This window comes from Aphis gossypii, chromosome 3, assembly GCF_020184175.1.
Source record: "Aphis gossypii isolate Hap1 chromosome 3, ASM2018417v2, whole genome shotgun sequence".
NCBI classification, from domain to species: Eukaryota; Metazoa; Arthropoda; class Insecta; order Hemiptera; family Aphididae; genus Aphis; species Aphis gossypii.
Genome location: NC_065532.1, coordinates 49175920 through 49244555, shown reverse-complemented (window position 1 = coordinate 49244555; position 68636 = coordinate 49175920). Strand labels below are relative to the sequence as shown.

The 68636-nt window shown below is 25.6% G+C and overlaps 5 protein-coding genes and 1 long non-coding RNA gene across 8 annotated transcripts in view; 5 read left to right on the top strand and 1 right to left on the bottom strand.

Annotated features, from left to right (window-relative positions):
• Positions 1 to 24992: 24992 nt before the first annotated feature.
• On the top strand, positions 24993 to 27584 carry LOC114130655 (E3 SUMO-protein ligase PIAS1-like). Its single transcript, XM_050204110.1, has 4 exons — positions 24993 to 25281; positions 25359 to 25441; positions 25591 to 26298; positions 26362 to 27584. Exons 3-4 carry the CDS (start codon positions 25596 to 25598, stop codon positions 27288 to 27290), a joined length of 1632 nt encoding a protein of 543 aa, XP_050060067.1. The 5' UTR covers positions 24993 to 25281; positions 25359 to 25441; positions 25591 to 25595; the 3' UTR covers positions 27291 to 27584.
• Positions 27585 to 32691: 5107 nt separating this feature from the next.
• LOC114130651 (polyglutamylase complex subunit TTLL1-like) lies at positions 32692 to 37938 on the top strand. Its single transcript, XM_027995662.2, has 5 exons — positions 32692 to 33001; positions 34828 to 35127; positions 35228 to 35427; positions 37080 to 37412; positions 37759 to 37938. The coding sequence occupies exons 1-5, from the start codon at positions 32769 to 32771 to the stop codon at positions 37839 to 37841; spliced, it is 1149 nt and encodes a 382-aa protein (XP_027851463.1). The 5' UTR covers positions 32692 to 32768; the 3' UTR covers positions 37842 to 37938.
• A 205-nt stretch (positions 37939 to 38143) lies between these two features.
• LOC114130650 (long-chain-fatty-acid--CoA ligase 5) lies at positions 38144 to 46972 on the bottom strand. 2 transcript variants are annotated; one of them, XM_050203387.1, is made up of 12 exons: positions 46810 to 46972; positions 46610 to 46720; positions 43304 to 43427; positions 42967 to 43236; positions 42645 to 42844; positions 42003 to 42203; positions 41717 to 41934; positions 41492 to 41642; positions 41148 to 41420; positions 40377 to 40520; positions 38672 to 38845; positions 38144 to 38530 (listed from the first exon to the last, which is right to left on the bottom strand). In XM_050203387.1, exons 2-12 carry the CDS (start codon positions 46691 to 46693, stop codon positions 38393 to 38395), a joined length of 1977 nt encoding a protein of 658 aa, XP_050059344.1. In that variant the 5' UTR covers positions 46694 to 46720; positions 46810 to 46972; the 3' UTR covers positions 38144 to 38392. The 2 variants fall into 2 exon arrangements, with proteins under 2 accessions (XP_050059344.1, XP_050059345.1); XM_050203388.1 differs by having other exon boundaries at positions 46815 to 46933.
• A 5231-nt stretch (positions 46973 to 52203) lies between these two features.
• Positions 52204 to 54332, top strand: LOC114130654 (uncharacterized). Its single transcript, XM_027995664.2, has 4 exons — positions 52204 to 52302; positions 52407 to 52565; positions 53201 to 53368; positions 54042 to 54332. Exons 1-4 carry the CDS (start codon positions 52219 to 52221, stop codon positions 54216 to 54218), a joined length of 588 nt encoding a protein of 195 aa, XP_027851465.2. The 5' UTR covers positions 52204 to 52218; the 3' UTR covers positions 54219 to 54332.
• A 6101-nt stretch (positions 54333 to 60433) lies between these two features.
• Positions 60434 to 61596, top strand: LOC126551291 (uncharacterized). The gene is made up of 2 exons (XR_007605162.1): positions 60434 to 60838; positions 60953 to 61596. It is a non-coding gene; the product is annotated as an uncharacterized LOC126551291 (long non-coding RNA).
• A 613-nt stretch (positions 61597 to 62209) lies between these two features.
• LOC114130653 (uncharacterized) overlaps positions 62210 to 68636 on the top strand; it is a 32614-nt gene continuing 26187 nt past the window's right edge. The window contains exon 1 of one of the 2 annotated variants that reach the window (XM_050204236.1): positions 62210 to 62502. In XM_050204236.1, the coding sequence (XP_050060193.1) occupies positions 62356 to 62502 (147 nt within the window). In that variant the 5' untranslated portion in view covers positions 62210 to 62355. The remainder of the gene's footprint in view (positions 62503 to 68636) is intronic. The other variant, XM_050204237.1, reaches the window with a different exon arrangement.

Genomic DNA, 68636 nt, shown 5'->3' with positions numbered 1-68636 from the left:
TGACTTATTGAGCCCCCCACTTTATGTTTAACCAATAAACTGTATATCCCCTCCAGAGCAAAATCATAACTACGCCACTGACCATTGTTATGATAATTAGTGTTTATACAGCTACAAAAAATATTAATTTTTTAACTCTAAAAATAACTTAATCAAGAATAATTATTCTTTTGTTAATTATTGTTTGTGCAGCTGGATTAAATGATATATTTATTTAATATTCTTACATTTAAATAATGATTTATCATAATATTTATATTATTACACTATTTAGAGAAAAATATAAATTATAGAACACTTATACAATATTAAAGTATATAAATACACACACACACTAGCACGTTTATAGTATATATATTATTATCAAGTTTTTAAAAATACAAAACAGTTCCTTACATTTATAACTAACTTGTTACAAATCTAATATAGTAAATACAATTTATAATTTAAAATTATAAATGGAAAGGATAATATTGTGGTAACATATAATTTAAAGATCATTTCATGTTTACATTGGAAAACTCATGACATTGACAAAAAATTATTATTAAAAAAAATTGTTTATAGTTTAACCACCAATTTATGAGGTATATTGAATAAAATTTTATTTTGCGATGCTATAAAAATATATGTTTGAATTTGTTGATAACTTGATTAAAATATTACAAAACAAAAAAAAAAAAATAATAAAAATGTATAATAAATAATAATGAACACGAGTCAGTCACTATTAAATTTTTTGAGCATCTGCCGTATAAAAGAATGTAAAACAAAACAACAAAAGGTAACTCCAGCTTATATTCATCCTTATATTTATTAGGTAAACCACTATCAACTTTTGATTTTTGCTTAGAGATTTAGCTTCTTAAAGTTGGGTAGTTTTAGTAAGTGTTAATTGATCAAAATACGACGGATCAACAAAAGTTAAAAATGTTAACATGAAAATTCAAGATAAAAATTGCATTATTAATTAATGAAATAATTAATATAGGTTGTCATTTGAAAATTAAAAGTTGATAGTTTTTTTAACTATTAAATATAAGAGTGAAAAAAATTAAAATTTTATACTGTTATATAAAACATGTAGGTATCTAGAAATTTGAAAAAAAAAATTATATTTTTTGAAATAATAAAATTTAAACTACACAATATGATTATAAGACTCAAGTTTCGCTACTGCTAAATAATAATATTAAATAAAGCATACAGGATCTTCAAAGAGTTCAAAAATATCTATTGGATTTACTTCATCATAAACACCTATAACCATATAACACCCGTAGGTAATCAAATATTTAATGTTTATAATATTGGCTGCATACGAACTGAGTCCCAGTATAACCTTTTTTGACGAATTGAGTCCCGGGTTGTTTTAGGGTATATACCAATTGAGTCCAGTGAAATTTTAGGTATAATACTAATTGAGTCCATGTTTTAATACTAACTGAGTCCCGTCAAACTAAAAAAAAAAAAACATTTTCCTTCTCATTTTTACAGACTTAGGACTGTCTGTAGCAAAAAATTCTACAGGTATGGTTAAAAATGTTTTTTTTTTTTTTTAAATATTTTATAATATAAATATATAATAATGTAGGGGTATAATACAATATGAATAATTAATTGTGTGTAATTTAATAAACATAGATAATGATAATAATTTATAATTCTTTATATTGGTAAAAATTTATGGGACAAGCATTGTACATATTCAAATCTATTTATTTTGTTTGATTGCAACAGCTGTATTTGATGTTGAATTTCTTTTTCTTTATCTTTTATAAAATTTCTTGTATTAATTATATGAATACTTCTAATTTTTATATACGTTTCGCATTGTACATTCAACAAAATGTTTATAAATTGGTAAATGTTTGGATGGGCTGAATACAACATAGCATTAATTTTTGAATGAAAGGATTCACAACTGTTAGTGGTCCTCGCCAATGAATATGTAAATGAGGCCCACATTTCCGGAGGATATTGTGAGCTTTCAGTTATGTAATTTTCTAATATGTAGTCAGTAAAACATTCCACTCGATAATCTTGAGGTAAAATAGAAATTAAGTCATCAGTGAAGCAATCATTGACATCTGGTGGGTTTAAAAACGAAAGCCCAAAAAAAGTTTTTAAATATTTACCAATTTCGGAGTTTTTATTTTTATATTCATCAACTAGACCCAATGATTGGATTTTTCTAAACCATGCTTGTCCCAAATGAAATCGACAACCCCTAAGTCGTGTTGATGGCCAACATTTATTTACGGCAACATGAATTGCCTTTTCAAAATCAGAAAATACAGTTTTAGGATTAAAACATAAATTAAGTTTTTGACATTCTGAAATTATTAATTGAAAAGAAGCCTCATACGTGGTTGAAGCTTTGTCCAAAAGTAAACAAAATACTAAAGGTATGTAGTTATTATTTTTCATTCCGTGGATAGTAAACAGTTGAGTGAACTGTTTTGGACAGCTTTTAAAAGTTCCGTCGATATAAATTGTATCACACATAATTAAAAATTTTAAATTAGTAACACATGAAAATATTATTATATTTTTAGTATCGTCATTAACTAATATAAATGACTCGTCTTTGTTTGTCTTCGGGTTAAAATCTATGAGAGCTACATGTAATTCTGATAAGGTTTTAGGTAATTTAGGCATTATTGATGTTCTAATATGATGCATATTTTTTCGAATTAATTGTAAGTCATAGGTATTTAAAGTATCTGTATCATTCTCTCTGAGTTCTCTATGAATAATTTTTGAAGGCCTCTCAACTGGATCATCTAATGCTTTACGTTTTAATTTATTGCTAATTTTCTGTCTATTTATTAAATTTTCACTCGGTTGTTCATGGTTATGACTAATAGATTTCTCAACTATAGTATTAAATTCATTTAATTTTAAAAATGACTTACAGTTATTTTTGCAACAAGTCCAGCGTTGGTGATTATTGGCTAAATTCTTGTGAAAACGAAATTTGTATCCGTCGATTACAAATATAGTTTTATTTCTTTCACTTAGTATAACTTCATCCATGATGCTTGGTGTACCTCGTAAACTAGAGTGTGCAGTAATATAATAAAAAAAAATTCCAAGTTGATATGAACAATATATCAGTAGATATCGGTAATTATTATACTAGCGACGATAGAAATAAAATCTAAAATTCCCGGCCTATAGTATAATAATATGTTACTATATTATCTGACGAAAGTCATAAAAATGATATGAACGAAATGTATATATAGTATTATATACGTATATTATACATTCATTTTGACGCCCGGCACGGCTGTGCGGCATAATTTCTGCTTTGTCTGGACTCGGACGGTTGACTTTATATTTTACTCAAAATAATCCTCGGACTCAATTCGTATACTATTAGTTTCTTAACCCCGGACTCAATTAGTATATGTCCCGTTTGTACCCGGGACTCAATTAGTATATTTTTTTTTTCCCTTCAGGTATAGGGACTCAATTAGTATACGGCGATAATATTGCATAATAATTTTTCTAATTAAATATTATGGTACCAGTAACAAATGAATCATAAATATTTGATTCTATGAACAAGTCATTTTCGTCAATTATTTTCTAAAACACACAAAATAATTAAACAACACTTAAAAAATACTTTTGATACAAATATCACACTATTGAATAATTTATTATTTATTCAGTATTAAAATTAATTTTTTTCTTTTCTTAATAAAAGATATTAAGTAAAAGTGGCTTAAATTGTTTAGAAAAATAAACAATGGACTAGGGTAATAAATTTTATTTTAAATTATATTCATTAAATTATTATTAGTATTATAATTATTAAATTAAAATAATGTTATTTAAAACTATAAGTTTAGTTTCATCTTTATTTAATAATTGGCCAAGTGTAAAACAATGTATAAAAGGAATTGTTTCATTTAAATGTATCTCTATATTAATTTATCAACACTTAGAAATTAATTAAGTGTTTGAAACTATAAAGATAAACATTAAATCTATATGTAAAATCAAGATTTATTTATTCAAAATAATATTAGAATAGTTTTTACTCTAAGAATAAACTAAATAAAATTAAAGATTTTTTATGATAATATGAAGAAAATTGGTTTGGTACCGAAGTTTAATGGACATAATGTTATATTTAATAATTAGTAAGCTGAATATGCTATAATAATAAAATAAATATAGTGTATAGTATACATAAATTATAAATTAAATAAAAAATAATTATACATTTTAGTTGAATAAATATATATATTAATGAATAACGATACATATGAGTATAATCAAAAAATAATCAACACTAGTCATATACAGTTAAGTTTACCAACATAATTTATAAATTATAAAAAAATTAATACTCAATAAGAAAGAATAAAAAAACATAAATTATGTACTAAATTATGTCACAGATGAATAATTAAATATTTTAAAAATATTTCTATATTCAAATTGGTTATGTACAATTTTAATTCTTTATGGTGTTTTACTTTATTTTTATTTTTTCTAAGCAATAGTAGAGTAGGGTGGGGTGTTTACAAGTAATAAATTTAACTTCAGATGTCTGATCTTGATTCATTCATAATTCAATGAAATTTTTAAAAACTCATTATAATCAACTCTTCTCAATAATCCATGCTCAAAATATGTAGGGGGCACTAGGAGGGGCACTATACAATTACTAAATTTATTTATTTTCTTTTTAAGTATTCAAATGTACTTATTAATTAATATTTAATTAACTAAAGAAATAATAGTTATATTTGAATGTTAAGTTTATATCAAAACTAAATGCTTTAAATTAAATCTTGTCGAAAAATGTTCAATATCTGTCATATCATCAATTATAAGATCTGAGGAAAACAAAAAAAAATATTTTGACTTATGTTAATGATTTGTCCAAAGAATAATAAATTTTATTTAAATAATGATATATATCTGAAACTTATATAAACTTATATCTAACTACCAAGTATTTGAAAATAATCATTACTTATATTATGTTCATTGATGCTGTGTGAAATTAGTTGAATTGGAGTAGCTTGAAAATTATAAAAATTGTCAATACATCCTTTAGTGCTCAGCTGATTTTCAGACTGTAAATTTGCTTGATTGCTTATAATGCTATAAACAGGTGATTCAACTTGTGGTTCTAAAATCATTTTTGCTTTTTTTGGCAAGTTAACTGGTATTACATGAGAATTGTTTTGTCTCTTAGGTAAGACAAATATGCCACTCCTATACTCTAAATAAGTTCGGTCTTTCTCTGTAGTCTTATCATAAGTTTGATGATTGTAAACTATTACAGGTTGTCGAGAAATTGGTGGTGCTACTCGAAGAACAGATGGTCAATCTTGAGTTACTGACTTAACATCGGACTGAGGAGGATAAAGATGATCGTTTGTAAATTTTTGATGCATTAGATGCTACAGAAACTGGTGGTATGTATGAATCCTGAAAGAATTCCCTGTACTTAATTTATGATGAATTAAATATTTAATGAATCGCTGTCTTTCTATACATTATACTTGTATGGATATAACAGGGTAATAATATTTTATGTTTTTGTATTTCAAATAATGTAAATGTTTTTAAACATTAATTCCATTGTCAACATTGGGATTTTTCCCTTTTTTTTACCTAATATTTAACATTTAAAATTATGTAAGGATAACAGGGATAAATTTGGTTAATTCAAGTATTGTATAGTTTTAAATTCTTAAAATAATGTTATTATAGTTTTATGTTGTTAAATAAACATAACCTACCTAATGAACAGTATCATATGTATTAATACTAAGAAAATATATTTAATACTTGACTAATATTGCAAGATACTGTGTTATATTTATAAAGATCATGTATTAGCATTGAGCTTTAATATTTAATTTTAACATATTGGTATAATATTTTTTGTTTGTATATTATGCAAATTCACAGATAAATACACTAAACAGTTTATATTTATATTTCAAAATAGATTGACTTTAAGTTTTATAAATTAAAAATATTTTACTATTATCATTGATAATAAATAGTCCTATTTATAATCAATGCTATAATTTAATTATTAAAAATTCAATATATATTTTATAATTTTATTGTTGGTACGGGATAAACTTTTATACTAGACAATAACTGCTTAACTCACAGACGTGGCAATAGACTCGTTAGTAATATGTTTTGTTGACCGATTTACAGCATTTACACCCAAACCTCGCTAACTAAGTCAAACGATTTTCACTCGACCACCTTGAAGGCAGCTTCCAAACACCTACAATCGAGTTAACAGTCATTAAAATAACATATTTTTATAATTAGATACCTAGGTATTTAACGAATGCGAATCCACCATGATATTGTTGGTAACTACAATGATAATGATATCATTAAACATTGTTATTTGGCATTTGCTGTATGAAACCTATCTAAGACTGTCTGACTATGTATGCAATTTTCAATCATTCAAACATGACATTGTGAACTACAGAGAGTTGAAATATTTTGGTTTTATATTTTTGTCAATATGTACCTACTACCTATATTCTTATTATTTAATTTTAATAATATAACTAAATAACTGCTAATATGGAAAATAATAAACAGGTATAACATTTTATATTATAATATTATACATGTGTACATAGCATGACATGTGTTGATAGAACAATGTAGATACCTACTGTGTGACAACCTTACACTTCTTAAGCACCTATATGTGTTGGTAGTGTAATAATTTATTAAAAATAGGACAAGGAATAGGGTTAACCTACCAGCCTAATATTGATTAAAATATTATTATTAATTATAATTTTAATTTAAATAAGTTAAAATTTATTAGGTGTAATACATAATTATATAATTATTATACTATTTTATATTTATATGTATTTTATATAATATACATTATATACCGAATACCAAGGCTGGGCAAGTTAATAATTTTTTTTAACTTGATTAAGTTAAGTTAATATGCATCTATAAGAAAAAGTTAAAAGTTAAAAGTTAATAAAATTTTTGGTTAACTCAGTTAAGTTAAAAGTTTATACATAAATTTTTTTATATGTTAGCGTTAGGTTAGGTTTATTTATAATTTAATTATTTATAAAATAACGTAACTTAGATTTTATTAAAAATAACTCATTATTTATTAAGTTAATATCAATAAACATCAATTAAGTTAAAAATTAAGTTAATGAAAATTAAATTCAAAAAATTTAAGTTAAAAAGTTAAAACTAACTATTAACTTTAACTTTTTAAATCGTTTATGCCCAGGCTTGCCGAATACCTATTCTTAATTAATGAATTATTATAATTTGATTGTAACTTTTTAACAATTAAAGTTATAGCCTAGGTAAGTATAGGTAATAAATAATTAATTAGGAAATAAAATTTGAAGTAGGTTCAAAATAAACTATTTATAATTACATCAATAATGTTTTTTGTTTATATGTATATAGTAATAATAGTAGATAGGTATAGGTATTATAGCTATTATATTAATATTATCTTTAAACATAACTATGTGGCCCTGTTCAATTGCCAAATTATATATTTTTTCTTTGAAATATATTTTAAGTAAATATAATACTCATTTATTAATTTCTGAAATAATTTACGGTCAAAAAATCACTTTGATTTATCAAAAAGACAAATTTTAAATTGCTTAAAATTAGAAATTGAACAACCAAATAAAATTAATCAATTGAAATCACAATATAATAATTCTTCTGGTATAAATGTCACTATTGAACCTTGTAATTGTATTAACCAAAATAATAATAAAAATACTGATATAAAGGTTGAAATAACTCAAAACACTGATGTCATTGTTATTGTTAACGAACCATTTGATTCAGAACAAAAATTTTCTCAAAATGTGCGTTTTATAGAATTTAGTGATTCCATTTCATCATTTCATGACATTTCTGTAGAGATTTTATTTAATGAATCTTGTAAAACAGAATAAGAAATAATCTATAATATCCTATATCATAGAAAAATGTTCAAGTTAACTTTAGGATATGCATCTCAAACTAATGAAAATGTTGAAATAAATTTTGTCAATAGTATATCTCGATGGAAAGTCAAAGAAAACATCTTTAATACTTCTTTCACAAAATTACTAAAAATTATTAGAAGGCACCAAAGTCTTGATTTTCTACCCATGGATTCTAGAACTGTTCTTCTAACGATACAATAGACAATTTTATAAGAACAGACCAAGTAGTTCTAAAGAAGACATAATCTAGGTCAAATTGTTGATGGTTGCACACTGCACAGACATACAGTATAGATCAATCATTATCACAAACTTACTTTTAGTGTGTTGGGAAAAGGAAATAAGTGCTGCTGTTTATTTAATAATAGTATTATATTGATTTTAAATATAGTTTACCACAACATGCTTCAGGAATATATGATTATGGAAAAATAATTTTAAAATAAAGTTAACGTATATGAGTCTCTGTGTAGTCTAGTTTATTACGTATTTATAAGGTATCCACATTGTCTGAAGTAAAATGCTGGTCAATCCATGAGATCAAAGCAAAGTATTTACTATATAGGTATCAAAAAATGTATTTTTCTTTTTCAATGCTTCATACAGAACAAGATGAGAGGATAAAATATAAGTTTCATTTCAATACATACTTGTTGCACATATATACCACATGATTATGTTGCACATAATGTTGTGTGTAATGTTTTCAAACAAATAGGTTTCCCTATCAAACAAAATAAAACTAAGCAACAAATCTTATCAGTGCTAAATTCTTCTGTTAATCATAAAGGTATTTTACTATAAGCTTGTTTTAAAATTTTAAAATATATATTATGTATGTGTTTTATTATTTATTATTACTTTATTTAGTTAATCATTTTGGGCATACTGTACAATTATTGCCAAATCCTCTTCAATTATATGAAGGTATTTTTTTTTTTTTTTTAACTTGCATTTTCTCACTTTATTAAAAGCATTGATACAATTTTACTTCCAGGGAAGTATGAAAATCACGAAGACAAATTATTCAGTCAAAGTTTATCACCTGATATGTTCAACAACCACGATACTCAGTTTGGTTAGTGGAATTATAATTATAATATTTATAAGTATTAATTATTCATATATTTTTTATTATTAATTAATTTTCGTTTGTATTTTTAAATATAGAATCATTAATTACTAACGATTTATTGGCTAATAACAGTAAAGCAGTAGAAATCCCTACTCAAGACAACTTTATACTTATAAATGTCAGTAGACAACAAAAAGAAAAAATGAAAATTTCTGGTAAGAAACCATTAGTATTATAATATTTTACAATTAAGATAAAATACCTTAAATTATCTATTCATTTTTATTCTATTGTATATTTTTATCAAATAAATTTATTGGTGTACCTGTTATAATTTAAATATGAGATATTGATGTTTTGTAGAAAACACTGAGGTTATTTTAATACCTGGACAAAATAACGACAATAGCTTTCCTGTGCTGTCAACTAATAAAATGAAGTCTTTATTAATAAATATAAATGGTAATTTTTCTTTATATGGTTTCTTTATTGGTAAGATTTATATAGAGCCCTAATTAACTTAAATATTTAAAAAAAATTTTAATTTTTTAAAAGATGTAAAAAGAAATAGTTCTGAGAAAGCAACTAATCATAAAGTGATCAAAGAAATACATAACTGATACGTTAGTATCCTATAAGATACTTAGTTACTTAGATATTGTATCCTTAAATACGATGGTATTTTATATATATATATTATATATAATTTATATTTCATATATATAAAATATTACTAGGTATTTAAATTATAAATTAATACAATACATAGGTATGCCCAGGAAAAAAGGTTTTGAAATTCATACATACTTCTCAGAAAATTTATAAGGCTTGGTTATTGTTCATAAAAGATACATCAAAAAGCTTGAAATAATGTTATCATGTGGATATCCATTAAAGTACATATAAATATACATGCAAATTTGAATAACCAATAAGTTATCTAGAAGATAAATAAGTTAGGTTAGAAATAAGTTGTCCAGAATCCGTCTTTCCCGAAATTGGGATATCATTAAGATATCATTTGGATAACTTAGTGTTGTTAGGGTATAGTATAATTAGTATTCCCTACGTCATTGATATTTGATAGTATATAAGTTATAATTCGGTTAATAGATAATGTTATACAAATGTGTACATTGTACGAAAATCTACTGCGTGTGTTAGGTGAGTTAAGATTTACTATATTTATAATTATTAATATGTCAACACTCAACATTTTTTATGGAGAAAGTTATGAGTAATAGAGGGTATCGAATGTCGATTTTATCTATTCATTGAGAATTAAGTAATTGTAATGTATGTGTTAAATTTGGATTTAATGATAAATCATGGTATACGAATACGGACGATTAGTGCATAAGTTGTAATCAAAAACATCTTAATCAATTATACCATATTTGATTAAATATATTGTATAATAATTATTTTATTTAATCAATGATATTACTCTGTGTCCCTGTGTCTTTGATTAATATAAAACCTATCTCTTATTCCTACACCATTGAATACCAAACAAAGCCAAACAATATGACAGTCAAATAAAGGTAAGATATTTTATTATATAATAAAATCCTTATATGAATAAATCAATCGTGTATTTACAAAGTATATAAATAGGTTTAAGAGGGTAGTTATCCACACCGTATTATAATATATATATATAAATTTTAATAGTTGAATATTTTAATAATACCGATAAACGTTCATTGGGTTATGAATATATACAAACATGTGGTACATTAATTATTTAGATAGGTATTAAATTTAAGCATATCTCATGAAATAATTATAATAATTGGTTGATTTTGATATCATTATACAATTATTACATATTTACATTAATATCTTGCCAGATCCAGATGTACCGTCTAAGGTACATTCATTTCATTGACATTAGGAACGCCGAGCGCCAAAATGGGTACTTGTAAATGCAATTTTCCTATGATTGTGTGGCCTCATACACATATAAATATATAAAACTGTGGAGTTGTTTTGACCACCAAATAAGTTAATTCCGTGCACATTCGAGCGTTAAATTTCGTCTAAGAATGAAAAAATTTTGGTTTAACTACGCTATGCAGTTAATAGTTACTACTTGATTTCACTTATCTATGTAAGTTAATACAACTAAAAGTTTCAGTTAAAATTAACTTGATAAAAAATCTTGTTACAACTACATTATTATATGTTAATTCAACTATCTGGTTAGTTAATATAACTCTAGTTTTAGTTCTAATTTACTTCATTAAAAGTATCGGTATAACTATATCACCAATGTTATTTAATTATAATAATGTTTTAGTAAAAACGGCAAAACAAATTTTTAAATTTATTATATGATTATTGTTGTATATTATAGACTATAGTGCAGGGGTGGCCAGCGAAAAAAGCCTAGAGAGTCACCTAATATATTAATAAATATGGAAGAGCCTAAGTGGAAAAGAACATCATATTATATACATTTATAACAAATAAGAAAATAATTAAAAATTAAAAATTAAAATAAAGTACATATTAAATATTATACCAAGAACACTATATTTTATTTGTTAATTTTTCCTATAAATAGTAATTTAATGGAATATTTGACTTTTTATAAACATAAATTCATATTAAAAATTGTTTTTGGTGAAAACGTTACGATAAGATGCGCGCCGCATAAGTCTACGACGCGCAAAACCGCATGCAGCTCGCGAGCCCAGTTTGGCCACCCCTGTTAAATAATACAGTGTATAATGGACACACGTCGTAATAAAACGGTACGCATCGCTTACAACAGTTTACTCGACAGTAAATCGGTTTTACCGCGTCGTGTCTCTGCAGCAACAGGCTGCTGTTGTAGTATGCCTACGGTTTTGTGTTTTTGTCGCACTCGTGAAATAACGCAGAGAGAGGTATGTCGGCAGAGGCGGTCGGCGGCATCCCACCCCTTCCCAGCCCTAGTCACGGCTCGCCTGGAATTTGTCTTGTCCCGAGGTTAACTACCCGATAGGCGGGGTGTGCGGCGGTCGGAGAACACAATACGTATCGATAATATCATTTTGCCGTCTGCCGACATTCCAATATTATAATATGTTTTGTCGCGCCGTAGTTCGGCGCCGTTCTTTCACGACGAGTGCGTTTTCACCGTACGCCATAATAGCTGTACCTGACATTATAATAATATACGAATGGCTATATAATAATATTATATGCCCATCAGCTATATCGCCAAATTTTGATGTGTGCACTTATTATTACCTATTCGTATTTACAAAATAAATTATAATACGCAATCGTACGACGTTAAAATTGGATCTTTCTCGTTTAATTGTTGATCTATGGTCATAAACTCGTATTAAATAAAGCAGTGCAGCGTCGTTCGTGCATTCGCCAATAATAATTTTAAATACGTACATTATAAAGCGAATGCGCTGCAATAGTGCGCGTGTGAGTACGTTTATAATTACGGATAATAATTTAAAGGTAGCTAAGAGATTGTCTACCTGTAAAATTTCGTGGGTGGCAATAGCCGGTTAAATATACCTATTAAAGAAGCCGGTATTCACAATTTAAAAAAACCAAGTAGCAATACATTATAAAATCAAATTAATTTAATTAATTTAATTATAATCAACATCATATTTTATAATTTAATCACAGACCTCTTTGTTGAATAGAATAGTTATTGGATTTATTTTATCGATTGCGAGTTGCGACGCATTAAAACCAAGTCTATATCATATAATATACAGCTGTATATTATAAGACACTACATGTGACCCCGGAATGCCACCGAAAATAGGGTGTTGTTAAAAAACTAAACATATAAAAAAAATATTATTTTCCTGAGCCAAATTCTCGCCACCGAAGCACACGGGAGGATACGGGTATGATAGAGGTATAGGCGAAGGGTTCAAGACCTGCGTCTGGGGAAGAGGGAATTGTCATTAAATCAATGCAGCTGCAGCCCGCTATTGTGTTCTTTGGCGTCATATTTTAACAAAATATTTGTGCGGTCGTTTTCGTGAGTGCGCGTGCGTAAGGGCGGACCCACTGTGCACGTGTGTTGTATAGTCAATAACCTTGGGATGTGGTTTACATGGAAACAGTGTGCGTAAGAAATATATAGTGAAAACGCCGGGAGAAAATATTATATTATTTTCTTCACAAAAACGGCCTACACCCAAATACTAAATATAAAACAAAAAAATATAATTTAAACATTATAAACTACAAAGGTTAATTTTATTCAGTGTAAATGTTCTACAAAATATAACTGAACTAGCTACATTGATTGAATTATTTGTAAAACTATATGAGTATTAGTATTTAATAACACCGTACAATGCTGTATGCCTGTATTATTGTACAAAAATAAGTGATATACAAATATCCCACCGAAGATAAGTGTTATAAATATTATAATACGACAGGAAAAGAACCTTGATACTATAATATTGATACTTCATAAAATAGATTATAAGATGACGTAAAAAAATTTAAAACAATTATTGATTATTACGGGTTAAATACATTATTATTATAAATATTTGTTTAATTAAATTTAAAGCGTAAACGTATTTCTTATATTCTAATGAAATAAGCAGACGTTTAACATTAAAAAATCATTTATAAAACCAAAATGTAATAATTAGGTAGTTATAGGTACTGGGAACAGATAAATTCCGATAAACGTTCATTGGGTTATCAATACACAAGCATATTGTGTTACATAAGTCATAAATAATCATAAAGATTAAATTTAAGAAATCTCATAAAATAATTAAATTGGTTGATATATTTGATTAATTATAATATGTTTAAATATCATTTTGTAAATATATTTTTACACAGTTATTAGAATAAAAAATATACCTACCTTAAAGTAACTAACAAATAATTGTGTGCGTGTGAGCTTATAAAATATTTATAACGAAAGTTTTCATCGCACTAATATTTGGAGTGCGCAATTATTGAAGTGCGTTTTCATCTTTCGTTTTTGACAGCGATACACGCGCAGAAAATGCCAATTTAAACAACTGGTGTATATGTTTCAAGAGTATACACCATAGTAATTTTTAACTATAGAGATAATTAATTAGGTACCTACTGCAAAAAATTTTTTTCGTCATTTTTTATTTTTACAAAACCAAAGAAATAAATTAAATTTATTATACCTATTTCAAATAAATGAGTGGTCTCAACTGACCACAGGTAAATGACTTAATTAATAATTAATAAAAAAAACTAATAAAACGTTATAATAAAATCAAATATATTGAACCTATGAAAATCCGGCAACATTGCACAAAAATCATACGCTATTTAATATGTATTTGAAAATATAGGTACGTGTACTCTCGAATTTTCGATAAAGATCGTATGCATTCATATTGCAGGTATTCCGGATTATGGGTCGGCTGAAAACTCATTTTACTGCGCAGTTACAAATATTCTGGGCAGGTCAGTGTTTTGTAGTCTTTTGTGCTAGGGTCGTTTCTATCGAATTTCACTCACACAATAACACAGAGTTTCGAAGAATTATACGAAAAAAATATCCCATAATCTCTTGCAGTCTGTAGCATAACAAAAAATACACAACTGCCGTGATGGCTGTGTGGAATTTGGTTTACAATGTAACAGGCACCCTCCTATGTTATAAATTATTAAATCTACTGTTGTGTAGATTTGACAGAAATAATAATATTCTGGAATTCTGGATACCTATTTGTCCGGTGTTATATGTGTACTTTTTGAAAATAATTTATGAACAACATTATCTAAACTAACAAAAGTTAATTTATATCATCTATTATAAATTTATAAAAAATTAGTTACCTATTTAAAGACGTTAAAAGTAAATTTCAAAAACAAATTACGAAACGTAACATTCTAATTGTTGTATATTATTATTTCTTTTTGTGCCCATAAAATTTTTAGAAAATTTTAATTCTACATCCATATTTATATATTTATGTAAATATATACTATGTATATGAACGAATAATGGTTTTAAATTTTTAATGAAACTGACAACTGTTCAACATAATGTTGATGCTAATAACGCATCAACAATATCTACTTATTTATTTATAACCTATAGGCTATAGGCAATAGGTTAAGTTCAGCTGTTAAAAAACAAATAATTGTTGTAAGATGAATTATTATCTTGTATGTCCAATGTCCATACTATAAAAAAATAAAGATTCAAAACCAGCATTTTAAAATTTAAAAAGGTATACAATATATTATATATTTGAATAAAACAACAATATCTATTTAACCATACATTCGAAAATCGAATGATAATTGTTAATGGCCAATGAGACTTTATGTTTGCAATAGTAAATATTAATTAGGACACATATTATATAGGTACCTACGTTTCAACAATACACTTTTTTTACCGTTAGATACATCATAATTAATACGATTTATTCTTTGTGTTTTATATACATTTATTTTGTCAATGGTCAGTCCTGAAATTTATTTATAACAACATAAAATATAATTTCTTCTTATCACTTAGGATAATGTTTTGAAGCCTAAGGTCTGACTTGGCTAGTTGTCATATACGAATTATTAGGATTAAGTACCAACCAAAACAGTCATGGAACAACTTTAGAACTTGCGAAGGCTATAACATAATTCGTATATGGAAACTAGCCAAGTCAGACCTTAGGCTTCAAAACATTATCCTAAGTGATAAGAAGAAATTATATTTTATGTTGTTATAAATAAATTTCAGGACTGACCATTGAACTTGGCATCCATTTAGATCTCACTTCTTTTGTCGTTGAAGTCAACGACCAAAGCATATTATTTAATTGAACTTCGCTATCATTTTACATTTATGTTTTGTTGGGATATCATTACTTTTTTGTAAGTAAATTATTAATAGCTATTAAATCATATTAAAATAATTTTCAAATGGTTTTTAATAAACTATTGTATTTTCCTACATAAGTATAAAAAAAAAAAAAAATTTAATTTAATTTTTTTTTTTTTATTAATTTAATTTAAATTTTTTAATTAAATTTTTCAATTTAAGTCAACACTACATTAAATTAGAGGCAATTAATTAATTAATTGAAAAATAAAACATAATAGATAATTAATTGGAAAATTATAATAAAATCAATTGATAAAAAATTAAAAATTAGAAATCTTCAAGTTTCTGATTTTTTCCTTTGTATTAACCTAACTACCTATCTGTATGCCAAATTTGAACTTTCTAGGTCATCTGGAACTGGGTTAGAATTTTGATCTATAGGTAAGTCAGTCAGTCTTAAAAATGACGATTTTGGGACGTTAATATCTAAATAACGGTTTGAGGTATGTTTATGAAATTTGGAAAACATATGTATCTCGTAAGTCTCAATATATGAGCCAAATTTGACATGTTTATGTGGAATAGTTTTTGAGTTATGAGGGGGTCAAAAGTGGTTCCAAATGGTTTGTGTAATATTACACACGGTGCTGCTCGCTAGTTCTGTAGCTAGAACTTGGCTTGACACGCTACCGCGTGTCTAGATTAATATATTTAAATATATATTATATAATATATTTAAAGCTATATTAGAAAATTCATCATTGATAAAAAAAAATGTATATTTTATAGTATTTATAATATTAAAACAAAAAATGTTATTGTCATGTTATTCATATTCATATAAGAAAACAACCCTTCATTAAATATTCATCATAAATTAAGTACGGGTAATTCATTTATGGTATCTGTATACAACCAAATATTACACAAGCACCAACTCATTTAATTATTTTTTAAATATTTGAATATTAAATGTACTCTTAAACAAATTTAACATACTCAAAGTAGCTAATAAATAAACTATTTATCATACTTTATAACTATACTTTGTCACTAGTTAGTAGTTTACCATCATGTTAAATTAAACTTACATTATTTGTACATCAGCATATTGTTTAACAATAGAGCTGAAAGTGATTAAGACTTCAGGAGACCCAAAAGTTGTTTACTAACTTTCAGTTTATAATTATTTGAAATTAATAATCTTCAATTTTCAAATATTGTTGTAGGTATTTCTGTTTAAAAATATATATTTACCTAAATTACAAATAGATTAAACGACTAAATAGTGAATACTGCAGTCTATCTCGTAACCATATTTTACTCACATATTTTTATTATAATTTGTATAATATGTATTATAATATTTAGACTATTATTTAAAATTTAATTGAATAAACCAATTATTTTTAATTTTGTTTACCTATTACAATTATAAAATTTTTAATTTAATAAAGTGAATTATAAGTTAAAGTAATTATAATTTTTTACTATCTGGACAGTTGTTGTGATATTATATTAGTGTATATAATATTATATTCTATGTTTTTCAGATAGGTAGTATTTATGTAGGTATTTATTATGGTGTTACTGTTTTTCAACTAGGTAGGTATACTTGTTTATATTTTATACTATAGCCTTTTTATAATGTTTTCTAAATAGCGCAATTTGTTTTTCAATTTAAATAGTAGAATCATATTCAAAAGGATTCTCTCAATTTTTAGTTTTTTTTATTAAAATATGAATAATAGGTATGGAACACCAATCTTAAAATCAAACAATTAATTTTCGTTCAGCATTGCAGTTTAACTGCTCACTCTTGTAGTCCTTCTAATATACAAACCTACCAAAATGTGATATGAACTTTTGTTTTATCAGTAGGTAAAGGATAAAAGAATTATAATTTTTTTTTTTATGAATTTGTATATTATATGTTAATGTCAGACGGCAGACTTCAGTGAAAAATAGGTATATTATGATAACCTATTAAAAAATATTGTTGGCAATGAGATTAGTTTAATTGGTTTTACAATGATGTAGTTTTTTAAATTTTTTTTTATACTGCTGTATAGATCTCATTACTTGGTTTTGTGTTTTGTATTAATTATTGTTGGTGTTGAAGAAGTTACTTTTTTTTTTATAGTTCAATTAGGTAATTTACAAATCACCTTTCAAAATTCTAAATAAATTATTTTTAAATCACTTTGTTTTTATTTGTTCGAGTCACATTATTTTTAAGTTGCAAAAATAACTATTTATTACAATATAATTAGGTACCTTTTAGTTTTTATTTTTAAAAATATTACTGGAGTTTAATTACTATGTTGCCAGCAGTGGCAAACTAAGATGTAAACGGCCCTGATTCTACAATGTTAAACGGCCCAAACCGATCAAACCGTTTTATATCAGCTTTAATGAATACTTAATTTGTTGAATAGTTTATCAAAATATATAATATGTTTATAAGTTATAACATACCTTGTTGTTTGTCTTATAGCCTGTAAGAGTTTATGATTTCTAAAAATATACTAAATATAAATATCAATATCTTATTTCTGATATAATAGTCATTACACCATATATCTAAAATATTAATTATTGATTTAAATTAGAGCAAAATAAAAAAGCTAATGAGTCACTTCTGCTATATAGTAGAGTTCAAGGTACCTGACTTTTATTGTGTAATGTGAGTGTGTAATGTGTATATTAATCTTTAGTATGAATTCTCATATGGTTAATCAATCTTAATTTTACATTAAGGCTTTATTATAGATCTTAAGTTTATGAGGTTTCGATCCAGTATGCTTGGTCATATGAATTTTAAAATTTCTTTTATGATGAAATCCTTTATTACATTTATAATCATTCCCTATTTTATATCTCATAAAGTGGCGAGTTGTTTAGTTTATCAAGTTCATTGATTTCTCACTAAATATTATTGAATTCGAATTTGTTGCTCACATTTTTAATAGGTCATGACCTATTTACTCAACAACTAGCCGATGCTACATTGCTACCCCTCATTGCACGAATGGCTCTTAGCAGGAAAAAATTTTTGTAGAATCCATGACGTCATATCTCATGAAAATGTGATAAGGCGAACTATGATAACAATGATAACGATTTTATCAATGTTTTGTTTTTCAAATTTCAACTGAAAGTCTGAAACTTGAATTTGCTTTTACTTCACTTAAATAAAGTTCAATAAGTTTAAACTTGTACTAACATGTATTCCTGTGAAGTTTGCGAAGCAAAGTTTCAATCAATTTCAGGTTTTAACAAGCATATGAGAAATAAACATAAAGACTTAAAAAAAACTAAAGTTATTAAACGTAACTTGTACACATGCAATGATTGTAATGAAACTTTTGACTTAAAAAAGGTTTTGATTCAGCATGTTAAAAATCATTTGATAAAAAATGTACAGCGTCGATCATTATGTTCGTTATGTCCAAAAACCTTTTCATTCAAAAGTTTCATTACAATCATTGCATGTGTACAAGTTACGTTTAATAACTTTAGTTTTTTTTAAGTCTTTATGTTTATTTCTCATATGCTTGTTAAAACCTGAAATTGATTGAAACTTTGCTTCGCAAACTTCACAGGAATACATGATGTTAGTACAAGTTTAAACTTATTGAACTTTATTTAAGTGAAGTAAAAGCAAATTCAAGTTTCAGACTTTCAGAGGAAATTTGAAAAACAAAACATTGATAATATCGTTATCATTGTTATCATAGTTCGCCTTATCACATTTTCATGAGATATGACGTCATGGATTCTACAAAAATTTTTCCTGCTAAGAGCCATTCGTCTCATTCCGGAGTGTGATAAGATAAATATGATAAGTTTAAAATCTATTGTCAACATAATTTTCAAATACATTTTCCAAGGGAATTAGGTGCCAGGTTTACACTCGCTCGCTATACTTGCGAGTGACATTCAAAACGAAAATATCCCTCAATTTGCTATGCAACACTACCTAAGGTAGATCACAGGGTTAAAAAACGATGCCCATAATTTTTCTAACAACGATTGTTACGATTGTAGATAAGTGTTTTTCGCTCACCTGGAAGAACTGGGGTAGTGGGGTATCACCGTGTTTGGTCTCATTCCAGTGTGACCAAAGTAAGGGATAAAAGATAATAAACAAAGTTGGCGTCGTTTTTATCATGGCTATGGTGATGTCGAATGATAAACAAGACAGCACTGAGATAGATGTTTTGCTCTTCAATGGTGGGGGAAGTAGGATTCGGGCGGCTCGTTTTTTGTATGATTGTGAGAATAGCGAGTCCGTGCTCCAGTATATCTTATTTATCTCAGTCCATGGCAGTCATCGTCTGCACGGCAACTAGGACGGTCAGTGTACGTAAAACGACAGTCCACATCTTCACACCAAAACCATTATTCACCAGTTGCGATTGTGTGAAACACGGACGCATGGTAATCGGCGCGTCATAATAAGATTAATAATATTCAACGACAATCACTACCGCTGTGTAGATCGTTCCAATTAATTTTGACGTACAATCCAATTCATAGGAAAAAAGATACTAATTCATTTAATTATTGAGCATTTTTTTAAGTTTTTGTTAGTTTATTGTATTAAATCTGTATTTAAGTATGAAAATTAGAGCCAAAAGACTGTAGCGTGATCTACCGGTAAACCTGTGAATAAAACACATCCACTGGGACAATTGTTTGCATTATGAATATACGGCCGTGCATATACCCAAATACTATATAATATTACGATAATACAGGATAGTGGTACCTATATAAAAACTGGCGTATTATTTCTTATCATTGCCCCCGAGATTATTAAAGTAGTTGCCTATTTTACTCCTTGAAATGTTCATGATAACAAAATATATTAGTATATTCTGTTATTAATTTGTAAAATTTATATACAATTATAGTTTAATTAAGTTTAACTACCTAGTATAACTAATATTATAATTGTGATTTAAAACATGAAATAGTGTGTGAGAAATATAGTGAGAATGCAGAGGAGAAATAATACACAAACACGGCCTACACCCAAATATATTGAAAATAATATAAAGAATATAATTTAAACATTATAAACTACAAAGGTTAATTTTATTTAGTGTGAATGTTTTACAAAATATAACTGAATTAGCTACATTGCTTGAATTATTCGTAAAACCATAAAAGTATTAGTATTTAATAACACCGTTATGCTGTTTGCCTGTATTATTGTACAAAAATAAGTGATGTACAAATATCCCACCGAATACGCTTATAAGTGTTATAAATATTATAATATGTCAGAAAAAAAAACATTGATCATTCCCTATGAAATCCTTTATTACATTTATGATCATCCCCTATTTTATATCTCACGAAGTGGTGATTTGTATAGTTTATCAAATTTATTGATTTCTCACTAAATATTATTAAATTCGAATTTGTTGCACACATTTTTAATAGGTAATGACCTACCTACTCAACAACGAGCCGATGCTACATTGCTACCCCACATTGCATCCCGGAGTATGATAAGATAAATATGATAAGCATAAAATCTATTGCCAACATAATTTTCATATACATTTTCAAAAGTTATTAGGAGCCAGGTTGACACTCGCTCACTATGCTTGTGAGTGACATTTAAAAGAAAATATCCCTCAATTTGTTATGCAACACCACCTAAGGTAGATCAAATGGTGAGAAAACGATGCCCATAATTTTTCTAACAATGATTGGTACGATTGTGAACAAGTGCTTATCACTCATCCGAGAACTGGGGTATCACCATAGATAATAAAGAAATGGATGGGCCATCCCTATAATACCTTATACACGGAGCGTTCTGTGATCGAAGAAAACTTATGTTACCACAGTGGTTAAACAGTGGTTGCGGGGTTAGGTATTATTATATACATTATTTATGGTGATAAGCTGATAAAACTTATGATACCAATATTCACTAACCTGTGTTACATTTTGTAACCATATTGGTAACATAAGTTCTCTTCCATCACAGCATGGCCAATCCATTTCTTTCTTATCTATGGGTATCACCGTATTTGGTCTCATTCCAGTTTCACCAAAGTAAATAATCTAAGATAATAAACAAAGTTAGCGTCGTTTTTATAATGTCTATGGTGGCGTCGGATGATATACATGACGATTTCATTTTTCATGTATACGACACTCAGCATTCACACGTCATACCGACATAACGTATCTGAGTTTTAAGTGTCTGTATTAAATTGTCATTGACTTTTGGCTGATCGCTGTTGATTATTGTTCATCATTTGCACGGCGACTAGGACGGTCAGTGAACGCAAAACGACAGTACCACACCATCACACCAAAACCATTATTTACCAGTTGTGATTGTGTGAAACAACATAGACACATGGTAATCGGAGCGTCATAATAGGATTAGTAAGATTCAACGACAATTACTACCGTTGTGTAGATCGTTTCAATTAAGTACATACACAACTCGATTTAAAGGAAAAAAGATACTAATTCAGGTAATTATTTAGCATTTTTTAAGTATTTTAATGTACGACTTTTTGGAATCATGGCAGTAAGGCATAAAATCTGTTCTGTGGCCAATGCTCATTTTTATGGTTACAATTTTTTTTCGCATATTTTACAATTATGTTTGTATTCATTATAATTATATTTTTATTCATTAAAATAATCGTACTTATATCTGTACAAATAGCTTCTGTTGATCGTGAATAACGCATTATAATGTATATATCAAAAAGCTATTGACGGATGACAATAAAATTTAAAAAATAGTAAAAATAAGTTTGAAGAAGAAGGGTCAGAGATAGATTTTGCTAGATTTAAACTTATAAATGCTTAATTAAAAAATTAATATTCAATACTATTATTGAGCAAGGTAACAGAATATGAAGTCAAAGATGTATCTAGTTTTAAATATGTAGGTATCAATTTTATCATGTGACATTAAAAAAAAAATCCAAGAAAAAAGTGTACTTTGAGATAATTGTATAAGTTTTCAATTCGAAAACTTGAAATCAATCTTTATTACCTCATACTTGGTAGTACTTACTCGTTACATAATAATAATCTAATATGAATAGAAGGTGTACCTAATAATTTTAAACACAATTTCACAAAAATAATATTATTTTGAATTTTTTTTTAATAAACATTTTTATACAATATATATTCTCAGATTATCTAAATTTTTAGTCGAAATCGTTAATTTTTAGTTTTTAATTTATAAAAAACAAATAATTTTGCATATTTATGGTATAAATGGATGCATAAATTCGGAGTTCGGACCCTGGTAATAAGATATTTAATTATCGTCCTAACTAATATTGTTACTAGGTATTGTATATTTTGCTTAAACGGTTATTATTTTATTTTATAGTACAAATTATATTATAAAACGAATAGTTTTCATTTTGTTTACATAAATGTTTTTGGGATAGGTAGTTTTAATATTTGACTGATTTTGCATTACAGTATGCAGTTTTCCCTTAGCGTTCTAGTAACTAATACAATAATACAATTACGTTACCATAACAATTATATTGAAATTCTTCTTGTAAACATTAAATTATAAAATTAATAGGTGTGCCTGTCATGGCATTGCTCGTGAAAATAATTGCAAGTCAAATATCTTTTAAATTCAAATTTTTTTTATAATAATATTGATTGGATAATAAAAAATTGTATTGCCAATTCTCTTGCAATAATAGAAAAATTTATGCTTACTGCTAATATTTATCTTTTAACAGATTTAATATATTTAGTGAAAAAATTTGCGTTTATGTATTCAAAATTTAAAGATAAAACTACATAAATTATGTCTAATTTTTTAAAAAAAATAATTTTTAAGTGACATTGTTGACTTCTGGGATGGGGGCAAACATGTGTAAATTTGATTTGGATGTAACGTGAGAAAGGGCAACATACAGTGGACCATGTGAAAAACATTGAACGTTTAAGTTAATTCTAACAACGTCAAGTGTTTGTTTATGAGCTTTAATTTTATTCATTCCGAATGCTTATTTAATTGTAAATTGTATACATATAAATTATAATGGTGAATCTTATGGTATTATTGATATTCTTGGTATTAAGACAGTTTCTGCAGCACCACAATTAATATTATACACTCAAATAAAAAATAAAAAGCTTCGCAGTTCTTTTATTTGCAGTCTTGTAACGTTACATAGTCTGGGTGGGCTCAAATTTCTCATCAAAATAATAGGTACCCATATTTTTAAAATCAATTTTTGAGGTTGAACTACTGAAGGTGTTAGAAAACGGTGTCAACTGAATAATAAATTTGCGATTGTACATCAAACTTAGAAAGAATCAAATCATTTAATTTATTGACTTGCTCGTTTATTGGTGACAAAATAGCTCTTTCCTGAAACCATTGTATTGAATTTTTTTAATCAGTGTTTGTATAGTGGATACTGAAATACCGTGAATACAGACACTTTTAATATTTATTTTACCATTCGTTACCTATAAAAAGTAAATCTTTGACAAAATGTTTAATATCTTGACCAGTACATACCACTCTCATATTAGTTTTCAGTTCTAATATGGTTATATATGGCCATAAGTAGGATGTAAAAAAAGCGCAAAAAAAGGGCAAATATCTGTGGGTCAAACTCGAAACATTTACCTTTACGACATCATATTAGAAACCTTTAAAATTATTGGTGTTTCTCTACTATATTATGTATGTTATATACATATACACCTTTTTCTTTAATCACTCTATCAATTGAAAAAACTCGCATCAAAATCCGTTGTGTAGTTATAATGATCTAAGGCCTAAGGATACATAGAGAAAGACAGCGGGGAGCGAATGTTTTATACTGTGTAGTGACAATGATACAGTATTCTAAATTATAATAATATGTAATACGTAATTCCATAAAAAAATATCATGGTTTTCTGTGCAATGAATAAAATACCATTTTTTCTGACTAATTTCACATAATAGTTCTTAGATTTTCTCTAGCAACTATACTTAATATATTAAATATTAATGTTACCATAACAATTTTGTTGAAACATTTTTTATTTTTATTTAACCATGGTTTTACTTATTCGAGTATTGTTCGCCCTATAATAGTTACATTACAATTCAATTTTAATCAATTGTTTGCAATTTATAATCATGACTTTGAATTCTTAATTCAAAAAGCTTACGGTGATCGTAAACGCAACATTATCGAAAAATCGAGAATCTAAGCAATTATAACCTAACCTAACTTAAGTGGGAAAATCGAGTTCACAAAGAACTTATCATCCAACTGCCCTCCAAACAATTTTTGTCCAAACTTAATATATGTAACAGAAACGAGGACCCACATAAGCCTATTAGTAATATATTTATGGTATCTCAGTAAACTTGAAGAAAAGACTAACTCATTAACTAACACTTAAGTTTGTTTTTTTTTTTGAACTTATCTAGACATTTAGTATCCAAACAAATCAAATTGATTCGTCCTGGGACAAGCTATCAAATATGTGTCACCCTTTACAGGATTTTATCTGGTTCGGTAGCATAGATTTAATTTATTAAAAATCTAAAAAAGTTACAGATTTAATGTCCTAAATTGTATATTATATTTTAAATATGATGTATTTATTCTTATGATGTGTTTGTTACCTACAACTTTAAATTAAATTTTTTTTTTTTTTAGTGACCATGGATATAAATCCAATCAGTAATTACTCCGTTGACGAACATTATAGACAGATATTGAGTGTTTTCAGAATGTATGATCTGAAAACACTATTGGTAGCTTTTGGTCAAAGTACATCAGGCCGAAAATCCGAATTAAGAGATCGAGCAATCAAAATATTAAGGACTAGACCAGCTGATATTAACTACTCAGCATATATTGCCAAAATACATGAAATATATCGTTTCTTGCAAAATGGTATGAGTAGTTATAATATTATGATGCGATGCACCTTATTGCAAAATCAACAACAACAACAAAGGCAGATGATACCATCTATGGGTCAAATACAGAACCCACCACAAAGAATGAATCAACCACCACGATTTCCTCAACTATCAATGCATATGGCACGAGTTGTATTACCTCAAGTTATGCCTCAAAGGAAAGGAATTAATTACATTCGTTGTATAGCTGTCGGACCATCCAAAATTCGTTGCATAGAGTCAAATCAATTACATCCAAATCAACAAATGAGTATTGTAGCACAAGATGCATTAGAAGTAGGAACAACGGCTAGTGGAAATAATTCTTACACACCATCTATTGAAGCTGTAGCCCAAATTAAATACAAAAAATTACCGTTTTATGAAGTCATTGATGAAGTCATTAAGCCAACTCTTCTAACTGGCACGGATACATGTACATTACCAAATGTTAATGAAGGTAATAATATTTTATGATTATTTTTTTATTTAAATTATGTTCGTAATATTTATTTGATTTCAGGTATGAAAGAAGCTATATTTAAATTTACTCTGTCACCCGAACAAGCCACTTTTGTAGCCGATAATCGTACAATTTCTTCTGGAAAAGAAGAATATCTTTATCAGTTCCAAATTCGAATTTGTCAGTTTATAGAGCCTGTACCTAATGAGTCACCAGATTACATGCCTCTTGATCTATACATACGAGTTGGTAGGAAACCATGTCAATTACCGCCTTCTTTACCTATAACTTCACCAAGAACTAAATCTAGACGAACTGCAAGACCTATCGATTGCACTGCAAATGTCAAACTTTGTCCACTCGTTAGCAACACCATCACTATTGGTTGGACTCCAGATGGAAAAAATTATGTTTTTTCAATGTATCTTGTTAAAAAATTAACTTCAGATACTCTTATTGAGAGACTTCATGACAAAGGTGGAAGGAGTTCCGAAGATACCAAAAACATTATAATTCAAATGTTCGCAAATGTTGATCCAGATGTAGCTACTACGTCTTATAGTTTTTCCTTAATTTGTCCATTGAGTAAAGTGAGAATGAAGATACCTGCAAAATCTATTTACTGTGATCACCTACAATGTTTCGATGTAAGCACATTTATCTTGATGAATGAGAAGAAACCAACCTGGATATGTCCAACTTGCAGTAAACCTTGCTTGTATGATGACATACAAATAGAAAATTACTTTTTGGAGGTTGTGTCAAGTCCAACACTAAAATACTGCACAACAGAAATTGAAATTTTATCCGATGGCACATGGAGAATTTATAAAGAAACTATAGAAACAAAAAACACCAATAGTACTTTTGATATGGTAAAACCTAGTGATATTGTGGATTTAGTTAGTGACGATGAAATGTGCTCTGAGCGAAATGATGGACCTAGCCCTAAAAACTCAAAGTCATCTTTTATCGATCTGACTTTATAAGTGATGATGAAGGACTACAAGCTTAAGTACAACTGCAACAAGCTATTACCAGTTCTGAACAAGGAGTAGTAAATGAAATAGACAGCCCATCTCCTACTTCAAGTCCTACCCCCATGACTGAAGCCTCCTAATTTATTATTATTATTTTTTTTAATATTATAAGTAATTTTGATAGTATAAGCTTTTATAATTAGTGTAGTTCAATCCATGTATCAACAATATATTTTTTAGAATGGCATTCAATAAGCATTAAAATATTTATATATTAATTATCTTTTCATTTATTATCGTATTTATTTATAAGAAACTATAGAAATAAAAAATACCAATAGTATTATTTGACGGCTGAAGCTTCCAAATTTATTTTTATTATTATTTTTTAATGTTATAAGGAATTTTGATAGTATTAGCTTTTAAAATTAATGTAGTTCAATCCATGTATCAACAATGTGTTTAAGATAAATATATTTTTTAGAATAACATTCAATAAGTATTCAAATATATATATATATATATATAATATTATCTGTTTTTTTTTTAATTATAGTATTTAATAATATATTTTATTGTTTATTAAATTAAAATTAAAATAGTGACATCACTTTCTTTTACATTCTTCAGGTTAATGCAAGAGACAAATTATAATTTTATTATGTTAACAATGGATTTGGTTACTATAGCTAGTACTTTAAATAATAATATCTATATTTTTCCTATTACTTAAAAACAACTCATTGCTATCTGATAGAATAACCACCGACTCAATTTAAAATTCACAATACTTTCCTCTCCTTCAAAATCTAAATAAGACAGAGTATAAGGAAATACTTATTTTTATCCGTGTCTTACAAAAAATTAATTAACAGAATCTTAAGACACTATGAGGTTAATATAGAGATGGCGAACCTATGACAAGCATGTCAATGAGTGATATGCTCACGCTTTTTAAGTGACACGTGAAACTGTTAGCATTTGTCGAATGTTAGATTTTATTTAAATTTCTTAAAGTAAATAGGTTCATCAAATTAATTGACTCACAGGAAAAATAAAATTCAACAACATTTTTTATTTGACACGCGGGTTAAGATAAGTTTGCCATATTTGGATTAATAATAATAATTATGTAACAAAATAATATGCAAACTATAATTATAGATTTACTTTGTTAAAATGGCGTTTTGGGTAGGCAATTTAGTGGTTTCAATCATTATTTTATATTAGGCAATTAAGTTTTTAGACAAAAAGCATGAAATTGGTTTATTTGTGTTGCTGAATATTATTTTAACCAACCTACAGTGTATTTTGTCGTTTATTATAGACATCTATTAACATTATAATATAATATGTATGTAACACTGTGCTAAAAATCCACAATATTATAATATATATTTTACATGTAAATCACTGACATAAGTATAGATAGGACTCGAGTAGCAAAATGATATGAAAGAATGTAATATTTTTTTATATAACGTCACCATGTCTAGTGTGTATGCTGCTCAGTTGCTGAGTTTAGCTGGAATGTGGGATGGTTGTACAATAAAAAACGAACGATTATTATATGGACATCATCAGTGTAAAATTATTATTATAGATTTTATAATATTATGTTAATTTGAAATGTTTGAATGTAATAAAATTGTTTACAACCATAAATTGTATATCTGTGAGCTTATCTCATAAAATAATAATTAAATTTGTTGATATATTGATATATTTGAATAATTATAATATGTTTAAACATCATTTTGAATTTTGAAAATAAATACTATATACACAGTTATTAGAATAAAAAATATACCTTAAAGTATTGGTACCCAATTGCTGGTAAATAGTACTATTTATAATCGATGGTAATAGTCAAAATTCAATCTATTTTAAAATCTAAATTTAAGCTTTTTAGTATGTTTGTCTGTAATTTTGCATAATATATAAACAAAAAACATTATACCAATATGTTAAAATTAAATATTTAGACTCAATACTAATACATGATAAATATAAATAGAGCACCGTATCTTACATTATTAGTCAATGTTAAATATATTTTCTTAATATTAATACATATAATATTATTCATTAGGTAGGTTATGTTTATTTAACAACATAAAACTATAATTACATTTTTTCAAAAATTTAAATCTATACTTTGTCACTAGTTTACCATCATGTTAAATTAAACTTACATTATTTGTACATCAGCATATTGTTTAACAATAGAGCTGAAAGTGATTAAGACTTCAAGAGACCCAAAAGTTGTTTACTAACTTTCAGTTTATAATTATTTGAAATTAATAATCTTCAATTTTCAAATATTGTTGTAGGTATTTCTGTTTAAAAATATGTATTTACCTAAATTACAAATAGATTAAACGACTAAAGAGTGAATACTGCAGTCTATCTCGTAACCATATTTTACTCACATATTTTTATTGTAATTTGTATAATATGTATTATAATATTTAGACTATTATTTAAAATTTAATTGAATAAACCAATTATTTTTAATTTTGTTTACCTATTACAATTATAAAATTTTTAATTTAATAAAGTGAATTATAAGTTAAGTTGATTTCTAAGTTAAAGAATAATTATTTGGTATTAAAAGTTATTTTTATTTAATATTTTTGTATCTAATTAGCGTAAGTATGTTGATGTGTACCTAAGATAATTTCATCACAAGTAAACATTCAATGCGTAAATACATACTGAAACTATATTATTACAATGTATTATACAGTATACATTTCAATTGTTTCAAAGCTATCTGAAAGTTACAATAAGCGTTTATCAATAAATGAACAAAGAGTTCTTATCAATTTATCAATTTATAAATATTACACTATCAATTATTTAGAAACAAATTTATGTATGGTATTATGGTATATATATTTGTATTATTATTTTTAAATTGTACCAATTAATTGATTTTGAAAAAATAAACATTTTTATACAATTATATTTATATTGCAGTTAACATATGTATGATATACAAATGTAATTTTTTACTATCTGGACAGTTGTTGTGATATTATATTAGTGTGTATAATATTATATTCTATGTTTTTCAGGTAGGTAGTATTTATGTAGGTATTTATTATGGTGTTACTGTTTTTCAACTAGGTAGGTATACTTGTTTATATTTTATACTCTAGCCTTTTTATAATGTTTTCTAAATAGCGCAATTTGTTTTTCAATTTAAATAGTAGAATCATATTCAAAAGGATTCTCTCAATTTTTAGTTTTTTTTATTAAAATATGAATAATAGGTATGGAACACCAATCTTAAAATCAAACAATTAAGTTTCGTTCATCATTGCAGTTTAACTGCTCACTCTTGTAGTCCTTCTAATATACAAACCTACCAAAATATGATATGAACTTTTGTTTTATCAGTAGGTAAAGGATAAAAGAATTATAATTTTTTTTTTATGAATTTGTATATTATATGTTAATGTCAGACGGCAGACTTCAGTGAAAAATATATTATGATAACCTATTAAAAAATATTGTTGGCAATGAGATTAGTTTAATTGGTTTTACAATGATGTAGTTTTTTAAATTTTTTTTTATACTGCTGTATAGATCTCATTACTTGGTTTTGTGTTTTGTATTAATTATTGTTATAAATTTATGCATTTCATGCCTAGCAATCTACCTACAAAACTTGATATTATTATTAAAAAAATTATTTAAATTTACCTATTTAAGTGGTAAATTCTATTCATTTTAGTGCTTATATCTTAAAATTCCTATACACATTCATTATGGTTCATAAAAATAAAAAGTTATATTTAAAAATATATCTGATCTTGGGATACATTATAAATTATAATTATTATCTAATATTGTTTATCAATGAGTTAAACTGATTGTAGGACCTGTAAGGCTGAAAATACAGGTAAATTATCTATGCTTACTATGCCAGAGTTTAAATAGTCATAAATATATTATCTCGTATCTAAGATATATTATGTATAGTTATTACAAATTATAACTCACAATATTATACAAAAATATACAATTACAGACTACAGTTAACAGTTGTTCATACAGGTACAGTACAACTATAAATATGATTGTAATACATTCGACATTTAAATAATGATTTCGTTGACATTGCTAGATTTTTAGTTTTTTTAAATGTCACCTACATGAAACATAAGCCATAGGAAATATCAAATATTTGAGTTATTGGTATCAAGTTGTTGACTACCTACACGAAACATGATTTACATTTTCAAATAACACATAATATCATATTATTTGCACGATTATGATCTAAATCAGCGGTTCTCAAACTTTTTTTTTGCGTACCACTAATGAGTAAAAATAAAAAGATCCAAATTGTACAATCAAATACTTTACTTTTTAGTTAAATATATTTATTTTAAATAAAAATGTAGTAAAATACTACAATACAATTGTTTTTATCCATTAGTTTTTTAAAATAAGATATGAATTAAATAAAAAATTTTCAATGAGATCAAAATCCAATATTTATTTTTAATTTTCCGTTCTACCACCATTTGGCCTTGCGCGTACCTACCACAGTTTGAGAACCACTGATCTAAATAATTTTAAAACCAAAACCATTATTAAACTAATTGAATTATAAATGTTAAATAGTTACACCTATAAGAAACAAGAACAATTTCGATTCAGTTTTCAAATATTTCGAGTATTTATAAACAAGAGGCGTAAATAGAATTTTATAGATGATGAAGAAATTTTTTAGCACTTATATAAATGCATTTGATTTCAGTAATTCTATGTAAGGCATTTTAAAACAAATTATTTTTATCACAGCCCACAGTATAAAAATGTTATAACTTTAATAGTAACAACAGTACTGTTTATATCTGGTATTAAATAATTTAAGTTGTTATTCTTCATTGGAATTGATTTTTTGAAATTGTTTTAATTTCGTCTAAATAAAAACTTAAAAAATATTTATAATAAAAAAATAAACTTAATTATTTTTAAACTGTTTTGAATACAATTTGAACTATTTATGAGAAACGTTATTGATTTTAATTTTAAATCTTTAGATATAACAATTTAGCATTTTATAAATTTTTAATTACAAAATTATTTTAAAATTTTCTAAAAAAAGAGTTTTATAATATTCTTATACATAGATAATTCATAATTACGAGTGTTCCAAACTATGGAGTAGTCGCCCGTGTGACCGTATTATAAATTTGAGATAGGTGCTTAAAATATATATCACTATGTATAAACAATAAATATAACCTGCTATGCATTTTTAATTGACTATTGTCACAATTCTTAGCTTTCAAGTGGTACATATTTGGTTTATTTAATATATAGGTACAAGTATACAATATACATGTGTTATATTTTCTTTAGTAATTGGTTGTTAAGGAGAGATTTTAAATTAACATGCGTAACCGTCGGTTATTAAAACGTATACCTACTCATTTGTTATGTAATGTAAAAAAAACATAATTAAATATGATTAAAATAAAATATTGTGTCGATATAGATCGTTCAGTGTTAATAAGTAATTTTGAAAAACGTGAATGGATACACGTAGGCCCTGAAGACGAATGGAATTTCTATTGGACTAGTATACATACTTGTCGCTGTCTGTTTAACGCGGACAAAAATTATAGGTTGAAAGACAATCAGATAATAAATCATTTTCCAAATCACTATGAACTTGGTCGAAAAGATTTACTTATAAGGTAAAATGTTTAAGTATTTATCATAATCTGATAATCATAAAATATGTTATAACATTTATATACAATACATTACAGTGTATAGTGTGTCAAAATATACCTATATCATTTATTTCTGAATAATCCGGATTAATGTTAAGTTTGGATGATAGGTAGTGATTAGTGGTAGTTAGATAATTTTATTTAAATGGGGCAAGTCTAAAATATATCACTCACCCACCCACCATTGCACAAATTTGATATTTTACTATATTAAATATCAGTTCGACAGTTTAACTAAGTGATTAGTATACTTATACTTAAATATTATAATATATTAATGTATATATTTAATCATAATACAGTTTCAAAATATTAAAATATCTCAGGATGACAGGATAAATAATAAGTTAGGTAAAACTATTTCAAACAAATTCAATACTATTAATGATGACCACCCAACCACACCCACTCTAAACCTTAGCCCCGATCTTATATAATATGTTCAAGTCGCTTCTGCATAATTAAGGTAACTAGCTGTCCGTAGATTAATATAATCAAAGCTAAAAATAAAAATAAAATACAACTAATAAGATGATAAGAATAATATTATAAATGAAAAATATAAGTACGATAAGTAAATGTTATGAAAGTTATGTTTTGAAATTTTAAACTATGTACCTAATTATGTAAGCTTTATCTATTGTTGCTTTTGCTAGTAGATGGATATCCAATTAATAATTTACTAAATTAATTAATAACTACTTCAGAGTGGTAACTTTTTAATTTTCTTGTTAGTCTCTTTAAACGTAGGTAGGTAAAAATTACTGATCAACATAAAAAAAATGCTAAATAGCAGGTGTATATTCATATTAGGTAGTTGAACTTTAAACTTATAAGTGGTTTAAAAATGTATACAGTTTTATTGTAATACAATATGAAATTTTGTATTTTATTTAACTTTAAAATTGATAAATATAAGAGTAATTAAATTTTATTTGTAACTATAACTAAAATAACTCGTCAGTTTATTTTTATGTGTTAGCTATTATGTTTTATATTACAATTTTATATAATTATCGTTTAATCATCATAATAATTGAAAATAAATAAATAAATAAATAAAAATCTAAGTAAAAATCGTTTGAATAATGGTAATTAGGAGTCTGAGGCTATCACAGTTTTTACTATTTCATTGTATTTTTTATAAGACAATAATTGCTTTTGGACAAATGCTGTTTAAAGCACTATTGCTTAAAAAGCATACAAAAAAGTATATCAAACGCTAGGTATTAGATAAAAATTATGCCAGAATATATTATTAATTTTATTTTTTTTATAAATGGAAATCGTTACAAGAAATGACCCAGAAATATCAAATGATAAACTATATAAAAATTAAACTTAGTTTTCAAATTATATTTGAATTATTTATCAAATTAATAATTAAGTGTTAAATATGTATGTATATAAATTTAAAATATGTTCACAGAAAGAAGTTACTCATTAAATAGTTTATATTTTTCGTTTGAAAATTTATCATACGACTTCACAATCAGCTTATGGCCAAGATAAAGATAATTATTTTCATTATGATTATGTATATACATTATACATATTATGACAAACATTAGTTTCATCTAGTTTAAGAATAATAATTATGATAGTTTATTCACTATATATTGTGACAATTAGTCTCTATTTTATCCTATTTTTTTTTTAAACATTTCCGCAATAATTTTATTTCAAGTTTTATAGCCTATAGATCTTCTAAAACAGTTGTATTCGTAATTCGGGTAAGTGGATATGTATAAACATTATACATACACATTTTCGTTTACGTTTAACAGGAATATAAGACGTTATCGTCGAGAAATGCTAAAAAGTGGTACTTCTATTGCAAAATGCATCCGTGGTACATTTTTGTATTTGGATTTTATTCCTACGACTTATGTTCTACCCGTTGACTATCATTTATTCTTAGAAGAATATCGCAGAAATCCAAGTACTTGGATTGTAAAACCATGTGGAAAATCACAAGGTGCCGGGATATTTCTAATAGATAAATTGTCTCAATTAAAGAAATGGTCCAAAAAAAAAAAATATCCAAGAAATTCATCAATTACAAAAGAAACCTACATAATATCTAGGTAGGTATCCATTTATTTTTATTAAATTAATTAATATTTTTATTATTTTTAAATTGTATACCTACGGTCATTATGTTTTTTATTATTTGGCTTAAATCAGATACATTGAAAACCCTTTGTTGATAAGTGGGAAAAAGTTCGATTTACGTCTTTATGTTTTGGTCACATCATTTCATCCATTAAAAGCTTATTTGTTTAAATTTGGCTTTTGTCGTTTCTGCAGTGTAAAATATAACTCACACGTTACCGATATTAATTGTTTATTTGCTCATTTGACGAATGTATCAGTACAGAAAGAAGGTAATAAACACTATTTATTATATACCTATAAATTAAATGTTACTAATAGTGTTGTGGTAATTTAAAAATAAATTTAGGTTGATATATGATTTATGGTAGGTATATATATTTTATACTTTTAATATAGTTTTGAACATTGAATTTATTGTTTTGTTTACTCAATATTCAAACTGAAAAAAATAGGTAAATTACTACTTCTATATTGTACGTACCTACACGTTATTTGTTGAGTGGGTCAGTGTATGGATGTGTTAAATTTGAATTAAATAATATTACACCATATTTTATACACGAAAAACAATTCTGAGCGAAGACAGTCAATCAGCCTATAGGTATCTATCATTATTAAGCATATTTCAGGATTTGTTTTTTGATATACCTAGCTAGGTATTTAAGTAATTTATTTTACAATTATTATAGTATTACGGTGGGTTGATTTAATTTTGCTGAAAATGTTGCATCTATTTTATTATCAGTATTTAAATTAATTTAATTAATTTTTAAACTATTTTTTGTGTTAGATGTATACAGACAAAAACACATATTAATGTGAAATAAATACATTTATCATCTCACTTAAAATATAAAATAAATAGTTATAATAACGAAAACTTAAAATTTAAGCAGGTATATAGGTACTACTAGATGTGAATGAATATGAAATTCATGTATGTTTATTATGTATAGAGCATTTACTGTATCCAAGCATGCAGTGTACCTAGTGGACTACTGGATTCTAATGTAATGTATAATGTGTGAATTGTTACAATTTATATAATTTTTATTTTCGAAAATCGCCAAAACCTATCTTATGTAAAAATGCGATAATAATAGGTCTCTTCGCATAGAAAGCACAGAAAAATGGGAAACGTAGAATACACATGTGATATGTGACTTATAATAGTTTTATAGGTGGAAATTGAGTATTATTGTTAGCGATGTTGATCATTTTAACTACTTAAATGTTAAAATGCTATTAATATTTTTTCTTGGTTTTCAAAAATGAATTACTATATTGTAATAACATTTTTAATTCTATACATAATGTTACAAAACTTTAATTATTATTATTATTTTTTAAATATAAATATGTAAAATCTCGAAAATTCACACAATATTTTATATTTAAAATTTAATAAAATTTTGAATTTAAATACTTAAGGCTTAAAAATATTATGTAATAATCACCTGAAGTTATTCTTACTCCAATTTAAAAATATCAAAATGATATGAGCATATTTTTATTTGATCATCATTTGAGTTCAAATTATTGTGTATTGAATTCAAATATCAAACCAAGTAAATTTGTAAAAATCAAGATCGCCGGTAATGATAATAATTTAAGTAATAAAAATAATAGTTGCTGTTTACAGTAGGATAGGAAATTTTTTCAGTTAAAATATTTAATACTTACAATTATAATAATACTATAATTATTATTTATTATAATTTAAAATTACTATGATAAAAGTAGCATAGTACTTTTACTAGAATATTTTGAAAAATATAATTACAATTATTTTTTAAATTTTTTTTTACAAGGCCTTTTGAAGAGGCCAAAACTCTCCCCTCCGTTTCCACCAATGTATTATACAATATGTGTTAATATAATTGACTATTGCGATTATGTTTAAATAATTATTATAAAATAGGTGACGACTACAATAGTATCCATGGAGGTAAATGGCCCACAAAAAATCTAAAATTGTACTTGGCGAGTACACGAGGTGAAGAGCGTACTCAAAAACTATTCGATGACATATCATGGATAATTATACACTCGTTGAAGGCTGTTCGTAGCGTCATGTCTCACGACACACATTGTTTCGAATGCTATGGCTATGATATCATTGTAGACCAGGATCTCAAACCTTGGTTGATTGAAGTGAACTCGTCACCGTCGCTCACGTGTACAACTTCCAGTGATCAGTTACTAAAATCTAAACTCATCGACAGTATTGTGTCAGTTGTTTTACCACCGTCAGGTCGGTACCATAACTTAAATAAAAAAATAGTTCCAATAAGAATACTATATATGTATATACATATAAAAAAACCATAATACATAATATGCACATAATCCAATCAAAACAATTTTTGTTTTATCTATTTAATATTTTCAATTTACAGGAGTACAAATCTGTATATTATAATATAATATGAGTTATGTACTACTTACTAACTATGTCCTATGTATACCTATGTGTTATAACTTTTAAGCTATATTAAAGATAATATTAAAATTGACGTCCAATCCCTTTAGTGGTCACTCACTACGTTATAAGTTATAACTATTATTGTAATATTAAAGAGTAATACAATTTTTTATAGGAATCCCTAACTGTCGATGGGATAAAAATCCATCACCAGAATCGCTAGTAAACTTTGACGTTTTGATCGATGAACTGCAGTAAACGGTAAATTAAAAAGTCTTCTGTATATGTGACATATGTCTATAAAAAAGTACCTACCTAAATATAAATATTTTATTATCATTATTGTATAAATAAACTTGCACAGTTTTTCTATATGTATTTACTTTGAGTTTTGACTGCATGATAAAAATTATACTATCTATTACTATATGCTATTTCCTATTATTATGGTACCTACTCGCTACATGACTACGTATAAATATACTTATTAGTTTTAACTATGGAATGGATTTGATGGTATACGAAATAGTAAGTAATCCCATGTCTATAGAACATTACAATGATCTTCAGCAAAGTTTTATTACACGTTTTACAGAAATATCATGTTTAACATATTATTATTGATATCGTGAGGCAAAAGTAATCGTATTATCAATATCTATATAGTATATACCTATTATAATATTGATATTATTATGAATACGCGTACAACAAAAAAAGAGAATACATCGCGTCCACTATAAAAGGCAAGTACATAATATTATTATTGTATTTAACATTTTAATTTATTTATGTATAGTGCATATTATTCATTTCAACTTCATATACATGTCTTCGATCTGAGGCGCGAAGTATGACCTAACTTGAGGGCGTTTCATTTTAAACGTAGGCGTCAATAGTCCATTTTGTACAGAAAAAGGGTCCGGGTGCAAATAAATGTCTTTCACCTAAAACCAAATAACGCAATTACTATTATCTAACACACAAATTTACGGTTACACACCAATAATCAAATGTAATTATAATAAATAAAATAATCAATTTAATCATATTATGATATAATATATAATTTATAAAACAGTTAATACTTGTTCGAATGACTTAAGACCACCATCTTTTCCCCATGCTGTCATGTCATCCATAATGAGCTTTTTGACTTCAGGGTTCGCGCACAGCACCGATAGCGTACCGGATATGCCATTTTCTTGTGCCCAAGATTTAATGACGTCCACCATGGGAACCACTATGGCTATGATACACGACTAAAATAGTATAAATATAAAATATAAAAATAACTTTAAGTATTCTTGCACTCTGATAGAAAATTATTTCAGAATAACGCGAGATGAAATTTTTTTCTATTAATATCCATAGAACATATTAAGCTATATAATTAGTATTAATAACTATAAATATATACCTACTATCATATTATAATATTATGATAACATCATCAATTAAAATTATTTATAAAAATATTGGCTAGTTAAGATGACTATAATATAAAAATAATTTAAAATAGATCTAAAAATATACAGACGATTATTTTTGAATTACTGCCCATAATCTTATAGTTGATTTCAATTTTTGTTTTTAAACTTTTCATATTTAAAATGTTTAATTAATTCAAACAGTTAATTAATAGGCAGATGTCAGTTGGTTGAACCCATAAGTCTGTATTAAAAGTAATGTTTTGATAGTTGAAAGATACCTAACTTCATAAAAGACAATTATGTTATTATATTTATACTTTAAAGTCTAAATAGTATTTATACTTAAAGATTATAGTACCTATGTAAAAAAATTAGCATTTTACTGGTTTGGAATATAGCCAACTATATGATGAATTAAACTTAGATATATTTATTTTGACATATAATTTGTACTACATAATATCTACACATAATAATTGTAGTACTTACTTTAATATTATAAAAATAATTAAACTTTTAAAAATCTATTAAGATTCTTAAAAAATTTCATGAGCATTATACTTTGAACAAAGGACTAGATAGCTTCGTATACAATATATCCGTGAGTCGTGATACATACCTTTCACGAGATATTTTCGTTGTAATTTAAGTTGATACAAGCGAACTAAGTATAAAATGTGAAAGCTCCATTAGCATTTTATGATTAAATTACAGTTAAAATCGCCATTAGAAGTCGGAATATAGGTAATAAAATATAAGAATTTAAAATGCTTACAAAATATTAATTATTAAGTACCATAAAAACAAAATAATGGAAGCTATTTTAATTTAAGTTTTCTACTTAACTGAATTAGGGTTAGAATGTGTTTAAAATATTTTATACATAAACGTTTAAAAAAAAAAAAAACATAATGTATAACAATCTTTCCATTAAATAAAATTTTATTTGTAAATCAACTATGGTGTAGATAACACAAAATTGATGTTACTTTATAATGTATCTATATATTACACTTGAAACAAATCATTGTTGTAAGTTATAAAAATTATTTAAAAAGTTAAAAAAAAAAAAATTAACGTTTTAAAGGGATAAAATGTTTGTTTTATATTATGTATTTAAAGGAAAACCCTAATGTAAATAGTATGTAAGAATTTATGTTAATAAAGATAATAGCTTATAACTTAAAAATAAATTCTATACGAGTAAATTTTTAGTCATCATACTTTCATATAACTATTATTAAAACTGAATTTTATAATTTCATTGAGTTTTATTTTGCAGCTTTTAATAACTTTAATTTCTAATTTCTTTTCGAAAAACATTTAAATAGTAATTAACATCTATTATGTAAATTATTACCTTTAAAGATTCTCCGTGGACAAATACTTGTTTTACATATTGACTCTTATGATAAATCGTTTCAATTTTTTCTGGAACAATATATTCACCTTGGGACAGTTTAAATATATGTCTCTTGCGATCGATAATTTTAAGTGTGCCATTCTAAAAAAAAAAATTAAAAAAAAATGTTCGTTACTTCTTTCTATTTCATAATTAATAATAGTTATAATTAATTCTTAGTATATAAATATATAAATATATAAATAGGACGTTGATGATTTTTGATTTTTTTGGCATTTTTAGCTGTACATTAATTTTTTTAGTTTTTTTAACGTCATTTTTTATAATTTTTGTTCACTCTAAGTCGCTCTCTAAATTTAAGATTTCAAAGAACATTTTTATTGCCACATGAAAGTATACTGATGTTTTTACAAATATGAACTTCCAGTATATTATATTTAAGAATAAATTGTATCATACAAATTCAAATGTAACAAAATTGTATATTTTTTTAATTTTATGAATGACAAGGAAGAAACAAATTAATAAAACCCTAAAGCTCTATTTTTTTTTTTAATAATAAATGCATTTTTAATAACATTTATGAGTCTTTTTTTAGTCTTTAGTGATTAAAGCAATTTCTTTTTGGTATTTTTTTAGGTCATCAACATCCTGTATCTAGGTAGGTAATTGTTGTTATTATTTAATAAATAACATAGTATAAATGAATACGTATATTAAGCGTGTAAGATAAATAACTTATGATTTTAATGTACTTGTGACACTCACAGAAAGCCACATTCCAATATCCCCGGTATGATGCCACCCGTGATCGTCGAACGAAACGGCATCGGGATCTTTAAAGTACCCTTGAAAAATGTTGGACCCTTTCACGCAAATTTCTCCTTGATTGGACGTCGCGTAATATTCCATTTCCGGTACATCGGCCAGTTTAACCAAGTTACAAGCTATGGGTGGTCCTACATGCTCCGTGTTCATATCGCCTTGGATCGATAATGTTATAGGCGCTGTACACTCTGTTTGACCGTATCCCTCTACAACCTGACAAACACAATAATTATAAAATACAACGTGTATTACATGAATATATATTTTTAGTTAGCTAAACTCACTATACATCCAAGTGCACATCTCATGAAAGTCAAAACGTTACCAGCCAATGGGGCTGAGCCCGTAATCATCAGCCTCAGACGGCCGCCCATATTCCTCTGCAAAGCGCCAAACACTAATCGGTCCCAGATACTGTTTTTCCGGATAATGCCTCTAAAAATAAAATAATCGCCGAGTAAAGCGACTAGGTTGTTTGAACGATAATAGAGTTAGGAGACAAACCAAACTTTTTAATTTCGTTTTCTTTCGACCTTAGCGCCATGTTAAACATGACACGTTTGAAAAAATGCGGAACAATGTTCGCCATTTCCGTCTCGTAGATTCTGTTAAGCAGACGAGGGACACTGGGCATAATTGTCGGCTTCAGCACCTTCATATCTTCAAATAGAAACTTTATATTTCCACTATAAAAACCAACCGAACCTCCGACCAAATACATGCCGTTCTGTGGGCATGGGACATTATCGACGTTAAACGGGACGTACGAGTTCAAAGAATATTCATTGTACCTACTTCACAGCATCTTTCCAACATGTGTGCTAGAGGCAAATACGAGATCATCACGTCACCCACGCTCGGCCTGTACTGAGAAAGTTGTACTAGAATGGCACTGACAGCTGCCACAACGTTACCGTGGGTCAGCATCACTCCTTTAGGTAATCCCGTTGTGCCCGAAGTGTAGCATATTGTACACAAATCAGTAGGTTTTGGGGGCTGTTTATAGACAAGTAAATTATGAGTACAGATTATTTTAGAACTAATTTAAATTTCAGATCCGATAAATTAATTAAAATAAAACTTTATTGTTAAAATTTCGAATAAGATATTTTAGTTGTAGTTATTTAGTTATTTTAAATGACCTAGTGCTGTATTAAACATGCGCGATTTTTTTTTTTTAATTATAAATATAATTTTTTTAATTTGAGAAAAATAGAAATAAATATCTTTTAAATGTTCATATGATTGATTTTTATAAGTTAAGACTGGTCTCAGTATTTCAAATCAAATATGTAATGTATACATACGTATTTTTTATTTAGGCCAATTATTTGAATACGCTACGTAATAATTATTATTACTAATATAAATATAAACAATTGGTCATAAGTTATGTTATGACTTATAACGTGTTGTATTTAAAATTAAATGATTTACCTGTTCTGGAAAAGTTTTAGATGCTCCAGCTTTCTCCACTTCGTCGAAAGTCAATAATTCTACACCACGGTTCTTGGCTTTTTGGCTAGTTGATGGTCGGGTACCGCGGATGACAATTATCCGTCGAAGACATTTGGGCGATCTATCCAATAGTTGGTTGCATTTCTCGTCCGTATCGACCACCACCACTGCTATTTCCGCTAAGTTATCATATCAGACGATTAACCATAAACAACCTCTTTGATTCATCTTAACGGTATTGAGTATTGACTCGCTGTGTTAACATAATTCCATACGAAATACATAATAATACTAACAATACCTTGGTTTATAATGAATGAACAAGCTTCTGGGCCCAATGTATCGTAGAGTGGTACAACTACCATAGAAAAGCAATAAGCCGCTTGTTCTGTTAAAATCCATTCAGGACAGTTTTGACTAAATATTCCGATGAAAATCTGATTAGCTTTCGGAAAACCGAGCCCTAATAGACCTGAACCAAAATTTCGAGCACGAAGTAATGTCTCGTTGTAATGAATCCATTGAAATGGTTTACTGATATTTTCACGCCAGCCTAGGCACTTTCCATTGTCTAAAAATACACGATAAATAATCAGTAAATTATAGTTTATAATGAATTGCGTACAAGACAAAATCACTTGAAACTTTTGCGCCTTTTCGAAATGTCTCGTACAGAGTCCTAGCATCTGGTGCTATATTGCTTAGAAATTTTCCTTCTATGCCTTCTTTATAAAATTTCGAAACGTGCACAATTTCTGGTCCCTAAAAATAAATATATATATTGGTTACGCAAGTGTTTAAGAGTTGGTATTTGATAAATAATCTAGTCAGTAACAAACACCTCATTATTTTGTTACAAAAACTTTTAAAAAAATAAATATAAAAATAGGTGGCCTATGACCTTGTGAATAGTCTAAGAGTGTCCATTTTTAATTCGATTGCTCTATTAAGATTTGTTTATGATTTCTTGGCAAACTTTAATTGATAACAACTGTAAAATGCAGTTTATTTTTGACATGCCCGAAATAAGTATATTATTGTTTAAATTAATAAGATATATTTAGATATTTTTTTAATTACTCACAATGCATTGCAGTTGTAAAATAATTATAACATTTATTAGTTTTATTCTCTTTCAATATTTGTAAAATATAAAAAAAATTTTAGTTTATAGTTTCAGAAAACTAGTTTCTCTGAAAATGTTGAAATAATATTAAAAATACATCAATAGGTTTATTATAATTAAAGCAAGAGACACCTATTGTATTAAAAATATTAAAAATATACAATTACCAAAAAGTGTTTTTAAATACACAGCTAAAATTATAAGAAAAAATTGGTAAAAAAGATATGCATATGAAAATATGCCCCAGTATGATATTAATAATTATTGTAGAAAATAATTTTTTTGTCAATAATGGTTTAAGCATGCTTTTTTTTGGTAAACATAATCAACTATATATAATCAAACTTTGTGTTCATATAATTGTATAGTTATTGTAATAATCAAAATTTTTGACTGAGGGGTATACAATTTAATTTGTGCAGTTATAATATCTTAGTGATTCTTAAAAAAATGCTTACTTTATTTTAATCATTGACATATAAATAACTAGATATACTCAGTGAAATAAACAACTTTTAGTTTGATATAAGATTAATACGATCAAAACTTTTATTCAACAACTTAGTTTTAAAATGAGTATAACTTTTAGATATGTCCACACTTTAAAAAATGAGTTATTATTAAAAATAAAACATGAAATTAAAATATGATGGAATTAAACAATCGTTATAATATATTATACATAATTAGTGTTACAATTTCACGATGTATATAATTTTAAAATTGTTATGAAAATAGTATTAAATACATTTATTTTTCCGAACAATTATTATTTTTTTTATTATAAAAAAACAATGCTCTTGTATTTAAAGTGTTAAATATTTAATTTTTACATATCATAATACAATTATAATTGTATTATGAATAGTTGTCTATAATAATTTGTTTCTTATTATAATATAGGTAATTTCGAGAACATAAAATGCTTGACCACATTGAATATTATTTAATATTAACCATCGATTTTAGTGTTAAAATTATGATTAGGTACAATTTAATCATTTTCCGCGAGAAAAATACATAGTTTTGCTACCTATAAATAATTTTAAAAAAAAACAAATTTATCTACTATGGTACTTGGTGCTCAATTTTGAGTGTGTAGATAAGTGTAAAAAATAATGAATGTTTTACGGTTTTGTAAAATGTTGACTTAAAATTCTACCTACTTTTAATCGAATCTTACTTGAGTTGTATGTGGTTAAAAGTATTGAAAATATAACAATATTTTCAGACATTCATGAACATAGGAAAAAATGTTTTGATCTCCTTGTCGTTTTAAATTAAAAGTAATTGATTATTATCATTTTTATTATAATTTTTTTTTTGCCGAATGGTTGTATTCTCATGTTTATACCAACCACCAGAAATGTATAACTAAGTCGCGTCTATAAAATCTGCTTGGGAATATTATATAATTTATGTTCATGAATAACTAATATTATAATAGTATAAGTATATATGTGGCAAATAAGCTATACAGTATACATATTAATTATTAGGTATAAGCATGTATATTATACGTATTTATATTATTAAGCTAAATAATCATTATGATTCTTTATCATAAAAAGTTAAGTTTTGTAAAATAAAAATGATTAAAAGTAGTAAATACCTTCAAAATACAATAATATCATAATTAATATTTTATACTTATAAGTATAGACGTATAATATAAAAAACATTGTTTAATTCTGTAACAAACTTAAATAAATAAAATTTATTCTGAAAAGAACCGATAGGTATGGTTTAATTCTAAGCTTATATAATATATAACTATAGGTATCTATGCCCTATATAATATCTGTGATATATTTCTATTCATATTTTTATCAGGTAGTTATCATTTTTATCAATGATAAAATTTAGTGTAAAAATTAATTGGTACATATCTACATTAAATTACTTACTAAAAAAAGTCAAACATTTACTTTATCCCAATATTGTTATTTATTGTTCACGTAAAAACTTGTTAGAATATTTATAGCACTATCATACTTATTGATTGATTACATTTCAACCAAAGTGATCACTATTTACTACAGGCACATAATATTGTAAGTTCAATCATATACTGAATATTTTCAGTGGATGACTAATAAAGTATTCAGACAGTTAGACACAGTGTAGGTATGTGTAATGTGTATGTTGAATTAACAAATTATTGTTTGGCATAGGTATGCAAGCAAATATAATTTAACGAGCGCGTGGTGGTTCGTAGCTCCTAGTTCTCCCGAAATAGCCATCTCGATCTCAATATTGCCGACTATTAGTGGTCATTAAGTCCACGTAATGTCTAGATGTATTTTTAAACTCACGACCTGAATATAAAAATTAACCGTAATCGAAAACATTGAGAAAAAAAAATTTAAAAAAAATGATATTCAACGTTTTCAAAAATATAATTCTCAAGCTAAGTGTCGTCAATGGGTCAATTGATGGCTTCTCATTCAATATTTCATATTCTATTATTACTTTTACCACATAAACTTATTGTGCATAAACTGTATAGATTGCTTATTTCTAAAAAAACGAAAAAAAAAACATTATTGGGACCGATATTCTTATACATTCTACTTATACTATGATAGTCTGTTGGTATTACCATATAAAATATTATAATGCCTAACTTTATATTAGTAAAAAATGTATAAAGTTATTAACATGTTTTTTTATCGAAATGATTTATTATTTGAAATCGTCTCAAGTATATAAGTACGTAATATCGTAATTCGTATGGATAGGTTCTTATTACAGCAGACTTCGAAAAAATATCACTGCTCTACTATAATTTTATGGTTGTGCTATTTTTATTACGGACCTTAAGTAGATCCGATTGATGATCGAGGTTGATGGGCACTTCCAGCGGGCTCTCGTTCATCCAGTTCGGACAGTAACACGACATCGTTGGAGTCTTACAAACACCAGCGCACTATCATCGTACCCGAAATCAAAACATATTATTGTAAACCAAATAATAATAACAAAAAAATAAAAAACCGAACAAAAACAAAATGACACCTTACACTACTGACGATGGCGACACAACGACGAGTGCGCAGTACGACGGCGAGTACGGCCGTTATTGTACTGCCAAAAAGTCGACCGCGGCCGAGAAACGAAAGATGACAACGTGACTTCAAGAACGTTATAAATTATTTTTAAACCCAGCCCTCGGGCAAACGTAGATGACGTGTACCGTACTCGCGCCCATTACGATACACACGCACGACGAGCACCGTTCGATGCCAAAATACAAGATAATATAGATAGGTATAGGTACAACACTTGTGTCTTAATAATTTCACACTTTGGACGCTTATCGACGCACGCACGACTGCCACTGCCACACTCGTAATTACGTGCGCTATAGGCATAGACTATTTTTCATTGAAACGTCGTCACCTATACACGATATTTTATATTATGTATAAATAAAATAAATAAAATATTTATAAATATATTTCTAACCGTGTACGTCTTACTATATTTGATATTATTATTACTATATCACTGCGCGTCTGACGGGCTTAAAATATTACGGTTATTTGCCGGCCGTCGAAGTTCCGAAGTTGATATTATTATTATTTTTTTTTTCACACAATAAATAATAATTTAAATAAAACTATACATTTACACTTATATATATATATATATTTATATAATGTGATACTTTCAGGACTAGCTGATCATAATTATTTCTGTACGAAGTAGATTTTATTTTGTATAAAAATAAGTATTAAATTTGTTTATGGATTAGTATAATACGTATGTATGCGTTTAAAACTAAAATATATCGATTAAAAATTACTTAATATAATATAATCTATATGACTCAAGGTTTTTGCTATTATTATCAGCTTAAATGAGAGTCTTCAATAAGTAGGTTTTCAATTTTAAACATTTTTACGTAACATAAATAATAATTAAGTATAATAAAGTAATATAAATTTTTATGTATCGTATATGTACATCGCGTAAAAATGTCTATTAACAAAAATTCTAATACCGAAAAATTTGTATCTATAATTTTTAAGTGATAATTTTTTTTTAATTTTAAAAGTTACAGTAAAAATCAGTTCAAAAATTAACTTAACCATTATAGTGGGCAACATTACAATTATTAATTTTTATTTTATGCTATGAATTCTATAAACTTAATAAAATATATTGTTTTTATTTAATTACAGAACAAATATATACATACCGCGAGTATTTAAATATATTGTGTAGACCATGTTTACATCGTACGTATGTACCTTACGCAAATTATATTTTAATATACTCTTCCCACACATAAATTTCTGATTTGACAGAGATTTATAACCATAATGAAACAAATCGAGTACCTGTTAATGATCCAAGTGAAGTAAAATATGTGAGTATTATATTTAATAAACAATTTAGTAATATAAGTCAACTTTAATAGTATATAAATAAAGTTTAATTCGATACGATTTATTGCTAAGTATAGACTATTATAAGTAGATAGATGGTGTAGGTTTAATAATTACTCAAGTATTTTAGTTAAAACTTTAAAAATTATTATTCTCATACACAAAAGCAATAAATTTTATTTGTACAACCATCTGGTACAAACAGAAATTAGTTAAACTAAAATATAAACGTCATTATAATCGTAAATGTTTTTATTCTTGATGAAAAAGTCGATGTAAATATTTGGTTTGCCTTTATTGTAAAATGTAAATTAAACTAAGCATTTTATTAGCTGATGAATTATAAATCTCTAACTGGGTTTTAGACATTTTAGAGTTTACTATTTATGATGTAACTCAAATAGTATGTAGTTTAAGAGCAGTCATAGATTTTATAGTGTATTTTATTGTATGATCTGAGCGAAGCGAGAAATGTATTTTTACTCTTAAAACCCTCAAAATAAGTAGTGGGTGATTTTTTTCCAATTGTTCGCCAAGCTGTTATATCGACTAAAAATAGAAAATTGTGTGACCTATCAAAATAGGAGGTCTATTGATGTAGAACAATAATGCCGTAGAGACATTCGTTATAGTTATGTACTTAAGAAAAAATTAATCGAGATAGCTAAAAACTGAAGACGTCAACTTTCAATATTATCATATTAAAATATTACTAGATAAATACCAAGGATTGCATTTTGTAATAAGTACGATTAAAGTTTATCAATAATATTGTTTCATCTATCATTTTATTTACTAATTGCATGCCAAATTAAATATTCTATAACCCAATAAGTAAATGATAAACATTTAATTTAATTTAAAGTTGGTGATTATAAAAACAAATTTGGCTATATTTAGCTATATTTAGGCTATTTAGCAATGCATTTGTGTATGACTATAAAAAACATTTACCTACGTAAAATAAATACCTCGAATGAGTATAAATTTTAAATTTTATTTATTTTAGTTAGAATTTATGTCTATATTTTTTTTGTATTTTTATGTGATAATACAATTAATTGATTGGAATTGTTTCTTATTGGTTAAGAAATTAAAAACCGAACTATAGTTTAATAATATGTTTTTATTTAGGTAAGTAAGTATCTAACTATTTATAACGTAAAATCGTTAAATAAAATATTAATTCTATATTATATAGACAATTTTTAAAATGTTTATAAATTATATCCTCGTTCTTAAGATATACCTACCTATCAAATTCTTAGGCATATTTATTATTCTTAACATTTTAATTGTTAATGATCTTGACACCATTTCTAATTAGGTACAATAATCAATCTCAAACACATAATGCATGTAATATAATTTGCAGACAAGTATCGGTGATAAATATTTTTAAGGGGATAAAGAGTGATAAAACAATGTGTTGTATAACATTCAGTGTATAGGAACTTAAAAAAAAAAGAAAAAAATTCAAATAAATTAGATTTTTTAATTTATAAATAATACTCGATTGTATATAATTTTATTTATATATATTAGATTATGAACGGAGTGATGAACAGTGGCGTAGCACTTTTTTTTTTGGGGGGGGGAGAAGTAAATTTAACTGGAAGGTTTTATTTTTAAACTGATTTATACAATTGTAAAAAAAAGAAAATGTGTACCTAGGGCAGAAAAATCCCAAATGCGCCTCTGGTGATGAATGTATTGATTTTACAATAATATGTGTTTATTTTTGTGTCAGTATACCTAAACCATAACTTGTCGAAATAATACTTTAATTTAAAACTTCAGGTATGGTTTCCGATGGTAAATTAAATATCTTTAGTGCATTATAGTGGTCAAAAGTAAGAAGTTTCTAGTAACTTAAAAAAAACGGGAAAACCCTTAAAAAAAAGTGTCGGAAAAACGGGAATTTTTACGCAAAACCAGTTTTCGACAAAATCGATTTTTTTATATAGTTGTGACTCAAAAACGAATTACTTATACTACTCACTATACTTGAAGTAAATACTTGAAATTTTCACCAAATGTTTATATTAGTGTTGTGTTTAAAGTTAAAATATCTTAATCATGAATATTTGCAAATTATTTTTTAGTTAAAAATTTATAAATTAATTTGTATAAGTAGTTAAGAATTGGAAATTTAATACAAGATTTTCTATAAGTTTGGCTTACAATAATTATAAAAAAATTTGAGCATTGGTCAATTTAAGAATTTTATCTGAAGTTTAAACAAAAAATTTAATCAAAAATTTACCCATAAAATAATGATTTATTATTAAATAATTTTAGAGTTTTGTAATAGTTCAAAATCACCAGTCGTAGAAACTTGAAACATACAATAGTTTTTTAAATTGCCATTGTTTATAGGAGAAAAAAGTGAAAAATTAAATACATTTCTGATTGGCTTGGATTTCCAAGATAAATGTTATCTTATAAGTTGTGTTAGGTTAGAATAAAAGTTTCATTTTAAGAATAATAGTGAAAATATTCAGGTATTACTATTTTTTTAGGTGTATCAATCGTATGAGTTAATAGGTCATTAAATGTTTAATATTGTTAACATTATTATAATATAAACGTAATTAAAATAATTGTTTATAAAAATGTTTATAAATATAGGGGGAGAAGGGAGGGGCAGAATACATACATATCATAATATTTTATTCAATACTATTGAATTTTCGTGTTATAAATTATTTCAACCAATAATAAAATAATTATTTTTATTTTTGCAAAATTGCAAAAATATATTTAAAAGTTTTATTTTTTATTTGTTGAACTTTTTTTTTTCATTTACATTTATAAAATAAAATAAATGATTATAAAAATACATTTGAAGACAATTTGGAAAAGATTCAATTAAACGTAAACATTTTTAAATTATTCTTAGTTAATATTATTTTGGCAATATACGTTTCATTAGATCTTATTGATCAAGATATTTTGTCTTGGTTCCAATACAATCAATTTTTTATTTATGAGTGAAGATTTTATGTATTTAATTAATAACTCAGAATTATCTTTATTAGTTTTTATTCATAATAATTTATTCACTAGGGTCACAGATTACTTTTAAGTTCTATGATAGACACTTAATTACCATGATTTATCTTCATTAATTTTTTTACGTACAAAAAAGCACTGAATAAGTGACGTTGCAAAGTTGTTTGCAAGGAATTGACTTTTTTTGCAGATTCCCGATTTCTAATCATCCTGGGCAAGATTTTCAACTCATTCGACAATGTATAATGTTTAACAAAATTAATTGTATTTATAGTTATGAATTTTTATTTTTATTAAAATCAAAATTTGCAAACAGATTACTAGACTTCACTGAGATAACTAGTGTAGTTTATACTTCTTTCAGGTTTCAATTCATGAAAAATTGAGTTGTAAATTATTTTTAAATTGTATAATGATATTTTAATGATAATTAAATGAAGAATTATTTAGTTTTAAAACTATTTCAAAATAAATCTTTGTGTCGAATATGATGCATATATTATATTTTAATAATGCAAATAAAAAGGTGGGTAAGTAGGTAATACTCTTTTTCTGTGCGGTTTGTATTTAATATAACTTAAAAGTCTATAAAGATAATTGGAATTATATTAAAACGTGATAGGTATACCAACAGTAAAAATAATGAAATCTATGATAAAATCATTATATATAAAGATAAATAATGGATGATGATTACAGCTAGTATCGGATTGATGTATAGGTAGTATAACTATTATAAATATTGTAGTATCATTAGTGTGAAAAAAAATATATTACGGCCATGATAATACAAAGTCCTATTGTAATATTTTACGTACTTTGTACCTAGTAAAATGAAATAGCATGATAGTATAATGAAAGTTTTAATGTAAATGTATACAAAATTAAATCCAGTTTAAAAGGTAATAGCATTAGTTATACTTATACACAATACACAATAAATATATTAATTTCATTCTAGATTACTAAACCTCACTTTAAATGTTAGTTTTATGTAAATAGATCGTCAAATACCAGAATGATTTTATTTAAATTGTATGTGATTTTGGGTGTCTTAGCCATCTCCAAAGCGCTAACAACATTTATGCCTAATTTACCTTTGGTAAAAAAAAAAAAATGCCTTTATTATTAAGAAAAATATATATTTTTTGTTATTAAAAATTTGTTTAATAAATGTCAAGTGGTACATAAATTGTATTTTTATAGGGTGAATATAGAATTTTAGCATCAGCAGTTAATCAATGTGAAGATCAACCAAAAAATCTACCATTGAAGGCTAATTTATATTTGAGTAAAAAGTCATCTAATACAACCGAAGTTAGAGGGAATTTGTCATTGGAGATACTTTTTGACGATTCTCTAACAGTAAGTATAATTAAAATAATATGAAGTTAAAAAGTTTAAATTTGACTCAAAGAAAGAATAGATTTTTCCAAAGTGTATGGTTATAGTATTGTTCATTAAATTCATAATAATTTTTAATTTTATTTGTAAAATTTAAAAATCTAAATTAAGGTTGTTTAATAAATTATAAATAGATTTTTAATTTTATATTATTGACTAAAATCATGTTTATATATATTTTCCAATTATTAAAACCATGATATTATTATAGATTTATGGTTTATAATATTATATTCAATTTAATTGATTTCAAGTTTTTGTAGTCTTATTGAATAGAATTTAAACTCCATTGATAGCCTTAATTGTTATGTACTTTAGTATAAAAATAGTAATAAATAATTTAATACTAATAATAATAATTGGGTTACCTAATTATACGTTTATAATTGTATAAAATTCATTGCATAACTATATTTTTGAATATCACTGTACCACTAAAAAGTATTTGACAATCTGCACAACACCATAATATTATTATTTAATAGGTATTTTTAATTTTGTATTATTATCGAACTATTTTCAACATTAACAACAACGATTTTAAAATTTTTATAGTAATAAAATATTCAATCTATTTTAAATTTCTGTGTATCTAGTTAGATACAAACTTCGCTTCTTGGAGTTTAACTGGAGGTTGGAAACCAAACTCTCTAATTTATGTCACTAAGAATGCCTGTTCTAAAGCTAAAAGTATCCTGGGAAATGCATGGTATTCATTTTTAAAGACTGTCAATTCAACAACTACAAACTGCCCACTACCAATGGTAATATTTAATATTTATTTATATGTATATACTATATATTATATAATTGTATGTATAGTTATGGTTTATGTAGTGTCATCATTATAATATGAATATTGAACACAGATTAATACGATACACTGAAATTATTACATGTAGTTATTCCTGATAAAATGAATAGAAATATTAACCGAAATACAAGGAGCATTTAATATCAATTAGTTTATGCATCATACATGGCTTGAATGTTGAATAATATTAATAAAAAAAATGACAATGGCTTTATAACAAATGGCAGGGATAAGAGCAAGTTACGTAATATACATGAAACTGTTTCATTACAAGTTAGATACGTAGAATGCTATTTGTATAACCTTGATAGTTATTTGATAGGTTCAGATTTATTTTTCTCTATATTTTCCAGTAAGGAATTTTAATAATAGTTTTATAGAAGTATAAAAATTTAATATAAACCATGTCAAACATACAATAAATGAAAATATGCAAACAAATATTATGTATACAAAATTCTTTTATACATTTAAACCAAATGATTTTAGTATTATATACATTTATAAAAAGAAATAGACATATTTTTTATGTGTTTAACTGTAAATAAAATGAATACTTAAATAATTTACATGTATGACTGACGTATTAGTGCATTATTAACATTATTTTTGAATATTTGCAGGGTATTTATCAAATCTCGGGATACGACACAGCACTTTTAAATGACAACAATTTTCCTAAAGTGTATTTTTATGGAAAATATAAATATGTAGGTAAAATAAAAAACAAATATAATAAAGTAGTCGGTTGTATAACTGCTGAGTTAAGCTTTGCACGGCCATGGGAATCGACTTTATAAATGACTCTGAAATATACTATACAAATATAAGTTCAAACATACAGTTACACATTCTTTTGGAAAAAGTCTCAACACTCATCATCCACGCTAGTCTATACAGTCATTTGTTTCATATTTTTATTAAAACTATTACCTAACCTAACTTAATAAAAATCTATTATTCAACAATTAACATCATATTTGTACAATGACCAGCGTGAAATATACTTTTTGAATATTAGTGATATTTTGAAAATAAAAAATTGTCTAGTCTTGTTTTTTTTTTTACAGTCTTAATTAATACTACTGTGCATTAAAAGTTATCATAATTTACAAAATCGAACTAAATATTTTTTTTTATATCAGTATTACATTGAAATAGACCTAACCCAAAATCTGTTATATTTTAATGCCATCTTCAGACACGACAGTCTGAATATGGATCAAAATGTTTAATAAGTAGAATTACTTTATTTGGAACTCGTCTTCATAATTTTTAAGTGTTATATAATTTGTGTTGAAAAAATATTAACCAAAAAAATGGGTGGTCAAGTACTTAGTGAGTATAAAGTGGATGTCTCTCTGCTTTACAGTTATAGGTATCGAATGACCTCGGTCATAGTGTAGGTTTGGTTGCCTAGTTGTCTTTAAATAGCTCAAAAAAGCCATGCAATTTAACAACGTACAGATAATACTAAAATAAACATTTGGTGAAAATTTCAAGTATTTACAGTGATTTGTTTTTGAATAACAACTATATAAAAAAATCTGTACTTTTAAGTTTTGATCAATTTTTCTTGTTCAAATTATGGGGTCGGTACAGTAAACCTCTAATTTAACTTATTTTAAATCAATTTTCGTCTGTAGTTTTCTACTTTGTAGCTTTAATATTAGTTTAATATGTTGTAGCTGTTCTTATATGTCTGTATTTTACTCATTTTACTAGAGAATTACTTATTACTTTATAGTAGTAAATAGATATTTTATATTTTATATAGAGGCTGATCGCTGACGCAACTGTTAACGAGTAAAACGATATATTTTGTATCATATAATACAAAGTAATGAAGTAATATTTATTACTATTTAACACTTTATTTTACATTATTTCGCTATATAGACATATATTATATTTTGAGTTTCTTGCGATTTTAACTAATATAATCAAACCTAAAACTGGACAAGGCTGAATAGTGTACAATTTACATAGACATTATGAAAATACAGTTCACTAAAAATTATATCAAAGCTATTATATTATAATTTTATTTTTTCCATGTATGATAATAAAAGTAAACTAGATATACCTACAATGTAAAGTACAATTACCCATAATTTGAGGTCGTCACTCATGCATGATGTCAACTGGAAGAATTTCTCAAATATATAACCGTATCTATTATTTGTAATGGTATGCTGACATATCATAATTATATAGCAGTATACGATAATGAAATAACGGTCAAGTTGTCTCTCGCAGCTAACTGTTAATTTCTGTAATACACATCATTTACGATTTACCATTGTTAAAAGAGACGATTTACATTGTAAGGTTACATAGAAACTCTTACGTGTTTTTCACAATAGGTCGCAACACGTGTGATTTGTTTGTGTGTATCCCTAAACAAGGGTTTGGACTTTGATGGGGCGACTCTGATTGGCGTGGTTACGTCGACTTTCTCGTCTGTGCATACGTGCTGTATTTATGTGAATTCACGTGTTCAGTGGATTTTTTTATTTGTGTCACCTTACTATATCACTGCATATAATCCGTCCAGTCCATCTTAGCCATCGGCTGACGTCACAAACTACCATCATGGTTGGTACATCATAAATTAATAGTAATCGTAACGGTCGCCAATTGCCAAGATGAACTGAACGGGTTAAAACATGTATAATATACTACTGTGAGTCAGGTAAGATCTATGATATTAATATACTTCATATATCTAGTAATATTATAATTTATCCATATATATATAGGTATTCTATATATATTGTACTTGATCATATTCTCAAATACACGACCTTAAGAACCCTTCGACGACCAGGAGGAAGTAAACGACTTAAATTTAATATTTATTTCAGATAAGTGATTATATTCTTCGGCATTTTTTTAGTGTAAGGAAGAATTCTGCTGATTTGGCTTTCATACAAGGCATAAGGCCCCTTGTGTATATCATATTACATATCTACTATATTACCCAAAACGAATTTTTTTTTTTTGACACAAATGGGTAACCTCCATTTTGTGCACTCAAAAACCAAATTTTGTAGTTTTGTACTATCATATTATATTGTTTTACAATGCTTAAAGAAAAAAAATCAGTTTCAATTCATCTTAAAAATATTGTTCACTTATTTGGTTAAAATTCTTTGCAACTGATGCATGTGTATTACTATGTAAGTTTTGTGATATTAAAATTAACCATGAAAAAAATCAATAAAACATAACATATAAAAACAAAAAAAAAAAATTAATTAAGGCCGAAAAACGTGCACTTATCCAAGATGAAAACATAAACAAAAATTAGCCCCTTCAAAATAACTATAAATGTGATATGAATTTTTAAAAAAAATTAAATAAACTAATTGTGTTGAAATCTAATCTTTTCGAAAGCAAGACGTCATTATAGATGTTAAATGCAATTAAATTGATTATTCTAACTACAATGGAATGGTATTGAGGTATTTTAATATCTCACTATTATAAAATTACGTATATGGTTCGAAATTACTTGTAAAATTTAAAAAATTTTAAGTATAATAATTATTAATATTATGTAACACTAATTTTTTATTAGTTTATAAGACATGGATAAAATCGATAATAATTTCAACTCAGATGTGTAGTACCACTCAGAAATTATATAAAAGTTTAATATACCTTTAATTACAATAATAATATTTATATGATAAAATCATTAAATAAAGTGAAATAATGGAGGATGATTAGAGAGAATCAGATTGATGTAGGTATAAGTAAGTTGTATTGTGCTTTAAAGTATTTTGTATTACTTATTATAAATTTTTTTTTTTTATGTTTTCAGTAGTGTGAAAAAAATTATATAATATTACCAAGTCCTATTATATTTTTATACGTTGATAGTACAATGAAAAATTTAAGGTAAACGTATACTAAATTATATCCACGTTAAAAGTTTAATAGCAATAATTATATACAGTATACACAATAAATTGATTTCATTATAGATTATTAAAACTTACTTTGGTTGTTAGTTTTATATAAACAGGTCGTAAAATATCAAAATGATTTTATTTAAATTTTTTGTGATTGTGGGTTTCTTAACTATTTCAAAAGCGCAAACAAAATGTATGCCTAATTTACCATTGGTAGTATTATAAATTCTTGCATTATTAAAAAAATATATTTTTGTTATTGAAAATTTGTTTAATAAGTTTCAAGTGTTACATGTATTGTATATTGTAATAGGGAGAATATAGAATGATAATAACAGCAGTTTATCAATGTGTAGAGGAATCAAAAGATCTACCGTTGATGTTTAATATATATTTGAGTAAAAAGTCAACTATTACAACCGAATTTAGAGAAAATATGACATTTGAAATACCTTTTGACAATTCTCTAATGGTAAGTGTATTTAATGATAAATAAAATTTAAATTTGATTTAATAAATGAATAGATTTTTCAAAAATGGATGGTACATAATAATGTTTATTAAATTCATAAAAATTATTAATTTGACTTGTTAAAGTTTAAAAATTTCAATCAGTTTTAATTTTTAATACAATTGCCCATTTTTATTTTTTTTTTTTTTAACAGATATTATAACTTAATATTCTATTGTTATGATGAAGTTCGTAAAAATAAATCATAACGTATATTATTTTTATTTTCTACTTAATGATACTTTTGAAATACTTAGGTACACTAATAATTTAATAATAATTGAATGTTGGGATATGTATAAAAATATAAGATTATTACTAATTATATCTTAAAATTTACATCGTAGTTCTTCACAAATAAACGTAAAATAATTATAAAATAACAGTTGCTTTAAATTTTAATATTTAATCATTTTCTTCATAAAATTAAAAAATTCAATTCACTTTCCATATACTTTCACAAATTATAAGAATAAAATCATGCTTGTATATTTTTTTCAATTATTAAAACCATGCTATCATTATAGATGTGTAGTCAATTTTAATTTAATTGATATCAAGCAGTTAAAGTCTTATAGACTAGATTTCAGATTGCATAGATATTAGATAGCCTTAATTTGTAAGTAGGTACTCTATTATAAAAATAGTTATAAACAATAGTCATAAAACATGTAGTATTATTTAATCCTAATAATTTATTATGTAATCCAAGTATCCGTCAATAATATTATTATTAATTTTATTGCATAATCAAATTTTTGAATATCAGTTTGGTACTTTTAACAATAATTTAACAATTTGCACACTATAATAATTATTTAATTGATATTTCCGATTATTTTTTTTTTGGCAAGCTATTTTCAATTTTCGTTTGTAATTTTCTACCTTGTATCTATATTATTAGTTTAATGTATTGTAGCTGTTCTCGTGTTTGTATTTTACTCATTTTACCAGAGACTAAATAGATATTTTATATAGGTATAGGATGATCCTCTGATGCAGTTGTTAACGAGTAAAATGATATATTTTGTATCATAAGAAAAGGTAAGTAAATAATAATTGTTACTATTCATATTTTATTTTACATTATTTCGCAACACAGATATAAATATTATATTTTAACTCAATTCGTGAATAATTAAAAATGGCTAAACATATAAAATTTCAGTTTGTGCTTACAACAATTTACAAATGACTTACACATATTTAACAAAATTTAGAAGTAACATTTTCACATTGTGTGATCACTGACTTCACAGATCTGTAATCAATACTTGATATATCAATATTCGTGTACATAAGAACAACAGTTATCAAAATAAGCACTAGAATTTTTTTATTATTTTACTGTTGAAAATTGAAATTCAAACATTTTTTAATATTTATAAACTTGACGATTTGAAAACCTAGTACAATAAATTGTTAATGAGTAATTAATATTGACACAAAGAAATATATGGGCATACATATAGCACTATGTAATTAAACGATGAATAACTACTACTATAAAAATTATTTTGTTTTAATTTAAATGAATAGTGTTATTAGGATACAAAATCTCTTACATATATAATCTGAATATTACCACCCTCAATCATATGTTCAAGATAGTAAATTTTTTTTAGGATTTTATTATGATTTGTACATCACTATGAACCTTTCACAAAGTACATGTCCCCAACCCCACTCATTCAAAATATTGAAATTTTTTTCTAAGCCAACATTTAGCAGTTATTTAGCAACAATTTGCAAGAATATTTTCACAATTTGCAAACATTTAGCTTAATCGTAAAACAAAAAAAAACTAAGAGTGGGGCGGGAGACACGTCATGTCTATCACAGCCCTACTCATATCATGGACAAATCAATTAATTAATATTTTAAATCTTCATAAATATTAACTGTATTGAATAGAATAACAAATTCTTTGCAACATTTTGTAATGATTATTAATATATTGTCACAGATTTACACTTATTAGTTATTACACATGGATAAAATCGCTTATAATTTCAATGGAGGAGGGTAATACCAATATCACTTTACTCTACAGTTAATATTTAATCTAAATGTATTAAGATTAAAGATATTATTATTTATCAGAAGAATTTTAATTATATTATAATTTGATATATCTACAGTTCAAATAATAATATATCTATGATAAAATCATTAAATAAAGAGAAATAATGGATGATGATTTGTGCCAGATTGATGTATAAGTTGTATTGTATTACCTATTATAAATAATGTATGATGTTTTCAGTAGTGTGAAAAAAAATTATATTACGGCAATGATAATACAAAGTCCCATTATAGTATTTAATATTAGTAGTACAATGAAAGTTTTAATGTAAATAAGTATAAAATTAGATTCATATTAAAAGTGTAATAGCAATAATTATTTACGCAATACACTATATATTGGTTTTATTCTCAATTACAAAACCTCACTTTGGTTGATGGTTTTTTGTAAACCGGTCATAAAACATCAAAATGATTTTATTTAAATTATTTGTGATTATGCACGGAAAAAAATATAAACTAAATATTTTTAGTTGGCAGAAATTTAGTTAAAGTAATTAATTTTTAGTTAGATTTACTTAAATGGTATAGTAAACTGAACTAGAATTTTATAGTTAAAAAATATAATTATTCTACTGATAAAGTTAGTTGAAGTAACTAAAATGGTGTGGTTATTTAAGAGTTTCACTAGATTGTTTAGTTGGATCTACTATACGTTTAGTTAATTTTGTTTAATCTCTGGATCCCCGCTCGCGCCTTTCGCAGTCGCCAGTCTGTCTAGTGTCTACCGTAGTCCCTTCGAGTCCCGTCACAACAACTAGTCACAAGCCGTCTGCCGACGTTAATCCGTAACCGTTAAACATTGTTACTCGTAAAATTGTATTGCTTTAAATTTCAATGGACGACTTCACTAAAAATATTTTATCCGAATGGGGATTTGAAGATATGATTGAAAAATTTAAAGGTAAGTTAATATTTTTTTTTATGCTTATCTTGTTATTAATTATAAATAATATAGTCAGGGCTTATACTATAATATGGACAGCATAATATAACTTAAAACACATTTTTATTATAGGTAAATATTTCAATCAAAACATAAACAGCTTAAGGAAACTGCTAAATCAATTACATCTCGTAAGAACTCTCCTTATACTTTAGCATTGAAACATCAACTTAGTTTGGCATACAGAGTTTTGTCATCAAATAATAATATTATTGATATGCAGTTTGGTCGTCAAATAACTCTTTCGGAAACTACAAGGCACGAGTATAGTAAAGTTGAATTTTTATGTTCTCCTTTTGAATTTTTAGAAAATGCAATATTTGTTTCATGGGTTGATTTTAAAGGAACCACTTACTATAGCAATAATATGTCTGTTCTTATTAATTTCAGTGATAATCCAAATATTTTACCAATTTTTGGACTAATTTTATCTATATTTATTCAAACCAATAATATACCATTTTTTATTTGTAAGATTTATGAGAATAAATATTTTGATGAGCATTTCCAAGCATATAATGTGCAATTAACTGAAAAATTAATTTGTTGTTCAGTTGAACAATTAGACTGTGTACATCCCACTGTTCATTGTGTCTTATCAAATGGTTTATCTTATATATCTTCATAAACATATGTAATACAAAAATTTTATGTATCTACTATCTACTATGTATAAAAAAACATTTCTTTATTAATAAATATTTTATTATTCTTAATGAATCTGTATTTATTTTTTTTTTTTGAAATTTATGTTGTTTATATTTACAGGTCCTTGTACTTTCTTTTTCCTACTTCTTGATCACCCCAAAAATATTAGTAGTTTAAATTAAACTAGCTAATAGACTTGGAAAAATCTACTATATTTTTTAGCAATTTCAAACAAAAATGATTAGTAAATTTAACTAAAATTATAGTAATGACTATAAAAGGTTTAGTTATATTTACTATAAATGTCAAAAATAACAATAGTTGGTTTAACTAAATATTTAGTTAGATAAATTGTCAACTGCATTGTTTAGTTGTTTCAGAAAATCGACTTGGTTAATTTGACTGATGCTATAGTAAGACTAATATATCTTTTGGTTGTATCAACTATATATTTACAATAGATTAATAGTTGACTTAACTAAATAATATTGTTAAAAAAATTAGCAACTATAAATTGTAGTCAAATTAACTATTAATCTTGCAACTATAACCGTTTGGTACTTGCAACTAAATGTTGGGCTATGCCATACGGAACTACATTTTATGGCTAGTGTACATATATTTTTAGTTAAAAAAACTAATTATTTTTTTCCGTGTGGGTTTTTTAGCCATCTCAAAGGCGCAAACAAAATTTTTGCCTAATTTACCTTTGGTATAAAAATAAATTCTTGTATTATAAAAAAAATATATTTTTTGTTATTGAAAATTTGTTAAATATGTTTCAAGTGTTAGGTATATACGTTGTATTGTTATAGGGAGAATATAAAATGATAATAACAGCAGTGTATCAATGTTCAGAGGAACCGAAAGATTCACCGTTGAAGTTTAATATATATTCGAGTAAAAAGACATCTAATACAACCGAAATCAGAGGGAATTTTACATTTGGAATACCTTTTGACGATTCTCTAATAGTAAGTGTATTTATTATTATAAAAATTTAAATTTGGTTCATTGAATAAATATCATCAATCTATTATCTATGATAATTATGATATCAATCTAAATACATTTTTCCAAAATTTATGGAAATAATGTCCATTATGTTTATAAAATATTTTAATTTTAATTGTTAAATTTTACAAATTTAAACCCTTGTCCATTAAAATTATAAATACATTTTTAATACAATCACACAATTTTTATTTTTTTTTACACATATTTGAACTTGTAGTCTGTAAAATGAGATCAAATCATAACGTATATTATTTTTATTTTCTACATTAAGACAATTTTGAAATGCTTACACTAATAATTTAAAAATTGAATATTGGGTATGTTTAAAAATACATGATTATACTTTCAACATTTTTATTAAAAGTCGTGTTTTTGAAATAACAAGTATTAACTGATAATGAATTATAATTTGATAATAATTAACAGTGTAGTGTAACTATAAAGTAATAATAAAATGAAATAATATGTTATTTGAATGGGTTTTTTTTTTTAAATATGGTACTTCATGGAATTCATTAATATTAATTTATTTTTAATAACTTAATTTTAAAAAGTCCATTAAAATTATTCTCAAGTCGACATAAAAATAAATCTAGAATGATTTAAAATACCTCTTCAAATTTTTTTTATAGATGTTGGTATTGAATTTTAATATTTTGCTATTTCCTTCAAAAAATAAAAAAATATAATATAATTTCCATATAATTTCACAAATTTATTAAGAATAAAATCATATTTATATATTTTTTCCAATTATTAAAACCATGATTTATTATAGATGAGAGGTCAATCATATTATATTTAATTTAATTGATTTCAAGTAGTTGTAGTCTTATTGGCTAGATTTTTGGAAGTGTAGATAGGCTTAATTTTTATGTATTCTATTATAAAAAAAGTAATAAACAGTGGTCATAAAACTTGTATAGTATTATTTAATCCAAATAATTGGGTTACCCGAGTATACGTTGATAATATTTTTATTAATTTTATTGTATAATTATATTTTTGAACATCAGTGTACTTTTAACAATTATCTATTAAACTGCACACTATAATAATTATTTAATTGATACTTCCAATTATGTTTTATGTCGAATTATTTTCAGCTACACATTAAGGAATTTTAAACTTTTATTCAGTAATATAACATTGAATCTGTTTTAATATTTTGTGTACCTAGTTTGATGTAAATTTCGCTTCTTGGAGTTTAACGGGTGGTTGGAAACCAAACTCTCTGGTGTATGTCACTAATAATGCGTGTTCTAAAATGAAAAGTATACTGGGAAATTCATGGTATTCACTTCTAAAAGCTATTAATTCACCAACTACTAACTGCCCACTACCAAAGGTAATATCGAATATATACTAATTATATTTATATATAATTGTATGCAAAGTTATAGTTCTGTGTTCTATGTGATAATTTCATATGGTATCAGATTTTAATATACACTCAGTTGAATACCATATAAATAATATAAAATATAAATTCGATTGCCCTGAACTTCATTCCAAGGTCAACTTTAAAATTTTCTGTGTCCAGGTCCACTCTTCCTATTCTTTCACTATTCACTGTGTATGTCAAATTATTCCTGTAACAAACCACTGAATAAGTCGAATAGGATGTTGCGTATTGCTAATGAGGACTGTCTTTTAGTTTTTAAGTTATAATTTGTAATTCTTTTCTTTTGTTTTATTACCTTTTATATTTCATTCGTTATATCTATTACTCATTTTCGTATTGTTCTTTTATTTTGTTTAATTTGATACTCTATACTTTTAACTGCAGCCAGTATTAAAAAAAAAAATAAAAACTAAATGAATACCATACATACTGAAATAATTACATATGTAGCCATTTCTGATAAAATGAAAAGAAATAATAAACGAAATACAAGAGGCATTTAATGTAAATTATTTTACACATAGCACAATTTGATACATGATATTAATAAAAAAAAATACTATGGCTTAATAATAAACGACAGAGATAAGAACAAGTTACATAGACAAACGCCGGTTTCATTACAATATGGACACGTAGAATGCTAAGTACTTGATAGGTTCTCAATGCTATGCAGATTTAAATTTCTAAATATTTTCCAGCCAGAAAATTCAATAATAGTTTTGTAGAAGTATAACCATTTAGTATAAATCATGACAACTATATAATAAAGGACAACTATGGAAACAAATATTATGTTCCTATATAAAAATCTTTTTAACGACTAAATCAAGTTATTTTATTCCCTTATACTTTTATAAATAAATGAAATAGAAATATTCATCAAGTGTTCAACTGTAAAAAAAAAATGGTTAAACAATTTACATGTGTGACTGATATATTATTAATACAATAATACATCTATTGAATATTTACAGGGTGTTTATACATCATCAGGATACGACACAACACTTTTAAATGACAACAATTTTCCTAAAGTGTATTTTTATGGGAAATATAAATATGTCGGTAAGTTAAAAAACAAAAATAATAAAGTAGTTGGTTGTAAAGCTGCTGAGTTAAGCTTTGTACGGCCATGGGAATCGACTTAATAAATTTACACTTACCTTCTCTAATTGCTAATGGTTATAAATTCTGGTCTATTACATATGAATTGACGAGTAATTCATGACTCCTTAATGTTTTATTCAATCGATAGTAATCTTTATTTGATGACTCTGAAAACATATTATACAAATATAAGGGCTAAACACACAGCTAGTTGCAGTATATTAGAAAAATTCTCCACACTTGCTATCCACGCTATAAATCATTTACAAATTCTAACTGTATACTTTTTCATATCAATAATATATTGAAACGTACTTAACCATAAATGGGTTTTATTGTAATGCCAGGTTACCCTAGGCACCATTATCATGTAAATATTACCTATCATAACAATTAAGACTTACAATTAGTTATAATTTATGACTTATTCAAAGTCATTCAAAGTCTTAATGGTTTGTTATTTAAGTTACATATATTCGGTTTACAATCGATATTTAAAAACGATCTATGATAGCTACTATAATACATTTTCGTGTGTAATATAATGATTTATTATTCAATAACTAACATCCCAATCATAAAATGACCAGCATGAAGTATGTTTTTTGAATATTGGTAATATTTTAAAAATAAAAAATGGTTTTGTCTTGTTTTTTTTCTGTCTTAAAATTAATACTACAATGAAGTAAAAGTTAAAACATAATTCATAAATCATAATTATTCTAACTGTAAACTATTTCATATCAGTAATATATTGAAATAAACCTTACCATAACAGTGTTTTATTTTAATACCATTCTTCATACTCAATATTCTGAATATGAATCAGAATTTTGAAAACGGTACTTAATTCGGAACTCGTTTTCGTAATTTGTCAGTATAATAAAATATATGTTGAAAAAAATTAACAAAAAAATACGTTTTAATACAATTAAGTTGTGAACACTACAGAGTTTAGAGATATTAAGTTTTTATCAATCAAACGTTACAAATAATAGCAACGAAATTGTTGCTTTTAACGGTCGTGATCTGTGGAAGTCCAGATATAGGTAGTTATTGAGGAGCTGCTTTGTATTATTACATATTACATTGGTATTAGTATTTTTTATTAGGTCTTAACTTGAATAATTAAACCTATACATTTAAGTTTTGATCGGTTGTTGTTGTTCAAATAAGGAGATCGGTACAGTAAACTTCAATTTAACTTATATTAAATCAATATTCGTTTATAATTTTCTACCTTGTATCTATAATATTAGTTTAATATGTTGTAGCTGTTTTCTTGTGTATTTACTCATTTTACCAGAGATATTATAGTATTAAATAAATAGTCATGTACCTAAGACAGTCCTAAGTCAATAAATAATAATTATTACTATTCATATTTTATTCTACTACACATTTATTTCACTACACAGGCATAAATTAAATTTTAACGTTATCCGTGAATAAATGGCTTAATATACAAATTTTCAATTTTTACTTAAGTACATTTTAAGTATTACACATTTTTAATAAAGTTTGGTAATAACTAATAACATTTTCACATTGTGCGACTACCAACTTCACTGAAATTTAAATTATAAAATGTTAAAAATGTATAGCCTATATAATTTAAAAACCTATTGCAATAAATTATTAATGAGTAATTAATATTGAAACAAAGAATTATATATTAAGCACAATTTATATTTGTAATAGAAATATATATTCATACAACTCAAAAATTATTTTGTTTTAATTTTAAATAAATAGTGTTCTGAGGAAGAAACATATAATATGAATACTACCACACTCAATAAAATATGTTCATGATAGTAGATTATTTTTAAGATTTTATAACCATTTGTAAAACATCGCCATGGGCCTATTCACACATAATTACGGTAAGTTAGAATTGATACAAAATTTAATAGCAACACTATAATAAAGTATAAATATGTATTATTATTCATATACATTTAAATATAATAATTAAATATGAAAATTTTAATAACATAGGCTAAAAATAGAAGTAAATCATTTATCATAAAGGCATCTGTTTAAAATTATTTATGTAACCAATCATAAATCTTTCATAATATCAAATTTGACAATGATATCACAGTGATTAACTCAAAATTCAAATTTTACATTTATGGAAAATATAAAATTGAATAGAAGTTTTAAAATAATAAAAATAATAAACTAATTGTGTTGAAATCAAATCTTTTCGTATGAAAAAGTTATAGAAGTTAAATGTAATTAAATTGATTATTGTGATTATAATGCAATAGGTATTAAGGTATTTTAATACCCCAATATTTTTAATTTTCATACATTTTAATAGGTTCGAATAGAAAAAAAAATACTGTACAACATGTTTTAGATTTAAATTTAATGATAATAATTAACATATTTTTACTGACGTACACTTATTACGCATGGATAAAATCGATAATAATTTCAATGAAGGTGGGTAATACCACGCTACTCTACAGTTGATATTTAATATAAATATATATAGACATACTTATAAATCAGAACAATATTAATCATGTTATATTTACTGCATATATTTGTAATTTAAATAAAATATATCTATGATAAAATCATTAAATAAATAGAAATAATGGATGATGAGGCAGTATCAGATTGATGTAGTTATTTTGTATCACCTATCTATTAATAATAGTTAATTATATAATATAGGTAATATAACATAATAGGCTATTATAAACGTTGTATGATATTTTCAATAGTGTAAAAAAAAATTATGGTTATGATAATACAAAGTCCTATTGTACCTAGTGTTTTGCATTAGTAGCATTAGATTCACCCTAAAAGTGTAATAGTAATAGTTATATACACAATCAACAATATTGTATTGATTTCATTCTAAATTACTAAATCTCTCTTTGTTTGTTAATTTTATGTAATCAGGTCGTAAAATATTAATATGATTTAATTTAAATTATTATATGTGATCGAGGTTTTTTAGCCATCTCAAAAACGCAAACAAAACTTTTGCCTAATTTACCTTTGGTAAAAAAATAAATGCCTTTATTATTAAAAAAAACATACATTTTTTGTTATTGAAAATGTGTTTAATAAATGTCAAGTGGTACCTACATAAATTGTATTGTTATAAGGAGAATATAGAATCGATAATAATTTCAATGAAAGTGGGTAATACCACTCTACGCCACAGTTCATATTTAATATAAATATATAAATACATACCTACTTATAAATCAGAGCAATATTAATCATATTATATTTTGATATATCTGTAGCTTAAATAATAATATATCTATGATAAAATCATTAAATAAAGAGAAATAATGAGTGATGATTAGAGCCAGTGTCAGATTGATGTGTAGTTGTATTGTATTACCATTATTATAAATGTTGTATGATGTTTTCAGTAGTGTGAAAAAATTATACGATAGTCACGATAATAGAGAATCCTATTGTAATATTTTATTTTACTAGTACAATGAAAATTTTAAGGTAAATGTGTATCAAATTAGATCTATGTTTAAGGTGTAATAGGAATAGTTATATACACACTACACAATATTATATTGATTTTAT

Excerpts from the sequence above, each read along its gene's own strand:
- LOC114130651 (XM_027995662.2), top strand. The coding sequence starts at position 32,769 with ATGATTAAAATAAAATATTGTGTCGATATAGATCGTTCAGTGTTAATA. Across the intron at positions 33,002-34,827 it reads CGAAAAGATTTACTTATAAG|GAATATAAGACGTTATCGTC; the intron begins GTAAAATGTTTA and ends TACGTTTAACAG. Across the intron at positions 35,428-37,079 it reads TGTATCAGTACAGAAAGAAG|GTGACGACTACAATAGTATC; the intron begins GTAATAAACACT and ends ATTATAAAATAG.
- LOC114130650 (XM_050203387.1), bottom strand. The coding sequence starts at position 46,693 with ATGTCGTGTTACTGTCCGAACTGGATGAACGAGAGCCCGCTGGAAGTG. Across the intron at positions 42,204-42,644 it reads CTAAAACTTTTCCAGAACAG|CCCCCAAAACCTACTGATTT; the intron begins GTAAATCATTTA and ends GTCTATAAACAG. Across the intron at positions 41,643-41,716 it reads AAAGAAAACGAAATTAAAAA|AGGCATTATCCGGAAAAACA; the intron begins GTTTGGTTTGTC and ends TTTTATTTTTAG.
- LOC114130654 (XM_027995664.2), top strand. The coding sequence starts at position 52,219 with ATGATTTTATTTAAATTGTATGTGATTTTGGGTGTCTTAGCCATCTCC. Across the intron at positions 52,303-52,406 it reads TTATGCCTAATTTACCTTTG|GGTGAATATAGAATTTTAGC; the intron begins GTAAAAAAAAAA and ends GTATTTTTATAG. Across the intron at positions 53,369-54,041 it reads CAAACTGCCCACTACCAATG|GGTATTTATCAAATCTCGGG; the intron begins GTAATATTTAAT and ends GAATATTTGCAG.
- LOC114130655 (XM_050204110.1), top strand. The coding sequence starts at position 25,596 with ATGGATATAAATCCAATCAGTAATTACTCCGTTGACGAACATTATAGA. Across the intron at positions 26,299-26,361 it reads ATTACCAAATGTTAATGAAG|GTATGAAAGAAGCTATATTT; the intron begins GTAATAATATTT and ends ATTTGATTTCAG.